Here is a 72,089-nt window from a genome sequence, read left to right on the forward strand (position 1 = left end):
ATGGTAAACCGGCCTTGTACTCTGTGCCGGTTCTAGACAGGCATATATGAGGGGGCAGACAGAAATGTAAAGGGGGCACAAGGTGGCAATGCAGGCGAGAAAGGTGTGGGCTGGGTGGGTGCTCTGGATTCGGGGTGCCACAAACGATTATTTTGATAGTTGGCTAGTCACCGATTATTTTGCGATTATTCGACTAATCAGATCATGCATCCATTGGACATAAAACGAACAGCTTATTGCACCAGCATGCATCTGCTTTTGTATAACTATCCTTAGCTTACAGCTTGAAGTATGTGCTAACTAAAAGAAAGACAAGATGGTAGTTTATTAAACTTTTAATGAAATTTGCAGATTGTCTCGGTGGAGTTTAATAAACTCAGTCGTCTGCTTCCTGCTATCTAAAATATAACAGGACACTGGAGTAAATTCTTTACCATCTCACACTTCTGTTTAATGATTTCTGTTTGACGTTTTTTCAGCTGTGTGAAAACGATAACTCTAATCTCAGTCAACCGATTTACTCGCTTTACTGATTTACTTGCTACTTATTCCTGCGTCTTTCAGGATCTTACAAAGCTTCTAACAACGCGCCAACTATTAAATTAGTCGTTGACGATTTTGACAGTCGACATAATCGTGACTAGTCGACTAATTATGGCAGCCCTACTCTGGATAACTGTTTTTGTCATGTAATTGGTTTGCACTTTGTCAGGCCTCTACCCTAAGACCTGACCAACTTGGGTGTCCCACCTGAAGGCTAAGCTTCTGCTGGTCTAGCTTTTATGATCACTAAGACACGCAAAGACCACGTTAAGGTGAAAAAATAGAGAAGTATAATTTTTTCAGTGACTTTATTATAGTCTCTTTTTACTTTATAATACAGAAATTTTCAAATGTTAAAACTTACAATGCATCAAGAGACTTTTCATATCACAGGTCCTATGCTCTAACCATCTGTTTTTAGGAAAGATCTCAAACTCCAAACTATTTAAAAGAAGTAGTACAAGGTTTGTGTTTGTGTGCATTATATGTATGGACCCAGTCCCTGTCATCTTTATTTCTACTGCAGCACTTGCAAGTGCGTGTCTATTTCAAACTTTACAGTGATATCAGGTTGTGCAACAACTGAACCCAGGCTGGTGCCCTCAGACATCGGTGCGTTGATGGTTCTTGGTGTCTGAGGCTGGGCGCCCATGTATGTACCGGCTCACTCCTGGTGGCCGCTTGGCAGGGCCTGGCGCCTGTGACCCGGTTGGGCCCCTTCCAGAGGGTGGGGGGCCCTCAGGCCTCTGAGCCTGGGGCTCGGTCCTCTCTGGCACAGCTGGCTGCTGGCAGAGCCCACGGGCACGTCACTGCAACCCCCTCTGGCCTCTGCTCTGTGGCTCCTGGGTGACCCCTCATCTGGGGCTCTCCTCAGCTCTCCACAGGAGGGTGGCACGGTTGCCCCTCTGATGGTCCTCCTTGGGTTCTCATACTCTGAGGCCTCTGGATGTCTGGGGCCTGGATCTCCACCATACCTGCTTCATGCCCTGGGGGACGGGGCTATAGCTCCCACACTCCCTAGCAGATCGTTACATGGAGAACCTTTTGAATACAAGTGCGCTGATCCACACAGGTGTGCACACAGGTGTACACATGGGTGTTCACAGACACAAGCTACACCTTTCTTGGCTTCTACCTCAAAGCACATTGTGCGCTGTCGATCTTGCGTGCTGCACAATAACATTTAATATTTAGTATCTACTGTTATTTACTGTTAGCTAGTTTATTGTGATGGTTTTGTGTTTATTATGTTGCTCTTTCTTGTTTGTTTTCTCTTCTGTTTTTTCTTCTCTCAACAGGTGATCCCGGTGGCTACTTGGCGGGGCCTGGTGCCTGTCGCTCGGTCAGGCCTCTTCCGGGGCAAAGGGGGCCCTCGGGCCTCCAGCCTCGGGGCCTGCAACTCGGTTCACTCTGGCACAGCCGGCTACCGGCAGAGCCGGCGGGCACGCCGGTGCAGCCCCCTCTGGCTTCTGCTCCGTGGCTACTGGGTGACCCCTCGTCTGGGGATCTCCTCAGCCCTTCCCAGGAAGGTGGCACGGATGCCCCTCCGGTGGTCCTCCTTGGGCTCTCGCACTCTGGGGCGTCTGGATGTCTGGAGCCTGGATCTCCTCCATGCTGCTTCATGCCCTGGGGGACGGGGCTATGGCCCTCCACACCCTCTAGCAGACCGTTACATGGGGAAACCTTTTGTATACAAGCGCGTTGATCCACACAGGTGTGCACACGGGTGTTCACTGTTCGTAGACATAAACTACACCTTTCTTAGCTGCTACTTCAAAGCACATTGTGCGCTGTCTGTGCTGCGTGCTGCACAACAACTTTCAATATTTAGTATTTACTGCTGTTCACACTCAGCTAGATTAACGTGATGGTGTTGTGTTTAGTATGTTGCTTTGTTTTTGTTTGTTTTTTTTTGCTTGTCTTCTCTTCTTTTTCTCTCAACAGGTGATCCAGGAGATTTTTTTTTCTTTCTCTTTGTCTTTGTAAGTGCCCTTTCTCACTGTCCCTTTTCCCTTCTGTTTTTCTTTTCCTTCCTCTCTTTCTTTCTTCCTTTCCTATCCCCCAGTCATGTCTGTCCAATCTGTAACAACTGAAAATAAAATAAATAATAACAACAAAGTTTGATCAAATGGACCAATACGGCAATGCCATGATGATCCATTTGGCAAAATAAATCCATTTGGTATCCTTGTTGGTCTTCAGACAACAATTCTGACGGCTAAAGAACCAAATGGGACAGACAAAAAAGAAACAAAAAAAAACAAAAAAAAAAAAAACAGGTGATCCAGGTGATTTTTTTTCTTCTCCCCTTTCTCACTATCTCTTCTCCCCTCTTTTTTCTTTCTCTCCCCCTCTTTCTTTCATGGTTTCTTTCTTCCTTTCCTATCCCCCAGTCATATCTGTCCCATCTGTAACAACCGAAAATAAAATAAAATAAATACATAATAATAATAAAGGTCAATCAAATGAATCAATATGGCAAGGCCATGACGATCCACTTGGTAAAGTAAATCCGTTGGCATCTTTCTTGGCCTTCAGACAATAGTTCTGATGGCTAAAGATCCAAATGGGACAGGCAAAAAAAAAAGAAAGAAAGAAAATGAAACAACTGTAGCTTGCTTCCACCATTGTGTGAATGTGAGAGTGAATGAATAGTGGAATTGTAAGCACTTTGAGGGTCTCGGACAAATTAATTAAGACTTAACAAATTCAACTGAGTCCTCTTGAGAACATGTGAGCATACCTCCTATGAGGGGAGTGGAATTAAGGAACAACAATAGCGCCTATCAGTCCAGCAAAGAGTGGAATGGAGCCCTGGTCCACACACACACTGTGCCCCCAAAGTGCTGTAAGGATTTGTGAAAGAAAACCATCAGTTCACACAGTATAAAGCATCATTAAGATTAGCATTCACCCTCCAAAAAGGGTGAAGGGGAAAAAATCATTGGATGTGACCAAATTAAATCCTTTATGTGCAACTCATACTCTATGATTTAGATTTTTTTTTTTCTGTTCATGCACTGAGGGGTTCTTTTTCAACTCTATTGATGTTTCTTTTCTGTGAGTCTCTGGTAAAGTAATGTTGAAAGTTGAAAGCAGTGTTTGACTTTCATGGGTTTTTGTGCAGCGTTTCTTCCTCTTGTGTCACTGTGGCTCTCGCACAATAATAAACAGCAGAATCCTCAGTCGTCAAGCTGCTCATCTGCAGATACACCTGCTTTCTGCTGTTGTCTCTGGAGATGGTGAACCGGCCTCTGACTGACTGAGAGTAGTAGGTGCTGCTACTGTCAGGGTTGATAAGAGCAACCCATTCCAGTCCTTTTCCAGCAGCCTGTCTGATCCAAGCGTTCCAGTAATCGCTACTGAACCCTGAGTATGTACAGGTCAGTCTGTGGGAGTCTCCAGGCCTTTTAACCACTGATTCAGACTCAGTCAGTGTTTGACCCTCAGTACCTACAAACAAACATCTCATTAGATACAATGATGCAGACATTTTATGTGTTTTCATTAGTAAAAGTAAACGTATAATCCTTACCAGCCCAGTTCATTAAAAGAATGAGAAAAGTGAACCAGATATGAAGTCTGAACATGATGAAAGCTATTTCTCTCTGCAGTCTACAGTGGGAACATCGATGATTTACTCTCTGTCTTAAACTCTCTAACATTTATGTAAACATAAACTAGAACAGTTTTGCATCAGCTCCTCCCACACTGTAGCTGGTTGTACTGATCATTTTATTACATTATTATTTGCAATGTATTTGCTTGTTAATCAATTGTGTTCAGGTAAGACAGTCCTATCCTTATAATTCTACATTTCTTTCTTTTCATTTTTCTTTAATCATAAAATCCTTCTTGATACTCATTTAGAAAAGTACATTATGTTGAAGCATTTGTTTAAGCATCAGAGTTTCTGTGTTTATCATTAATGTTCATTTTACTGTAAAGTATGAACGAAGTAAATAAAAATGAATTTTGTTCAGCATACACATAAATCTTTCTATTAGTCTGTCTCCAAAGAGATTGTCAAAGAGATTGAACTGCAGGTGATTTATGCAAATATCATTTTGATCGGCTGAGTTAAATTTCTTGAAGGAGGATTGTTTACTATCATATGTAAATATGATGCCTAAACCAAAAGGATAGTGAGGTTTCTGCTAAATGCCACTTAACACCTGTTTCATTTATCAAGCTTAATATTACAAATAGTAGATTTTGCTCCACCAGACAAACTGTTGGAGTCATCTCTGGAGATGATGGACCTACCCTGGATGAACTGGGACTAACAGATATCAGCACTTCCAGTGTGTATCAGTTCATATTGTAGCTGCTGAATGTGAATCCGGAGCATGTAAAGGTTAATTCTGGATATTTTCCAGGCCTTTTCAACACTGATTCAGATTCTGTCAGAGACCATAAAAACATGTCAAGAGCATCAAATCACACTAAATTAAACTGTAATATCAAGAATTATTAATGCTGTCAACTCCCAAGCAAATGGTTAACAGCAGTTATGATGATATTTCTAATCCACAATCAGGATTATGTGATTAACAAAAAGCACTGGAAAATTAAAAATTAATTAAGGAGCAACTAAAGTTGTCCAGTTTTATTTTCAATATTTGCACTTCTCTCTTTTAAAATAAAATGAAAATAAAATCAAAGACAGAAGATGTCATAGTGAACAATACTCAGAGAATAAGACACCTGACAGGTTACTGTGAGATTGTGATAAACATGAAAAAATGTTGAGTCCAGTTCTAAAGAAATGAACTCTGTCCATGCTTTCAGTGTTTATGTTCAGTGAGAACATGTTGATATTGAAATTCATCAGGTCAAAGCTTCTGTATCTCTTGAAACCAACAGCAGTACATGTCTAGCAAAACTATTCCAGCAGCCTGTCTGATCCAAGCAGCGCTAATATCACCACGAAACCCTGAGTATGTCCAGGTCAGTCTGTGGGAGTCTCCAGACGTTTTAACCACTGATTCAGACTGAGAACCTCAGTACCTAAAACTGAATACCACTCTTTTAAAGTACAAATCAGAAAAAATGGAAAATTATAATTTTTTCAAACAATAAACCTTATAATACAACAAAAGACTTGTTTCATACCTATACTAAATCAATATGCTAAAAGCCATCTTGTCAGCTGAAAGTGGAAGTGAACAGGATAGTGGTCTGAAAGCTCCTGCTTTGGAAGCTTTTTATTAAAACAGACTGTGAGGGGTTTCTGTCCAGGTTCCTTGATGGTTTGTGTTACTGTGGCATCCAGCACAGTAATACACAGCAGTGTCTTCAGGCTGCACACTGTCCAATTAGACTCACTGTTCTGCTGGAAGGGTTTAAGTCAATATGGAACTCATTGAACTCAGTGAATCTTTGTAAGCAGAGTCTCCAGTATAAATGGAACCAATCCATTCCAGTCCTTTCCCTGCACGCTGCCTGATCCAAGCTGTCCAGTAGCTGGTAAGAGAATAAGAGATGTGACAGGTGATGGTCAGACGGTGGCCTGGCTGCACTGTCTCAGAGGCTGGCTGTGTCAACTGTACACATGTTACATCTGTAAAAAGGTGGATATAAAGCAGGACAAATGATTGAATTTTATTTTAAAAGAAAAGCTGCACATTTACAGTTTACAAATTTACAGTGACTTGCGGCATCCAGCTGCCAACAGCAGTAGGAAGGCAGTGGGGAAACATGTTTTTTTGATTGAAGCTGACGGTATGACCTTCTGATCACTGTTTCACTTTAAGTGACTTCTTTATAACTGTGTCACAGGAAGTCACTTGGTTTGCATATTGATTTGACATATTAGGGTGCAAATTTACCTTGGTGTGTGACCAGGTAACCATATGCCTCATGCCGGGGTGCAGCAGACTTCATCACTGCTCCACTACTCAATAAAGTGCCCAAAGAATATCAAAAAGAAAAGAACAAAGAGAAGGAAAAATACTGGAAATTAGGGCTTATGGCAGGATTTCTAACAAATCTGTAGAATAATTTATTCAAATAAATATATCTTTGTATGTTATGTATTATGTAATATTCAGTGTAATATTCAGTTTAGCATTATATGAGATAAACAGCTGCTGACAAGAAATAAGTAGGAGAGACCTCTTTTGTAATTTCTTTGCTGTTGTACATCTTAACTGAAGGGCCATGGATTAAACACAATCAACAGAAAACAGGAACTCAGTAGCTCACACTTAAGTATTTTGTGTAAGCTCAGAGTCAGTAGACAGATTGTCAAAGTCTTATGAACAAAGAAAAAAATGAAAATGGATTTGTAAGTAAAAGAACTATCACATGTATAGATAGATAGATAGATAGATAGATGTTGATGTTTTTGTGTTTTAATTGCTAAATTATAAAACTTACAATGCAATAAGAGACTTTTTATACCTATATGAAAATGAACTTCCATTTGCTAAAAGCCAAATGGACTTCATCTCTAATTACAAATGAACTAAAACAATATATGGTCTGTGGGTTCCTCCTCTGGTGGCTTTGCATTTAGCTGAACTTGCTGAATCTTTGTAGTTTGTGGTTTGTGGAAGATCCAGCTACTCTTCAAATCCAGTCCAGTCCTTTCCCTCCAGGCTGTCTGATCCAATTTGTCCAGTAGCCACTCACAGAATAAGAGAGCTTACAGTTGGTGGTGAAATGTGACCTGGCTGCACAGTCACAGAGGTTGGTTGTGTCAGTTGTTCACACTTTACACCTGTGAAAAAGAAAAATAATAATAATAAAAAAAAAAGAGGCTCTAGAAGCAAGCCTTTCTCTGTATTTATTTATTTATTGATTCCTTTTATTTTGCCAAACTGCTCTCCCCTCTGGTCCTGGCAACAGCCTTTAAAAATAGCAATCTTTAAAATATACAATATGGCTCTAATTGTAGTGGTGTGTGTGGCACCCTGTTCTTAGAAGTTGATAGAAGAGGTCAGCATTTCACTGACTGCAAGGTTGAGCAACCGGCCCAAAGTTTTGTTGTGCTGGCTGCTGAGCTTTATCTGTACCACGACATTTTTGTACCAGGTCATACGCTCAGCACTGCATGTGCTGAGTGCCTATCAATCTTTGTTTCTATTAGTTGTATGAATGTATGTCACAGTGCAGGAGGGCTCCTTTGATAGTGCGCTTTGGTCAAAGTTGCCCTAAAAATGAACAAAACTGTTTTAATTTTGTTTTTTTCAGTTATGTATTTGTGTGATTATAATGAGCTATCTGTTGGTTTAGCTGATAAATGAGCAAAACTTGTATGAAATAACATACAAATAGAATATATGCATGAAACATACATATATTCTTGAAGCTCCACCTGTTTTCAAAATTATTTTTTAATGATAACTGACACTGAAAGTTAAAGTAATTTCTCCAAATCAAAAAAAGATATTTTCAAACAGGACAGCAATCACAATAAAATCTAATGTCTTATAAATCATCAAAGCACTTATGAGTTAAAGATGTCTGAGGATCACTGGAGGTTTTTGTTCAGCTGTTCAACTAGTTCCAGTCACTGTGAGTCTCGAGCACAATAATACACAGCAGAATCTTCAGTCTTCAAGTTGTTTATCTGCAAAAACAGCTGTTCTCTGCTGTTGTCTCTGGAGGCAGTAAACCTGCCTCGTACTGACTGAGAGTAGTAGTTGGTGCCTCGATTAGTATTACTAACAATCCACTCCAGTCCTTTCCCAGGAGCCTGTCTGATCCAGGCCATCCACCAGCTACTAAATGGGAGTCCAGAGGTGGTACAGGTGAGCCTGTGAGACTCTCCAGGTTTTTTAACAACTGGTTCAGACTGTGTCAGAGTCTGACCATCAATACCTGTAAAAACAGAATTGAATAATAATCAGTTCCTTTATGTTTTTCAGAATTTTATTGATGACTAAAGCTTGTAGATCTTCACCTGCCCAGCAGATAGCTAATAGCAGCAGCCCCGTCCTGCAGTGCATCATGTTAAACTTTGTGACTTCTGCTCTCTGCCATGCTCCCTGCAGTCACATAAGTAGAGGTGTAAGGTATGTAAGTTTTGCATTGACTCCTCCTCACATTAACTAGACTCATGTGAACTCACTTTAACTGAGCGTCACATATTAACTGGTGAAATTAGAGTGGATGCTACATGTAAGTAAATGTTTGCATAAACTTTAAATTGAGTGACAGTTTTGGACATCACTTCAATAACAAATAAAGAAATAAATATGTGATCTGTTTGATTAAGTGAACCAATTTTATTTGGCACTTCCTGAGGCGTGAGACCACGTTTCTGTTCAGTAAAAACAAATAATAGAGATAATGTTAATATTTATAAATGTTATCTCTTTTTTACAATTTCTGCTATCAGTGTCTCCAGTATTCAAACTGAGTGCACATTCACTCATCTTGCAAAATTACAACACGCTCTTTGCAAGACTATTAACACGTCTCACTCCTTTACACCTAGCAATAATTTCTGTGCTGAATTTTCTTATAAATACTAAGAAATGACAATGACAGTCTGACAAAATCTTATGTTAGTTTGTAATTTGTGTTTGTGTTTTTATTTAATTGATGGCTTGTGTGTCATGTAAAAAGAAAATTCAACCTTTCAACTGGTTTTCACTTCCAAGACTTGCAATGTTTGCTGGCTTGGTGCAAGGTTTTGTGGTACTTAGAAGTGATTTGAATGAGTAATTGTTTTCAAAGTTAGTGCTTAAGTAATTACACATAAAATGTAATCATGGAAATTTATCCTGTATTGAGAAATCTTATCCAGGAAAACTAAAAGAGTGTATCAGAGCAACTACTATAAGATACTGTATCTTATTAAGTGGTAATGACGAAGGGAAGTAGTTTTTGCATGACTCTCCTATTACTTCTTCTCAGTGTTTCTCGTGGAGCACAGTAATAAACTGCTGTGTCCTCAGTCTTCAAACTTTTCATCTGAAGACAGACTTTAGTGCTGGAGTCATCTCTGGAGATGGTGAATCTGCCCTGAACTGTCTGCGAGTAGGAGATAGGAGAACTAGCTGTGTGTATAAAAGCAATCCACTCCAGCCCTTTTCCAGGAGCCTGTCTGACCCAGGCCATGGCGTAGCTGCTGAATGTGAATCCAGAGGTTGAACGGGTCAGTCTGTGAGACTCTCTGGGCCTTTTCACCATCGGTTCAGATAATGTCAGAGTCTGACCATCCACACCTGTAAAGACAGAAAATAAGAAAAGAAAATTTTTAAAAAAGATATAACATGAATTGTTCTCCAAAGAAAATAAGGGCATGTTAACTAAAGATCAGGGAAAATCATCATCTGCCCAACAAAAGCTACAAGCAGCAATTCTCTCTGCAATCTATGATGCAGCATTCAGGATATGAATAGAATTGTATTTATTTATTTATTGCTTTCTTTATCTTTTATTTACTGCTCTTTCTGCTCCTGACCCCAATGACAGATGCTTATTTTTTTGCTATGATATTGGTTCTGGTTTGTATTATCTCATTATCATCATCCCCTATCATGCACTCTTCATGTTGTTGATAACATATAAAGAACACTATGGAGACTAACTACAAGTAAAACGCACAGTTTAGGCCTCAAGCTTGCCTGAAGGCTTGACAATACTTCTTCAGAAGATGAACAACTACCCCGCTCATTGAGTGAAGAAAACTTCGTGGTTATTTCCAAATATGGAAAAGACAAACAAGAACATGGATCATTAAACTGATTTACTGATAAAAAATTTATTGTAGTCAGTGCATTCACAAAATGGGCCAAACCAAAAGCACATTCACACAGATTGTATTTTTATACAACAATATTATGTTGTTGTTTTTGTGTGTTCAATTGTACTGTGAAAAAATGACATTTATGTATACTAATAATATGTTATGTCGGGAATACACATCAGTTGAGCTTCCATTTGCATCATTTTTTAGTTATGACCCCCCGCCTTCCAAAAAAAATTGTAAAATTGTAATTAATTGTATAATTAGTGGTAGTAGTATTGTTGTTGTTGTTTCTTGTTTTTTCATTAGATGAGGAGAAGATTATGAAGCAATCAATTCATATAAATCTTGTTAGAGTGAGGACGCTCTTTAAAATCATTAGTGGTCTTAGAGCGCCTCCTCTGGTGCTTTTACTGATGTTCAGGCAGAGTGCAGTTTTTGTTCAGCTCTAGTCATGTTTTGTGTTATTGTGGGTCTCTGGCACAGTAATACACTGCAGTGTCTTCAGGCTGCATATTCTGTCCAGTCAGAGTCACTGTGTTGCTGGAAGAGTCTAAGCTGATACTGAACTTGTTTTTTAGTGAATCTTTATAAGCTAAAGTTGCACCAACTCTGCTTCCAATCCACTCCAGGCCTTTCCCTGCAGGCTGTCTGATCCAAGCTGTCCAGCGGCTGGTCACAGAATAGGAAACCTGACAGGTGATGGTCAGACGTTGACCTGGCTGTACAGTCTCAGAGGCTTTCTGTGTCAACTGCTCACACTGTACACATGTGATTAAATTGTGTTGTTACAGATAATCTGATGAATATGACAAATATAGGAGACTCACATGATCCACCTGCCAACAGCAGGAACAGAGCTACAGAAAACATGGTTTAATTGAGACTGATGTTCTGGTATCTCCACCCAAAAATGTGAGCAGTTTTTATGACTGAGTAGCGAGGAAGCTGAGTGATGTTTGCATAGAACAAAGCACGTAGCGCAGTCACTATCTGCCAAACTTGCCATGAGATCACATTTGCCTAAAATTTGTTTAACCGTATTAACTCATGAAATCACATAAAAAATAAAGTCTAATTGCTTTTTTATGGAAAGGATCCCTGTACCACTGATTTTTTGAAATCATGTTTGCTGTTTACTTGACTGAAACATATGCATGAAGAATGTGCTGCAGCATTTAATTATTTATCCTGTAATATCAGGAACAGCTTGTTGCATTATTTAAATTTGCCCTGTAACACAGAATTTGGAATAAAAACTGTAATATTTTAGTAGATTAATTATCATGTCCAAAGGTAAAGCTCAATCAAGGCACTTTATGCCTTGAATACTTATGTTATTTAGTGCACAGACAGCGGTATTGTGCTAATGCACTTCAGTGTCTGTATTCCTAAGGCAGCAAACCTATTGGGAAAACTGATAAACACAGGAACAAAGTTGTTATGAATAAGTCATAACATTCATTTATGTATAAATTATTTTATATATCCTATTTTCAGACTAAATAACAAACATGATTTGGTCAAGCCACAAACAGCTACAGGTAAAGTAACAGTGTGCCAGATCTTATCAATGTGAGTGTATTGTAAGGGACACATAAGTAATCATTTTACATTTCACACAAGCTTGGAGGTGGTTTGAATGTTTATGATGTGTGTGTGTGTGTCATTTATGATTCCATTGTCTTTAATGCTGAGAAACCCAAACATGAAGAATGTATCTTCTTACAAAACAACACAAAATGTACTTAATTTGTTTGTAATTGCTAGGCCTATATATATGTGTGTCTGTGTGTGTGTGTGTGCGTGTGGTTGTATACTACATTATACAACAACACAAGAAATTTATCAATATTACTAAGTAAAAAATAAACTGTATGTAGAAAGCTAGAGGATTTTGTACAGGAGCTAAAACAGCTTTAATCACTGGGGCGCTCGAGCACAATAATAAACAGCAGAATCTTCAGTCTTCAGGTTGTTCATCTGCAGCAACAGCAGCTGTCTGTTGTCGTCTCTGGAGATGGTGAAGCGGCCTTGGACTGACTGGGAGTAGAATCTCCTGCTACCACTGCCGCTATCGTGCCAGGCAATCCACTCCAGTCCTTTTCCAAGAGGCTGTCTGATCCATGCCATAAAGTTGCTGCTCAGTGTTAATCCAGAGGCTGTACAGGTCAATGTGTGTGATTGTCCAGGCCTTTTAACCACTGGTTCAGATTCTGTTAAAGTCTGGGCACAAGCACCTGGTAAAAAACAAGAAAACTGTAATTTTCTACAAGCTGGCAAATTTTAAAAGACACATTAAAATATTTTCTCACCTGTGCACCAGACAGTTAAAAGCAACAGTCTCATGTTACAGCCCATCATGGTGAAGTGTCTGTCGTCTCTTCTCTGTCGTTCTCTCTCCAGTCAGATAAGAAGCACTGGATTATATTTAGGTTTTGCATTGGCTCCTCCTCATAAGAAGGATTCATAAGTATATTCCTCCAGCACTGTTACTGTTTCTTTTAGATCTTCAACTCCTGCCCCATAATGCTCTAATTATGATAGTGAATAAATGCAAATTGAATATTAGCCTATGATTTATGTCTTTGATTCACTACTGTCACAAAGTGCTTCATCACAAGCCAGTGATATGACTTTAAACATGCAACTCTAAAGTGAAGTTTAATTCACTTCAGTTTTGTTAAGTGTGCTGTTTTCCGTTTGTTCATAAAAGGTTATTTAATTTGATTGTTTGCTGAATTTCTTTAATTTATGATCATAATTACAGATATATCATGTATAAGATCAGGAGTGTTCACTTCTGCAAAATGCTGTGTGCCCTTTACAGACAGCAAGTGCTATAGAGGTCCTTCAGGTGTCCAGTGATATTCTGGTAATGTTAATGGTCCTTCTTAGTGGCTTATTGTGTGCCATAGTGGAGCTTGAGAACAACACAGAAATGCAATATGTCAGCACACTCTCAGTGGAGAAGTGGTAGAAGATGGTCAGCAGCTTCAACTTGAGGTTGATCCTCGTGAGGATCCTCAGAAACCAGGAATTTGAAGCTGGTCAGCCTCTCCACACACTTCCCAATGATGAAGATGGGCTGAAGGTCAGACTTCCTCCTGCTGAAATCAGTGATAAGTTTTAGGTCTTTTGTGTTTTTGGTCAACTTAAGGACCGATTTGTTGATTAATCACTGGCCCAGACTGAGTCAATGCTTGACCATCAATACCTAAAGACATGGTAACAGCTCATTAGTGCAATCTGCCTGTAACCAGCAAATAAAGCTGTGTTAGAGTTCAAGTCTGTCTGCTGAGTCCTGATCTGGGTCCACTGTCACCTTGCCACACAACAGACCATGACATTAGAGGTCTGTGCAATCCACCATATATAAATACATCACAGATATCATTTTTTCATCAACTCCTCCTTCAAAAAACACCAAAAAACTGTTAATTCATGGTTATACATAGAAAATCTTTTAGTAGGCAGGTATTTATGCCAATAACACTCTCAAAATCAACAATACACCACAAGCTCAGCAGTCTCTTATCATTTAACTCTAAAGGGACATGTAACCTCTATTCTAAGTAATACAAAAGTTTGAAATTAAATATTTCTCAAAAATGCACCTTCAAAAGTGAAATGTCATTAGAGATAATAACAAAAGAAGTTTTTAAGTTGCTGGTTTCATTTAGAGGAGTTTATCTGTTGTGCAAAGATCTAAAACCTGACTTCATAGTACTTTCAAACATGATATATGAAAGCTAAATCCATCTAGAATAAAAGGATTTGTTTATAAGAAGTTGGACCATAGCATTTTTAGGTTTTCCTTTTTCAATCATGTTGAGCAATCATTTGTGATCCTTGAGCTCCTCCTCTGGCAGCTTCATATACTGTAAGTGATCAGGCTCAGAGGGGTTTTTGTTCAGGTCTGCTGGTGGCTTGTGTTACTGTGGTACGCTAGCACAGTCAGACACAGCAGTCTCTTCAGGCTGCATATTCTGTCCAATTAAACTCACTGTTCTGCTGGAAGGGTTTAAGTTGATACTAAACTTGTTCTTTAGTGAATCTTTGTAATATGAGCTGCTGCATCCATCACATCTCATTCCAATCCACTCCAGTCCTTTCCCTGCAGCCTGCCTGATCCAGCCTGTCCAGTAGCTGCTAAGAGCATAAGAGACCTGACAGGTGATGGTCAGACGGTGGCCTGGCTGCACTGTCGCATAGGCTGGCTGTGTCAACTACTCACACTTTACACCTGTAAATAGAAAATATTATTTTTAACAGATGATTAGGTAAACTAAACTATTGAGTTTGACAAATAAAAAGGGACTCACCAGATCCAGCTGCCAGCAAATCATAATATAATAGTGTGATATAAACTTGACAGGACTCACCTTTACTTAGCATTTGTTGTACCGTATTACTCATTCACATTTTCAAATCCAAAAGAAAGTTTAATTTCTTGTTTTTTTCTTATAACACATCTGTGCACCTGTGATTTTTAAATATGTCTCCTGTTTTCTTGACAAAACTGACTAATTCAGTCATTTGTCAGATTAAGAAATATATTATAAGAGCATCTTAATTACACAATTTAACTAATTATCTATTCTTTCAAAAGGCACTTGATTAATTTCAGGACCCAAAGATTCATAAATATAGGAACAGAAATATAAACAGGTACATCCTGTACTTATTTTTTTTCAGCACATTATTGTTATGATGTCTTCCAGCCTTAAACAAACATGGTGAACGCTTTGCAGAAAGACATTATTTCCTGCATTTTCACAGGAAATATGTTAATTCCTTCAGAGGTTGCAGATCTGGAATGAACAGGGATAATAGGAAATTGCACTTTTTACTGTTTATTTTAGTAGGAAAATAAAGCTCCTACAAGGCACTTGACGCAGCTTAGCGGTATTTTAAACGGGATGCAGGGTGGGATCCATTTCATTCATTGCACAAACAGCTGGAATAGTCCTGAGGAGGAGGCTTCCTTTATACATAAAGGAATATTTTTAAGTTTAAGACATGAATTTTAACTGCACTGCCCCAAGAGAAAGCAGGATTTTATACAGCTCCCAGTGCCGAGAGGGGCATCCCAAAAGGGTCAGTGCCATCTGGTGATACAATTAAAAGCAACAGTATGTTTCCCACCCAGTTATATTAATTTGTCCAATTGCTCTGAAAACGCTAAAGCTAACTATATCAACAACAAAAACACTCAGAGATTGGAAAAAAAAGTAATAACATAATAATAGTATTATTATTATCATGTTCAGGAGACTTTAAGAATCAAGAGCTATGATTCATTTTTATGATTGCTGGGTATTTGTGGATGTTAGTGTGTGGTTTGCATCACTGTGGGTTACCCATCATTCATCTCAATATTTAGCATTTTTTCTGTATTTATTATTCATATGCAGCTCCTCACAGAGTCCAACTGCCAGCAGATGGATCATACAGAGAATATGACTGATGTCAAAGGTGACTTGAAGTAAGGTCCTGCAGAAGGAACCTGACATACCTGGAGGGAACCCACTTGGATACAAAGAGAACGTGCAAGCCAGATGGTGGATTTGAAACTAAGACTTTCTTGCTATGAGGCAACAGAGCTGACCACTACGCCTTCATACAGGAGCACTTTTTCTATTTTTCTATTTAAAATCAATAAGAAGCTTTCTGAAGACTGACATGAAAAGTAACTGCTAAGCTTTTTTAGTTTCTTTTTTATTACCTAATTGTTTTAATACTCAGTGTAGTGTTGGGAGTCAAGAATTATAATAGTACTGGTAAGAAAATTTGCAGTTGAATAAAAAAGTGAACATGTGAAATCACAGAAAAGCTGCAAAAGTACACCTGGCAAGTTATGTTTTTGTACAGCGTTTCTTCCACTGTGGCTATCGAGTAGAGTAATAAGCAGCAGAATCCTCAGTTGTCAAGCTGTTCATCTGCAGATACACCTGCTTTCTGCTGTTGTCTCTGGAGATGGTAAACCGACCTCTGAATGACTGAGAGTAGTAGGTGATACTAAGCAGTTTCACCATCCTCTCCAGTTCTTTGCCAGCAGCCTGTCTGATCCAAGCGGCATGAATATCACTGCTGAACCCATATGTGCAGGTCAGTCTGTGGCAATCTCCAGACAAACAGCAATGATTGCTGTCTTGTAGTTCATACTGCTAAACTGTGTGTCCTTAAGTCCGTCTTCTTCTCTGAAGTCAGATATATAGAGAAGAAAAACATTTCGGTTTTGCATCTACTCCACCCCGCAGAAAATAAAACTAGATTAGTCTAACCTGTTATAAATATTTTGGAGTGACTGTTCATATTCTATATATCATGATATCATGGCTCTGGCTAACTTTGACCAATATTAGGAATTCCCCCATAACTGTGTCTGTTATTATATAAATGCCCTAACATCTGACATCTGACAGTAATAAATTGACAATTAATCATTAATAAATGTTTCAGACACAAAGAAAATGTATTTAGGTTTTACAACACTTGTTTTGGATAAATGTAATATCCAGACTGTGAGTTTGGATGTTATATAACAAATTCACAGGTTTCAGTATTGTATGGCAACAGCAGACCTACAGTCCTTCTCTACTTCTGTTACAATTGAAAGCATCATCATAATTTATAAATCATCGCTCTGCTTTGTTTACAGATTGGCTAAAGTTTGCTTTGCTTGTAGATTAGCAATTATAAATTTTAAAAGTGATGTTAATTATCTTGTCACTAATAGCTACAGATGGCAGTCGTGTTGCAACAATTCACTGGTGCATGCACTTTAATACACAACATAAGCTCAAAGATTATTGTTATGTAACATAAAGAAAAAGCAAATGATAAGATGTATGTTTAACAATTTGTAAATGTGAATTGCAGAATAAAATTTAGCTTTTTTATTTATTCATTTTTGGTTTTCTGAGTTTTTGTACAGAGTTTCTTCCTCTTGTGTCACTGTGAGTATCGAGCACAATAATAAACAGCTGAATCCTCAGTCGTCAGTCTGTTCATCTGCAGATACACCTGCTTTCTGCTGTTGTCTCTGGAGATGGTGAAGCGGCCTCTGAATGACTCAGAGTAGCGGATAGTTCTACTGCCATCACTTATAGTAGCAACCCATTCCAGTCCTTTTCCAGCAGCTTGTCTGATCCAAGCGTTCCAGTAATCGCTACTGAACCCTGAGTATGTACAGGTCAGTCTGTGGGAGTCTCCAGGCCTTTTAACCACTGATTCAGACTCAGTCAGTGTTTGACCCTCAGTACCTACAAACAAACAGCTCTTTATATACAATGATCCAGACATTTTAAGTGTTTCATTAGTAAAATTAAACGTATAATCCTTACCAGCCCAGTTCATTAAAAGAATTAGAAAATTGAACCAAATATGAGGTCTGATCATGATGAAAGCCATTTCTCTCTGCTCAGTCTACAGTGGGTACCTGTGATTTACTCTCTGTTTTAAACTCGCTAACATTTATGTAAAGATAACCTAGAACAGTTTTGCATCAGCTCCTCCCTCAAAAACAGAACCACACTGTAGCTTGTAGTAATGATCATTTCATTACATTATTATTCGATATGTATTTACTTATTAAGCAGATGTTTTCAGGTAAGACTTTCCTTTATAATTCCACAATCTATTTTTTTTTTATTCTTTGATCACAAAATCATACTTGATACTCATTTCAAAAAGTATTTGTTTTTGGAAGCCAGAAAATCAGGACTTCAAAACTGCAACATACATGTGTGTCTGTTTGTTTAATGTTTTCTACATGCTGATCTACTGGCACCTTTAGGTTTTGTCCATTTTTTGTGAAACATCAGAGTTCTGTGTTTAGGATAATGGTTCATTTTACTGTAAAGTATGAACAAAGTAAATCAAAATGAGTTCTGTTTAACAGAAGTATAAATCTTTCTATTAGTCTGTTTCCAAACATCTGTCAAAGACACTGAACTGCAGGACATTTATGCAAATAGCTTTTTTTTCCAAGTTTTTTTTCAAGAGGATCATTTGTGTCATATGTAAACATCTTATATAAGTATTCTGTTACATATCTATAAAAGGATATTTAAGTTTTCACCAGTGCAACTTAACATCTGTTTCATTTTTCAGCTTAATGTAACAAAAAAAATAGATTTTACTCCAGCAGGCAAACTTGTTATTCTTGTTTTCAAACATTGGGCATAATTTAAACATATAATGAGTAATTTCAGTTTTGTTTTGTGACATTTTATTGAGGATCAGCTTTAAGATTCATCTTAGGAAAAAATCTCACAGAATTTCAGAATTCATTTATGGTCTTGGAGCGCCTCCTCTGGTGATCTGAAGAAATAACTGTTCGGCCAATAAAGGGTATTTGTTCAGGTCTCCTAATGGTTCATGATACTGTGACTCTCTGGCACAATAATACAGAGCATGCATATTCTGTCCATGCTTTCAGTGTTTCAGTGAGACTCACAGAACATGTTGATGTTGAAGGCCACTGGGTCAAAGCTTCTCTCTCTTGCAGCCAACAGTACATGTATATAAAGTCTTTTTTTTTTGGCAGGAAGTTAATTTTGCGTGTGGAGAGATGTATAAAAAAAAGAAGAATGTAATATATTCATAATACATTTTTAACACAAATATACAAGGGAAATTTAAAGATTTACATTAAAAATAAGACAACAGAATACTTAATGTTCAAAGTTGTTGATGAAGTTGTTTCATTGTTTCCTTAAATGTGCTGGTGATCCTGTGAATGACAGAAAGAAAATTCTGAATTGGCTCGATGTGAGTTCTTGTACATTGTTTCTTCCTCTTCCCATAGCTATAGCTATGTTTTAACTAACCATTGCTAATCCAAGCAATCCACTTTTCCAGCAGCCTGTCTGATCCAAACAGCATCAATATCATCACTGAACCCTGAGTATGTACAGGACAGTCTGTGGGATTCTTCAGGCCTTTTAACCACAGGTTCAGACTCAGTCAGAGTTTGACCCTCAGAAGGAGTCAGTGTTAATAAGCAAATAATTAGATTCTGTATTTCATATATAATTTGTGGTGAAGACATAATGTTTGTAGATGAAATACTTTGTCCTTACCAACCCAGTAAACTGACAGGATAAGAAAAACAGCCATCAACTCAGGATTGAGCCATTTGTCTCTTTTCTTAAATACACATTTTTATAACTTTTATAACTGTTAGTGGTGTCTTGCACAGTAATACACAGCAGTGTCTTCAGGCTGCATCTTCTGGCTATTTAGAGCAGGGGTCTCCTACTTGCCCATATATTTACGTGAAATAATATAATGCAATTTGTCCCTTGACATTACTTTTTTTGTTAGGGAGGATTCATTTGTTGTTGAGTATAGTGTTAAAATAAGTTCTTTAAAGAGCAAAAAATTATTTCATATGAAGGCAATATGAGCAGAGAGTAAAAACATGTTGAGGGACTGGTTATGTTAGTTCAGTGAGAGAGTTATTTGTAAAGAAAACAACTTTCACTAGCAGTCAACAACTAATGTGTACACTTATGTCTGCATTTTTATTTTGTTGAATGCAAACAAAATTATAGCAGAAGTGCTGCCACGTGTCTTCAGTTAGTTAAGAGTGAGAAAAAAAAAATTCAGTTCACATTTGCAGTTTTGTCTTCTTACACAATATTTAAAATAACATTAAAAAAAACACAACATTGTCAGAAATATTTGAGGGTTTTTTCTTGTTTGATTTTTTTTTTGTTTTTGTATTACTTGAACCTTAAAGCGGCCCTCCAATGAGATGACAGTGCCAGCAGTGGCCCACAGCTCATTTAAGTTTGAGACCCCTGATTTAGAGTAACTAAATAACTAAGAGTGTCTAAGTTAATGGTGAACATGTTCTTTAGGGCAGCGGTCCCCAACCTTTTTTGCCTCACGGACCGGTTTATGCCCGACAATATTTTCATGGACCGGCCTTTAAGGTGTCGCGGATAAATACAACAAAATAAAACTAGTACCGGTACCGGAAAAAAAAGAAGATTTATTCATAACACACGTGAAAAGTCCCAGGAAAACCGAGTTAACGATAAAAAAGATAACAAAATAACGCTGAAAACTGATAAAAACCATGAAAACCATACATTTCACACCTGAACCTCAACTCTCGCGGCCCGGTACCAAAGGACTCACGGACCGGTACCGGTCTGAGGCCCGGGAGTTGGGGACCGCTGCTTTAGGGAATCTTCATAGGATGTGCTGTATCCATAATGTGCACTTCCAGTCCACTCCAGATCTTTACCCACAGGCTTGCTGATCCAATGAATCATCCAGTTGCTCATAAAATAGGAGATCTTATCAGGCGATGGTCAATCAAAACTGCTGATGTTCCACATCTGTGGAAAAAAATGCTAAATACTCAATGACTGTTTTAACCGAGTACTATGATCATACTTTGAGTTACTTTTCACTGATGAATTCAACAGGATCCACAAACTAACAGCAGCAGAAAGTGAACCGATGGGAGCTTCCTCTGTTGAAATGAACAGCACATTCAAGCAGCACTGACATCACTGTGAGTCTGTGAATTTTGCTCCGTAAACAGATTGGCAATGCCAAATTATCAAAGTGATATGAATTCTTGTGTCACTATGAAGTGGACCCCGCAGAGCGGGAAAAACGCTAGGAGGAAGAAGAAGAGTTGTGTACAATACACATAAATATATAATTCACAACACTAGCTCAGAGATTCTTTCACCTTTTTTATTTTATTTATAAAACTTAAAGCAAAGCAAATGAAACCATTTACACTTACACACCAATGAACACAAGATTGCAGGTTATCATCATCATCATCATCATCATCGTTTATTTATATAGCACTTTAAAAACACACAAGGCTGACCAAAGTGCTGAACAATAGAAACATAATAGATTCCATAAGAATAATAAATACGATAAAAATAATAAACATTATAAACATAGCAAAAACAATAAAATATAAGTAAATACAAGTCAGTCAACCACTGAGTCAAAAGCCAGTGAATAAAAATGCGTTTTCAATCTGGATTTAAAAACCAGCACTGATGTCGATCGCCTAATGTGAAGAGGAAGGTTATTCCAAAGCTTAGGAGCCACAATAGAGAACGCTCGGTCGCCTCTCAGTTTCAGCCGTGATTTGGGGACTGAGAGCAACAGCTGCTCAGCTGACCGGAGCGAACGAGTGGGGACATAGGGCTTCAGCAAATCAGACATATATGCAGGTGCCAGACCATTTAAAGATTTAAAAACCAATAAAAGAACTTTAAAATGAATCCTAAATTCAATTGGAAGCCAGTGCAGGGAGGCCAGAACTGGAGTAATGTGCTCAAATTTCCTTTTACCAGATAAAAACCGTGCCGCAGCATTCTGTACTAATTGCAGGCGTGTCAGAGTGCCCAGTCCAACCCCAATTAAAAGGGAGTTACAATGATCCAAGCGTGAGGTTATAAAAGCGTGGATGACAGTCTCCAAGTCACGCCTTGAAAGGAAAGGTTTAACCTTCGACAGACGCCTGAGGTGATAGAATGACGATTTCACCACCCCATTCACGTGGCCATCAAAGGTAAGAGCAGAATCGATTTTTAACCCAAGATTGGTAATCGAGCTCTTCAGGTGAGGGGTCAGAGCAGCAAGGTCAACATCAGGGATATCAGAGGAACGATTCGGGCCAAACACAATTGCTTCCGTTTTACGTTCATTAAAATTTAAAAAGTTTTGAGCCATCCATTAACTTCCTGATGAAACAGTTTAGGAGTTTCATTGTTTCATTCAGTGTGTTGATTTTTAATAATTTGTACAGTTGAACTGCAGAAAAAAAATATCATTTTTTTTTTATGTGCAGAGTTTTTGTACTGCGTTCCTTCTTTTTGTGTCACTGTGGCTCTTGAGCACAATAATAAACAGCTGAATCCTCAGTCATCAAACTGTTCATCTGCAGATACACCTGCTTTCTGCTGTTGTCTCTGGAGATGGTAAACCGGCCTCTGACTGACTGAGAGTAAGAGATCAGGCTACCATCATAGTAGATCCAAGCAACCCACTCCAGTCCTTTTCCAGCAGCCTGTCTGATCCAAGCAGTATCATAATTACTGTTAATCCCTGAGTATGTACAGGTCAGTCTGTGGGATTCTCCAGGCCGTTTAATCACTGGTTCAGACTGCGTCAGAGTTTGACCTTTAGTACCTACAGAAAAACGCATAATTAGCTGTATTTCAAACATATAATTTGTGTTATAATCAGTTTTTGCAATATCAAAGTTCCATTCTTACCAGCCCAGTAAACTGAGAATATAAGAAAAATAAACATAAACCCACGATAGTTCATTGTAAAAGTCATGTCTCTGCCCAGCGGTGGCACAGTGGTATGATTAGTAAACCAATCACGTAGTCCCTGTGTTATATTTAGCAACACATATGTAAATATCAGAATTTGTGTAAACTCCTTCTCAAAGAGGAATACACATCATCTCATACAAATTTCTGCACAACACATATTAAATTATTCAAGTAAATCTTATAAATGCACAACTGTTTCATGATTTATTACTTAATAAATAATATTTTGTTCTCAAAATATAGTCACCAATTCTAAAAATTAAATTAAAACCATATGAAATGGTCATTTTATTTTTTTAAATTTCATTGTTGAATGATGTTGCAGAGAAACAGACAAAAAGCAGTCTCCTTTGAGGGTAAGGAAAAAAATGACATGTTTTGAAAATGCCATGTGACTGCTCTGATCATTTGAATTAATCCTCAGTTGTCATTCAGTTATCTGCAGATACACCTGACTGGACTGACTGAGAGTATTGGATCAATCTGCCATCATAGTCGATCCAAACAATCCTCTCCAGTCCTTTTCCAGCAGCCTTCCAAGCAGCATGAATATCACCACTGATCCCTGAGTATGTACAGGTCAGTCTGTGGGAGTCTCCAGGCCTTTTACTGTGGCTTCCGGCACAGTAATACACAGCAGTGTCTTCAGGCTGCATATTACATCCATTTAGAGTCACTCTGTTGCTGGAAGCATCTAAGTTGATGGTGAACTTGTTCTTTAGTGAGTCTTTGTAGGATGTGCTGTATCCATAATGTGCACTTCCAATTCCCTCCAGTCCTTTACCTACAGGCTCTCTCATCCAACCTGTCCACCAGCTGCTCACAGAATAAGAGACCTGACTGCTGATGGTCAGAGGCTGGTCTGGCTGCATATTAACACAGGCTGGCTGTGTTGGCATCTGAGATTTCACATACAGTATGTGGAGGAAAAAAAAGGATAATGTCAACTCTTATAGGAGACTGCTTTGTATACTGGGATAAAGGAATTACCTGATGAGACTGATGGGCGTTTGCTCTGTTGAAATTAAGAGCAGATTCAAGTCAGCACAGCACTGACATCAAATTATTCAAACAAATATTGTAACTGCACAAATTTTGTTTACGATTTATTAGATAATAAATAATAATTGGTTCTCAAAATGTAGTCACCAATTCATTTCTGATTCATGAGTAAAAATCTCCAAATATATTTATTATTAACCCACAGATGCATGAGTGACTGGACCGTAAACTGGGTGACAAATGGTTAAAAATCAATGTATTTATATGCCACTTTTTTTCATTTTTCATTACATTGTGTACTATGTACTATGTGTCACCTCACTGTATGTAGTAACAGTACCTGTTTCTGGCTGTAATCCCTGCACACAGGTCCATTGCATTTCCTATACCAACTGCTGACTCTAAGATCTTCATCACTTGGATCTGAAATCTTTGTTGTCTTTTGCTGGCCCTGTCTGCTTTTTTCCTTTGCCCAAGTTGTGGCTTTTGACACCCCCACACCTTCCCATTGCTCCACTGGTTGGGGTTTACATTTGGGGACAATCTTCCAGTCGATTCCTCATATGTGTTGTGGCAAGTTCCTTCAAGAGCTCAGTGAGGAAGACCTGTCATGCACTGATGATACCATTTTGAATTCTGGGTGCTGAGCAGTGAAAAAGGTGTAGGGATTCAGAGTGGGAATATCAAAGGCCAATGCCAGATTTGTGTTTTATACTGGCAGGTGTAGGCGCCAGCAGTCCGGTCCATGGTGTCTATACCTCCTTGGTCTGTTGGTTGTACAATGTGATGATTGTTTTTTCCCCTTTCTGGTATTTTCATCCACCATTTTGTTGTGATACATTGTATTCAGGAGTACAACAGCCAGTCCTTTTTTTCTGACATTGCTAACCATGCTAAGACTGCCATTGAATCCACTCCATGCTTTAAACCTCTCAGAACTCAGAAGCCTGCAGCAGGAGAAGGATGTCTGCCTTGTCCTATTGTAGACTCCCAAAAAAATAGTGTCTCCATAGACACTGGGCAAGAGGCACAGTGGCGAAAAAGTTATCTATGGTGATGTTGTGTCTTGTCATTCTGAGTCTACTACACAACTGCTGGACAATGTTTTCCCTCAGATTCTTCTGCACTCCCCCTGTTTATCTCCCTGTGTAAAATATTCCAAAAATTACATAGCGGATGTGGGCATCACAATTACAGAAGATCTTCAGGCCATACGGATGTGCTGTTCTCAACGGGTGATACCCTTTGTGGCCCACAAAATATGTATTCCTGACAGTAACAGTTGCTAAGAATCAAAATATTCCATGAAGTTCCACAGGAAATTAATGCAGGTCATTTTTGACCCACTTATGGAAGTTTGGGGTAGTAATACAAAAATGACAATTTTGTAAAATGTATAAAAGATAAGTTCAAATTTTAAAAGGCATGGTATCAAAAACGTGTTTTTTGAGGAACAGCTGGAACATGAAATAATAACAACTTTTCATTGATTACTTATTGTAAGAAAACAATCTCATCAGGTCATTTTTGACCCACTTACGCATCCAAGGTTTAAACAGCTATTTAAAGTTAATAATTGGAACATTATGAGTCCTTACTGTTAACGCTCATGTTGATTATAATCTCTAACAAACAGGATTCACAAATGACTCTTGGAATGGCTAGGCATGAATCAGGTACATGGAACTAGAAACTAGCAGTGTTGGGACTAACGCGTTATTAAGTAACGCGTTACAGTAACTACGTTATTATTGCGGTAACGAGCACGGTAACTAGTTATTATGCCAAAACCAGGAACGCGTTACTCGTTACTGGGATTTAGATAGGCTCGTTACTCGTTACTTCGTGTGGTGGATATCGCGGAGCTTCCACAGATTCAATAACATTAGCAAGTGGTGGAAGCCAGCAGGTGGATGAAGGAGAAGGGAGGCAAGAGGAGAGACCCGAAGCGGCCACCGGTCCGCGTGTCAGGTGAACTGAACTTCAGGTAAGAAGTTATGACCTGCAGTCTATCTGAGTCAGATATAAACCAAGTTTAAGTATAAACACCCTTTAATTCATCAGTGGTCTTGGAGCGCCTCCTCTGGTGGCTTCATGTTACAACTGTTCAGCCACTGAGAGGTTTTTGTTCAGCTCTGCTGATGTTTTGTGCTACTGTGGCGTCTGGCACAGTAATACACAGCAGTGTCTTCAGGCTGCACATTCTGTCCATTTAACGTTACTGTGTTGCTTGAAGTGTCTAAGTTAATACTGAATTTGTTCTTTAGTGAATCTTTGTAGTATGAAGTTGAAGTATGTTTCATCCCAATCCACTCCAGTCCTTTCCCTGCAGGCTGTCTGATCCAAGCTGTGTACCAGCCAAGAGAATAAGAGACCTGACAGGTGATGGTCAGATGCTGACTTGGCTGCACAATCACAGAGGCTGGCTGTGTCAGCTGTTCACATTTCACACCTGTGGAGAAACCATGTTGAATGTAGTAACAGTAAGAATCAGTCTGCTATGGTCATAGTGTTTCTGTTCAGTGAGACTCACAGGATCCAGCAGCCAGCAGCAGCAGAGCTACAGAGAACATGTTGGTACTAAAGATGATCTGATGGGAGCTTCTCATCTTCTTCTGTGACTGACAGCATGACATCAGACTTTATTTCAGCCTGTAAGGAAGTTTGATTTGCATACAGATGGATGCTGACAGATTAGAAGAGAAAACAGATCACACTGTGGCTGTCAGTATAAGTAGTAAGAACAATTTTAGTACAATTAAAAGGAAATATTATTTAAAAACAAATATAGTCTTGGATTTTTTTTAAACGGAAAATCCTTAAACTCTCAATTCAGACACGGCAGATAACAATATTTACACTTAAACATCCACCAAAAAACTATTTATTGTAAAACTTTATAACACAAATGCTTCACAAAACCAGCAAATATTGTTTTTCTGAGTGTGAGGAATTAGTTAAATGTATTTTCTGTAATTTGAGCAGCAATCAAGCAGTGTTTGCCTTCTTACAAACAAACAGCTCATTAGATACAATGATACAGACATTTTATTTGTCTTTTCATCAGTGAAAGTAAACCTATAATCCTTACCAGCCTAGTTCATTAAAAGAGTGAGATAATTGAACCAAATATGAACTCTGAACATTATGAAAGCCATTTATCTCTGATCAGCCTACAGTGGGTACATCAATGATTTACTCTCCGTCTTCAACTCTCTAACACTTAAGTAAAGGTAAACTAGAACAGTTTTTCATCAGCTCCTCCCTCAAATACAGAACTTGGGTTAGAGTAAGCCACTACAGACATCAGCATCTGATCCTCCGGCATCTCTGCACTGGTCCAGTCAACCCGCCGTCTGCATCGTAAACACCTTCTTTAATCTTCGATAAGCAAGGGCCGGGCTAGCTCAGATAACAGCAAGAACCCTGTTATCATGGTGTCGAATAGGTATAAATCTTCTATGTCCTCAATCGACAGTCCCGCCAGCCACACGACGCATCACTGCTGCATCATGTACCGTCAAGAAACGTCCCTCCAGGACAATCGCGCTCTCCTGAACCCAGACTTCCCAGACTTAATCGTAATCACAGTTTCTGTGTTTATGATTAATATTCATTTAACTATAAAGTATGAACAAAGTAAATAAAAAATGAATTCTGTTTAGCATACACATAAATCTTTCTATTAGTCTGTTTCCAAAGAGATTTATGCAAGTATCATTTTGGCTGAGTTTTTGAAACAAATTTCTTGAAAGAGGATGGTTTTCTACCTTACGTAAATATTCAGTTAAATATTTATAAAAGGATAGTGAGGTTTCTGCTAAATGCCACTTAACATCTGTTTCATTTATCAAGCTTAATATGACCAAAATAGATTTTACTCCAGCAGACAAACTGTTGGAGTCATCTCTGGAGATGATGGACGTACCCTGGAAGAACTGGGACTAACAGATATCAGCAGTGCCAGTGTGTATCCAGTTCATATTGTAGCTGCTGAATCCAGAGCATGTACAGGTTCATTCTGGATGTTCTCCAGGCCATTGCCCCAGGCCAGCAATTGTGTTCAGGTAAAACAGTCTTATCTCCTATAGTTACACAATTTTTTTTGTTATTCTGTTATGTTTTTCTTTTATGATAAAACCCTATACTTATTTAGAAAAGTACATTATGTTAAATAATTTGTTTTTGGAAACCAGAAAGTCAAAAACCGAAAACTCTGACATACTTTCTTTCATGTGTTTCTGTTTGTTTAATGTTTTCTAAATGCTGATCTATTCGTCCTTTAGGGTTTTGTCAAGTTTTTGTAAAGCATCAGAGTTTCTGTGTTTATGATTATGGTTCATTTTAGTGGTGGGCGGATCGATCCAAATATCGATAGTATCGATCCCAAGTCGGGATCGGTATCGGATCGATACTAGCCTGGTTAGATCGATTCTTTACTTTGAGTTCTGCTTGTTTGCTATGCTGTGCTTTCGGCAAAAACGAAACAGCCAGGTCACTGGACTAGCCGCTCCTGTGTCAGCGGAGAGCAGGCACACTTTGCTCCCCCGCCCCCCTCTCTTATGTTTCGGTGTTGCGCTGACACGTCACGTGACTTAGACACTTTGGGGGTTATTAAGTTGTTTACATATTAATTATATTTTTACCAATTGTTTTTGTTGTTGAGAATTTTAATTGTAATTTTCGTATTATAGTTTATCAACACTATTTGTTTTAATTTGTTTACTGGTTTGCGTGCACTTAAGATTAAAAAAAACGAAAGAAAAAAAAAAGATCGCCACCACGGCAGACCCGATGGCATTTTCATGCTTCGCCGCATCATTTATTCTTACAATAATCACACGGTTGCTGTAACAGTACATTCAACGGCTGCAGCGGGAGAGCTGCAGCCGTACACATCACCACTACCAAACCTGCAGCGGCATCGCAGAACACACCCTGCCACATACCCCCATCGCCCACTTCACCCCACCCCGCGAGCAGGCGAGGGAATCGGCCCGGACCATCGGCGCCCCATGCACCGATGGGGAAGTGTCCACTCTGGCGGTCGCCCGTGCCTCCAGCGGAGGCCTGATGGCCACCCATATGGCAAGCAGAGGCAGTGGAGCAGGAGTGGAAGTGAGCCGGGGCTCAGAGGCAGCTGGGCAGACGGCCGGCACGCAGGACCATGCAGCCTGCGTGCTGAAGCGGACAGCATGCCGCCCTCAGGCAGGACCCCCGCGCACCTCGACCTCCATCTCCAGCTTGGCAGGTCCCGCTGGCGCGCCAGCCTCCGGCTCACCCCGAGCTGCGCGCTGTCCACCCTTACAGTGATCACCCGGTTGCTGTAACAGTAGCCTACATTCAATGGCTGCAGCCCTCCTGCTGCCAGCTGTACACATCAACACCAAAAACAACAACAGCACAAGCAGGGCACAGGTTTTAAGCCAGTGAGGCATGATTGTAGATGCAGTGAAGGTGAGTCCACCTCATCTGCAGCAGCATCGCAGACCACGGCCCGCCACAATAATAAAGCATTTTTTATTTAATTATAAATAAATTATTTCTCCTAATTATGTCCTGGGTTTTAAGTAATTAATAATACAAAAGGAAAAATCACAAAAAACACTTAAGGTCATGAAAATTAATTGTGATTTAGCAATTCAATGAGGCATCCACCTGATTTATTGAAAAGTATCGGTATCGGTATTGGTATCGGCGATACTGGCCCGTATTTACTTGGTATCGGATCGATACCAAAATATGCAGTATCGCACACCACTAGTTCATTTGACTCTGAGGATGAACAAAGTACATCAAAATAAAATCTGCTTAGCATGCAAGTATAAATTAAACTTTCCATTTTTTGTTCTTCATATCAGTCGGTCAATTACTTTTAACTGCCAGTAATTTTTGTAAATATCATTTTAATGTGGTGAGTTTTTGTACAGAGCTTCTTCCTCTTGTATCACTGTGACTCTCGAGTACAATAATAAACAGCAGAATCCTCAGTCGTCAGGCTGTTCATCTGCAGATACACCTGCTTTCTGCTGTTGTCTCTGGAGATGGTGAACCGGCCTCTGACTGACTGAGAGTAGTAGATGTAGGCACTGCTATCACTGATGTAAGCAATCCACTCCAGTCCTTTTCCAGCAGCCTGCCTGACCCAAACTGCATGAATATCACTGCTGAACCCTGAGTATGTACAGGTCAGTCTGTGGGAGTCTCCTGGCCTTTTAATCACTGATTCAGACTCAGTAAGTGTTTGACTCTCTGTACCTAAAGCCAAACAAGAATAATTATTGACTGTTTTATATAGTATATCATTTTACTTTCACAACAATGTAGTAAAATGGCTGCACTTTCCTTACCAGCCCAGTAAATCGAAAGGATAACAAAAACAACCACGAATTCAGGATGATTCATTGTCGAGATGATTTGTCTCTGCTCCGTGTACAGTGGTGGTTAATCATGTATTCCCTGTCTTATATTCTGCATCATGTCTTCAAACATGGTAGAGATCATAGTTTGCATCAGCTCCTCCTCCTCAAAGGCAAACACACATCCTCTCCTTCAAGTTAACACTCCACATTTTGAAATATTCAGGCCAACCTTCTAAATGCAGAAACAATGTGTATTGACTGTTTTTTCCTCAGGTCACCTATTCATACAATTTTGAATACGTTGAGTTAAAGAGGAAATGAAAACCTTAAGATCAAGATCTCTTATCTGAGAGAGTGTATGCATAGTCACAATGAAGTGTTTTTATAGTGGAGTCATTGTGTTAACCATTTAACGTGCATGTTCCAATCACATACCCCATATATTTAGGTTAAATATATCCACCATTGTACTAATGAAAAAAGATCTGTGCCACTTGTTGTATGAACAAATGTTGACGAATAGTTATTAAAAAATAACAATGAGGATCAGTAAGAAACTTTTGATAGCTTTATGCCCTACTGTGAGTAGTCCAACAAAGGGTTAATTCAACTTGGCACTGCTAAGGTATGTGCATTGGACCTTTCTTGGCATGCAGCTGCATTTAACTGTACAGCAGAAGCACGCAGTGGTTTGAGACGGCTGTGTAGCAGGAGCATGCAGCTGTGTTTAAGTGGACTGCTTCATGGCGTGTGCCGCCCTTCAACTGGCTGTACAACAGAGGCATGCAGTTGTTTGGATGGCTGCAAAGCAAGTTCCTGTGGCCTTTTCTGGAGTTATAAGCTAAAAAACCATGACCCCCCGCAACTAGCTATAAGATAAATGCATAAGCCCCTCAAATGGCTATAAGGAAAAACATAGGGCTCCTTATGCTAAGATAAAAACATCCAGTTATGTGAACACCTGTAAGGTAAAAGCAGATCACTCTGTGAGTGACTAAAGCCAGAAGCGTACAGCCTTTCAATATTTCTATAAGCAAAACAAACCTGGCCTCTGCAGGGCAGGCACCTGAAGTTCTGGCCCTCGCCTCAAACACCAGAAGGCGCTGAAATAACCCTTACTCAGCATGGATAGCAGCTTATGTCTAGCATGCGCGCCCAACAAAAGTGTTAGCTGGATTAACTGATTAACTGTCTTTCTGTAGACTTTCAGACTCACTTTGGCCAAAAATCTGACAAAGGGACCGTATGCAGTAATGGATGAGAGATATTGTTATGGTGTAGGGTCGTGTATATCATAAGTGGAAGATGAAAAGGGAAAAACAGAGGATCAAAGGATACCTAAAAATGGGAGGGGGGATCATTGTCCCTATATAAGATGACTCCGATATGCATTGGGAAGCTTTTTTGTCCGCTGTTGTCAGTTTTGTGTGATTTCTGATCTGCATGCGCTTACGGCGAACACCCCGGGGGAGCTTTTTGCTATTTTTCCTATGTTTTGTTGAACTTGATTGTTCAATGAAACAACTGGCATAGAACTCTGCTCTTCTTCTGTGACTTTTGTGTTTTGGACTTTTAATTGGCATCTGAACGCAGGAGCCTACTCTCTTTTAACCAGAGTGGCGGCTGAGCCATCTCTTCAATTTGCAACTCAACAACTTTAGACAATTCTCGTAACAGTGTCAAAATCCCCCAGAACTCTTTCACTGCTTCCCCATAAAAAGTACACTCAGACATGACACACCCTGTCACTGTTCAAGGTTCTTTAAAAATACACGTTGTTTGACCCAAACTCGTTGATGTAAAACCCATTTAAACAGGTAACAGTCAAATATGACCCAGAAAGGAATACAAAATTTGTAACACCTCTGGAAAAGTATAACATTTTAAAATATTTTCATTTTTTGTGTGCTTTGTGTATTTTCAGGACCTGCCCAGCCCAGCAAACCTCTGTGGGGGAAGAGTGAGACACCTGCCTGTCCCCTGTGCTCTGGAAGAGGGACCCTTGAACACCTCCTCAGCAGCTGCCCAAAGGCCCTGGCCGATGGTTGGTATCGTTGATGACACGACCAGGTACTCAGAGTAGTTGCTGAAAAGATTGCCTCAGCAATCAGCACCAGCAAGCATGTGTACGTGTACGCGTATTAAACGAAAATAACATTATATTGACAATAAGGAACAGAAGACCACAAACCACAACAGCAGCTGCTCCCTCTTAGTCTCCATTTGTACATTCATATTTAGAGCCATACTACCACTTGGTGGTATTTACACAACAAAGGAAATGATTGAGTTTTTGTATAGCTTCAACATTTCCTCGTACCAATGCGTGTATCAGACACAGTAATACTGTACACAGAAGAGTCCTCTGGTTTAAAGTTGGACAGTTTGATAAACAACATATTGTTTTCTCTGTTTTATTTTGCCTTAATTCAGAAACAGATTAATAATCAGCGATGATGAAATGTACTTAATTTCTGAAAACTGAAATGCAGAAAGCAGATATTGACGTAGTTTCATGCACTGGGTTTCTGTACAACATTTGTCCTTTATGTGTCACTGGAAGTCTTGAGCGTTGAACCAAACGGCAGAATCCTCAGTCGTCAAGCTACATATACACCAGTGATGTTAAATCAGTCAAGCAAGATGTGATTGGCATGCAGACTTTCAGCTTTAATTCAAGGTGTTTAATAAACATTGTGCCTAAATTGTTTAGGAATTAGAGACAGGTGGTAGAAGAAGACAGAAGAAGACACACTTCAGGTGTCTGACACTGCAGGTGATGGACAGAAGACCTGGCTGCACGTCATAGAGGCTGGCTGTGGTCGTTGTTTACACCCTTTGAGGAAAAGATGTCCTGGTCAAATAAATTACAGTAGCAGTTAATGTGTAGTGGCAATATTGTGAGTGTGTCTGCCTCAGTGAGACTCACAGAGAACACACACTGAGGCTGATAAACACTAACCCTAACATATCGCTTTCTTCTGCTGATGATTGAAATTTAGATTTAGTTTGATGCATTAACTTTTTGTACAGAGTTTCTTCCTCTTGTGTCACTGTGACTCTCGAGCACAATAATAAACAGCAGAATCCTCCGTCGTCAAGCTGTTCATCTGCAGATACACCTGCTTTCTGCTGTTGTCTCTGGAGATGGTAAACCGGCCTCTGAATGACTGAGAGTAGCGGGTGCTACTTCCAGTATCGTAGATCCGAGCAATCCACTCCAGTCCTTTTCCAGCAGCCTGTCTGATCCAAGCTGCAGCAATATCATAACTGAACCCTGAGTATGTACAGGTCAGTCTGTGGGAGTCTCCAGGCCTTTTAACCACTGGTTCAGACTGAGTCAGTGTTTGACCCTCAGTACCTACACAAATGTCAACAACTCATTAGTTATCACATTTCTTCATATCTTTTAATTTTTAAAGCAAAATGTATGCTTACCAGCAAAGAAACAAAACAGAATCAGGAAAATAACTAAATAAACAGGTTTGATCATTGTTAAAATCATTTATCTTTGTCCAGTCTGTGTATATGAGGTTTGGTCCCTGCCTCTTACTTTTGAACACATATAGAGTGACTAAATATATCAGTTTTGTGTCGACTCCTCCTACCTGGCAAAAAAAAATTCTTTCATGCTTCATTTCTATTGAACACACAGAAGCCATTGGACATAAAATATAATGAAAATATAATTCTTCCAGGTTTGATCCCCAGGTAATACTGATATTTGTTCTGCTTTGTAATCACATTTCCTCATATGTTTATTTGTGCAACAAAATGTATCATTACTAGCAAAGACATAAAACAGAATCAGGAAAATAACTAAATGAACAGGTCTGATCATTTTTAAATTCAGTTTTCTTTGTCCAGTTTGCAGTGTGTATATTAGAATACATATGAGCTTTGCACTAACTCCTTTACTGCAAAAAATACTACTGTTGTACAAAGTAAAAAAAAAACAACCTAGAAAATGTGCATGCACATTGTTTGTGTGGCCCAAATTCTCATTGGAAATAATGGGTTTCTGGGCACAATGGTATGGTAGTGTAGATTTTATTGTGAATTATAATTGCTCCAATTGATCGAGTTACTACTAATATTTGTTGTGCTTTGTTGAAGGGAATTCTTGGTGGACAACAGTAAACTCCTGACTAGTGCTTGAGAAGTAGACTGTCAGGACGATATGAATAGTTGAAATGAGAGGGGAAGATTAAAAAAAACACTTGGCAGGAGATATGATTTAAAAAAAAAGAAAAAAGTTTTTGACTGAACAATTGCGCATGAGAAGATAATGCATACATACTATGTAAACCTCAGTAGCTCCTCTAAGGTCAGTCGGAGTAAGGAACAGCAAAAGGGCTGACCGCTGCAGCACGGACCAACGATGAGTGGTCTGTACGCTCTTAAAGTAAGAGTGTGTAATGTCTGGTGTTTGTGTGACTTTGTGTAACAACAGACTTGGTTTTATGTTCTGAGTTTTGGTACAACATTTCTTGCTCTTGTGGCACTGTGGCACTGGAGCACAGTAATAAACAGCAGAATCCTCAACTGTCAAGCTGTTCATCTGCAGATACACCTGCTTTCTGCTGTTGTCTCTGGAAATGGTAAACCGGCCTTGGACTGACTGTGAGTAGTAGGATATAGTTATACTGCCACTGCTGATATAAGCGATCCACTCCAGTCCTTTTCCAGCAGCTTGTCTGATCCAAACAGTAGCAGAATGACCACTGAACCCTGAGTATGTACAGGTCAGTCTGTGGGATTCTCCAGGATTTTTTACCACTGGTTCAGACTGAGTCAGTGTTTGACACTTGATACCTACAGACAAACAGAAACAATTAACCTCTGTACTGTTTTATAACAATAATGTAAATGAACTGTGCTGTCCTTACCAGCCCAGCAAATTGAAAGAAAAACAACCATAAAATTAGGACGATTCATTGTTAAAGCCATTTGTCTCTGCTCTGTGTATATGGGTGGCTAATCATGTAGTCACGGGCTTATATTCTACATCACATACTTAAACATGTTAGAGAACATAGTTTGCATCGGCTCCTCCTCAGACAGAACACAATTTGAATTATCCAGGCTAACATTAAAAATGCACAAAAATTATGTATTATCGTTTTCTCCTCGATTCACTAGCTTACCACCTTGCATAGATCTATATTTATACATCTTTTGATGAAGGATCTGTTCTGAGACAGTGCCTTAGACACCGTTAACTCAGTGTCTTTTCTGAAGGCAGATAAAAACCCAGAAAACAGACAGGGAACAGACAAACTGCAGAGCCTGAAGGTTTGTATCAGAATATCATTGGGAGAGAGTAAGAATGTGACAAAGTATCCTTAACTGTGAAATCTAATAATAAATCAAAATGAATTATCTTTTACTAAACAGTAAACTATGGAGATAATGGAGATAAAACATTTATTCCATGAATACTGCATTGATTTCTTTCCAAAAATAGAAATAAAACCAATTCAAAACTCAGTTACAGGATGATTTTTAAGTAGAAGCTTAGTTCAAATGCTTCAAATATACATGTCATATGTTACTAGGACTTAATTACAGATAAAAGTACTGTTTTTCTTTTGTCAACAATTGAGCTTTGAGCTATTAAAGTGGAATTGTATACTGTATCTTAAATTATAATTCAGTTAGTACTATTTTATTACCACTGAAATTAAAACTAGTGCTACAGAGTGGCATAGAACAGAGACTGTTTGTGTTAGTGGCCTGGTACTGTAATCATCTGTGGTCTGAGGGCTCCTCCTCTGGTGACTTCCTGTAATTTTTCAGGCACTGAGGAGCAGGGGTGCTGCCAGGCAAAGATACATATGTGTGTGTGTGTGTGTGTGTGTGTGTGTGTGTGTGTGTGTGTGTGTGTGTGTGTGTTTAAACATTGATTTTCACATTCTGTATATAAAATCAGGTAAAGGATTTTTTTTTTTTTTTACATCTCTAAAAGGGCTCTATTTATGTGGGATATAATGATTTATGTAATTTATTATTACAAAATAAAAATACCTTTCCCAAGCGCAATTAGCCTGCAATTAGACACTTTTAGACAAAATGTATTTGACTAACCTCCTTCTTCAAATATCAGTGGAGCTGCTTCAGTGTCAGGACTGTGCGTACAGGCAGATGGGACAGAGATAACTAAGACTGAGTCAGAGGTCTGATCTGTTTGCCCTGGCACCAGATCAGCATGTGCAGAAAAAAAGTCATCTAGCATACATATTGACAAAGGGTCCACAAAAATCAATGCTGGTTCCCCTTTGGGGAAGAAAACCTGAATGTAAATTTAGATTCAGTTTAATGTGCTGACTTTTTGTACAGAGTTTCTTCCTCTTGTGTCACTGTCACTCTTGAGCACAGTAATAAACAGCAGAATCCTCGGTTGTCAAGCTGTTCATCTGCAGATACACCTGCTTTCTGCTGTTGTCTCTGGAGATGGTAAACTGGCCTCTGACTGACTGAGAGTAGTAGATGCTACTCTCACTGCCACTATCGATCCAAGCAATCAACTCCAGTCTAACTCCTGAAATTTAAATAAATACAAAAATAGCACGTTTCCTAACAAATTAGTGGATCATAAGTTGGCACTGTTTTTTTATTTTTATTTTTACAGCTTTTTTTTAAATAACAAAATATAATTGCTGCAGCTTTGATTGAGTTCATACCCATTTTTATTCTGCAAAGCAACTATTAAAGTTCAGTTATTAATAATGATTGTTACAGTTATGTATGTCCATGTACAGTTTTTTTAATCATTTTATATCCCCTGTGAATAAACAAATAAAAATGTGATATTTAAAATGTTTGTGTGTATTTGTAGATTCCAGTTACAAAAGTCTCCAAAAACCACATCCTTCAAACAAATATGAAGTGAAAGCAGTGCCTTGTATTAGATGCTTTCACTTCAAACAAATCCCACTCAAGTGGGATTTGTTTGAAGTTTTTCTGTTGCCCCCTTAGTCTTTTTGAACAAAAGTTAAACCTGAAAACAGCAGGTAGTGAAACAGTGAAGGAAAGGCTTGTTGTCCATAATAACTTGCAATAACTTGCAAATATGGCACCTGAGCAGTGAGTAAACTACAGGTTTGATGACTGTAACAGTGAGAGACTTCACAGGATTAAGAGAAAAGGGAACAAATGAAAAATAAATTAAAATAAAACAATTTAATTCAAATTTGAACAAAACTAATTCAGTGGCTGCTGTATTACAGAAATACCACTTAACATCTCCTCTGAAGTGTGTGGGAGGGGCTTAGCAAGGGAAGGCACCAGATCACACTGCTGTTTAGCGCCAACCAGTCCTATCCGATTTTTATATGTGTGTAAAATGAATTAATAAATAATAAAAAAAACATGAACCCAAATTATTTATGGCATTTTTAAAATGGCAGAAAGCAAATTATGACTGTGCTGAGTTTTTGTACAACATTTCTTGCTGTTGTGTCACTGTGGGTTTCTGGCACAATAATAAACAGCTGAATCCTCAGTCGTCAAGCTGTTCATCTGCAGATACACCTGCTTTCTGCTGTTGTCTCTGGAGATGGTAAACCGACCTTGGACTGACTGAGAGTAGTACTTGCTACTGCCACTGCCACTCTCGATCCAAGCAATCCATTCCAGTCCTTTCCCAGCAGCCTGTCTGACCCAAGCTACAGCAATATCATAACTGAACCCTGAGTATGTACAGGTCAGTCTGTGGGAGTCTCCGGGCCTTTTAATCACTGATTCAGACTCAGTCAGTGTTTGACCCCCAGTACCTACAGACATGTTAATAGCTCATTAGTTACCACATTTCTTCGTATTATTTAATTTGTTAACAAAAATGTATGTCCTTACCAGCCAAGAAACAAAACAGAATCTGTAAAATAACTGATCTGATCATTTTTAAAGTCAGTTGTCGTTGCCAGTTTGCAGTGTCTATATGAGGTTGGGTCCCTGATTCTTACTCTTGAACACTTATAAAGTTACAGAATAAATGGTGTTTGCATTGACTCCTCCTCCCTAGCAAAAAATACTGCTGTTTAACAAAGTGATAAACTAGAAAATGAACATGTACAGTTTGACAATTTTCTATGATTTTATTATACTTTGTAATTTTAAAGCAAATTAGAATTTTCAAATATTAAAACGGACACACTCTATTTTCATACCATTATCTTTATATTGAATTAGTGCTGGCCACTTCTTTCTGTACTTTTTTTGTATATATTTTGCACCTGCTCAATGCCATTTAGTATATAATGGCAGTAAGCAGATGTATATACCTGTATACACCTGCTTACTGCCATTGATCATTACAGGACACACAGAAGCAATTGGAAGTAATAGGTTTGCAGGCACAGCAGTGCGGTTTGTTGTTTACATGCTGGTAAAGCCAGAGGGGCATAACCTATTTTCAGGGAGCCAAATGCGTAACTTTAAATGCTAAATGTTAAATATGTTAATGCTGGACATTTAAGTAATGAATTAAATATGATTCTTTCTGATATGTTAATCCTTTTCAATGTTTTTATTGCAAAAATATAATTGTTGCAAGTTTATTTTCCAGTGATGCTGACATTTGCTGTAAAAACTAATATAAATAAAAAATAAATAAATAAATAAAAAGCATGATATATTATTTCATATGTAATATTTATGCCTTCAACTAAACAGTAGGCTGCTTACACATATAGTGTTTTGCTGATAGTGTGCTCATTTCAGGAACATTGCATTGATTCTTTGAAAGTAAGAAAACAAAACCATTTCTAAAGTTCATTACATGATTTTTAAGTTGAAATTTAATAATATTTGAAAGTGTATTACTGAGATTTCATGTGTTGTAAATAAAAAAAATGACATGTTTCATAACAAATTAGTAGATCATAAGTTGGCACTGTTTTTATGTATTTTTATTTTTTTTACAGCTTTTTTTTAAATAAAAAAATATAACTGTTGCAGGTTTGATTGAGTTAATACCCATTTTTATTCAGCAAAGTAACTATTAAAGTTCATTTATTAATCATGATTTTTATAGTTATGTATGTCCATGTACAGTTTTTTTTTTTATCATTTTATATCCCCTGTGAATAAACAAATAAAAATGTGATATTTAAAATGTTTGTGTGTATTTGTTTATTTACTAAACACCTGTCTGTTTTCCTTTCATTCCGTTCTGGACCCATTTGTTACCAGTCCCCACACACACCCCTAGATCTTCATCATGGTGACGTAACGCTCCCTTAGTGTTTTTGAACAAAAGTTAAACCTGAAAGCAGCAGGTGGTGAAACAGTGAAGGAAAGGCTTGTTTTCCATAATAACTTGCATTAAGTTGCAAATATGGCACCTGAGCAGTGAGTAAACTACAGGTTTGATGACTGTAACAGTGAGAGACTTCACAGGATTAAGAGAAAAGGGAACAAACGAAAAAAAATTAAAATAAAACAATTTAATCCAAATTCGAACAAAACTAATTCAGTGGCTGCTGTATTACAGAAATACCACCTAACATCTCCTCTGAAGTGTGTGGGAGGGGCTTAGCAAGGGAAGGCACCAGATCACACTGCTGTTTAGCGCCAACCAGTCCTATCCGATTTTTATATGAGTGTGTAAAATGAATAAATAAAAAATAAAAAACATGAACCCAAAATATTTATGGCATTTTTAAAATGTTTGATTAAAGAAGCTTTTTTATTGTTCCATGATGAAATTGTTAATGGCAGAAAGCAAATTATGACTTGGCTTAATGTGCTGTGTTTTTGTACAGAGTTTCTTCCTCTTGTGTCACTGTGGCTCTTTGGCACAATAATAAACAGCAGAATCCTCAGACGTCAAGCTGTTCATCTGCAGATACACCTGCTTTCTGCTGTTGTCTCTGGAGATGGTAAACCGGCCCTGGACTGACTGAGAGTAGTAGATGCTGCTACTGCCAGGGTTGATATAAGCAATCCACTCCAGTCCTTTCCCAGCAGCCTGCCTGATCCAATTAGCATAAATATCACTGCTGAACCCTGAGTATGTACAGGTCAGTCTGTGGGAGTCTCCAGGCCTTTTCACCACGGATTCAGACTCAGTCAGTGTTTGACCATCAGTACCTACAGAAATATTAACCATTCATTGGTTTAATCAGTTTTTTTTTATATCAGTTATATCAGTTGTTTAAAAAAAGTCCTTACCAGCCAAGAAAAAAAACTGAATCAGGAAAACAACTAAATGAACAGGTCCGGTCATTGTAAGAGTCAGTTGTTTTTGTCCAATCTACAGTGTGTATATGAGGTTGGGTCCCTAACTCGTAATGTTGAACACTTATAAAGTTATTGAATTGGGAGTTTTGCATTGACTCCTCCTCCTCAGTAAAAAATACTGCTGTTTAACAAAGAAAAAAACGAATAAAATAGAAAATTAATATGTAAAATTTGCCAGTTTTCTATGATTTTATTATATTCTGTTTGTAATTAATTTTTTTTTAATATTTACATATTAAAATTTACTTTCATAACATTTTATCGTATACTGCTACTAGTGCTGGCCACTGTGCTCTACCTGTACTTCATCATTTTATTTTTTTCTGCTCACTGTTATTCTTTATTTCTACTGAACACACACATGTACAGTATTTGACAGCACACCACAGACATAAGTGTGTCTCAGATGGCATAGCTGTGACTTTGCTTGACTCAGCATCAAACTGTTGTCGTTGCCTTGGTGGTATTGTTCTTGCCCTGTGGATTAACTTTTCTTTTTGTTGCCACTCAGGTCTTATTTTTGATCTCATTTGTTAAATAAATTATTTAGATTAATTTGCCATGACTCTGCCTTGTCAACACTGAGGCTTTTCTGATCGATAATATAATTAGTTTTACTGGGAATACAATTCCTCAGGTGGCTTTGAATTCTCATGTGTGCTCTTATCTACAGTGGAGGTTAATCATTATTTTCTGCCTTCTATTCTTTATCACATATTCAGCCATCATAGTTTCATATAGGTCGTTGTTTGCATCAGCTCCTCCCCCTCACAGACAAACACAAACTCTGTCATTGCAATTTCTACATAACACATTGTATGTTAAATAATTCAGACTGACCTTAAAAATGCACAAACAATGTGAGATATTTTTCCCGTCCCTTCATGAGATGACAAACTTTCATACATTTATTTAAACAGGAACCAAAAATCTTTACAAAAAGGAGAGGGAGAAGATACAAACTGCATAGCCTGAAGATTTGCATAACCATACCACTAGGTGGAAGTTACAACTATTCAGGCAGTTGAGAGGTTTTTGCTCAGGTCTAATGATAGTTGTTACACAGCAGTGTCTTCAGGCTCCATATTCTGTCACTTCTGTGTCACTCTGTTGATTAAAGTTTCTCATTTAATACCGAATGTGTTCAACAGTTAATGTTTAAATTGAGTGCCCCAGTGTATCAAGCACAATCCACTTCGGTCCTTTCCCTGCAGACTGCCCAAGCTGTCCAATAGGTGGTCACAGAATAAGAGATCTGACAGGTGATGGTCTGAAGCTTTATTGGCTGCACCATCACAGAGACTCACGAAATCCAGCAGCAGCAGCAACAGAGCTACAAAGAACATGTTGCCACTGAAATTCATCTACTGGAAGTTTCTCTTCTCCTGTTAGAACCAGCTGCAGTATATCAGTCTGTGAGGAAGTTTACTTTGCATTCAGATGGACACTGACCCCAAAATATAAACCGAATATTTTTTAGGGCATTTTTTTTTAAAAGAAGAAAAAAAATCTTTTAACGTAATTGTACAGCGGAAGTCAATATTAGCACATAGAAGTATGCTGAAAGAATACTTATTGTTGACAGCTCTTGATAAATCTTTTTCATTGTTTTTAAATGTGATGATGTATGATTATGGATGATAGAAAAAAATAGGTCTTGGTTTGATGTGCTGAGTTTTTTTACAGAGTTTCTTGCTCTTGTGTCACTGTGGGTCTCTGGCACAGTAATAAACAGCAGAATCCTCAGACGTCAAGCTGCTCATCTGCAGATACACCTGCTTTCTGCTGTTGTCTCTGGAGATGGTGAACCGGCCTCTGACTGACTGAGAGTAGTAGGTGCCACTGCTAGGGTTGATATAAGCAATCCATTCCGGTCTTTTTCCTGCAGCCTGTCTGATCCAATTAGCATGAATATCACTGCTGAACCCTGAGTATGTACAGGTCAGTCTGTGGGAGTCTCCAGGCCTTTTAACCACTGGTTCAGACTCAGTCACTGTTTGACCCTCAGTACCTACAGAAATGTTAACCACTCATCAGTTATCACATTTCTTCATATCATTTAATTTGCTCAGCAAAATGCATGTCCTTACCAGCCAAGAAACAAAACAGAATCAGGAAAATAACTAAATGAACAGGTTTGGTCATTGTTAAAGTCAGTTGTCTTTGCCCAGTCTGCTGTGTCTATAAGAGGTTGCATCCCTGACTTAGGCTTGAACACTTATAAAGTTAGTTAATATAGGAGTTTTGCATTGACTCCTACTCCTCAGCAAAAAATATTGCTCTTTGATAAAGTAAAAAACTAAAAAATGATAATAAACATTTTGCCAATTGTTGTTTTTTTTTTATATATATATATATATATATATATATATATTGTTCGCAATTTTAAAGCAAATTAGAATTTTCAAATATTAAAACTGACCATTTTTTCAAGACAATCATTCGCACACTATTTTCAGAACATTATATCTCATACTGCTAGTAGTGCTGGCCGCTGGGCTCTTTATGTACTCTTTCTGGCACAGATTTCCTTTATTAGTCTTTATTTCTATTGAACACACAAATGCACAGTATTTGACAGCACACCACAGACGTAAGTGCGCCCCAGATGGCTTGGCTACAACTTTGCTTTTCTCAGCAACAAACTGTGTCACATTGTCAGGAAGAGACCTTAATTTCCCATTTGCTAGGAAAGCCAGAGGGACCTATTTATCACAAAGCCACATGCACAACCTCCAATGAATCACTGCTAAATATTATTGTAGTGTTTAATAAATCAAATGAGATGTTTTCTAATAAATGACTCTATTTTAATAGCTTGTTTTGTATAAAATTATTTAAAAAATGTAAATAAAATAGTCAACTTCTTAGTGCCTGTGATCTCAGCGCAGTGACACAAAGCAACTGTAGAAAATGTTTTATATTTCAAGTATGTTTCATTGTCTCAGTGTATTAATTACTTAAAACAGCACAGGTTTCTATAAACTTGCAATATATTAGAATATATTATATACTAGAAGAAAAAAACCCACTTCCCATTAAACATTTTGCACATTAATCTTAAAAAAACAATGAAAAGCAAAAACCAGATTGACTTTTGGTAGGTTATAACACTTTTTTCCACTGTACAAAAACACTATCACAAAAAAAGCTTTAGTCACTTATTTAATGAATCTTCCAGAGTCTTTTTCTTTACATTTTTTGTTTACACACAGAACAATTTGAGAAAAAGAACAGAAATTCACTTATTTGTGCTTAAATTTGATATCACTTTAATACAGAATAGCATTGTATGTGACATGTGTATTACCACTTAGCATTAGAGTACATTGAGGAAAATTTCGTCTTGCATTTCTAAAGAAAATTCCACCTTTTTTGATATAATTCAGTATTCCTTGTGTTGTTGGCAAATAGAGGAAGTAGTTTTTGTATGACTCTCCTGTTGCGGTGTCTCACTGTGTCTGTCGGGCACAGTAATAAACTGCTGTGTCCTCAGTCTTCAGATTGTTCATCTGTAGATAGACTTTACTGCTGGAGTCATCTCTGGAAATAGTAAATCGACCCTGGACTGACTGGGAGTAAAAGAAATGAGAACTGCCTGTGTGTACAAATGCGATCCACTCCAGTCCTTTTCCAGCAGCCTGTCTGACCCAGTTCATATGGTAGCTGCTGAATGTGAATCCAGAGCCTGTACAGGTCAGTCTGTGAGATTCTCCAGGCCTTTTAACTGCTGGTTCAGACTCAGTCAGAGTCTGACCATCAACACCTGTCAAGTGCATCAAATCACACTAAGTTAAATAGTTTGCTGAGAGAAATAAATGTTGTGTAATATCAGGGTCTATGAGTATTTTCACCTGCCCAGCAGATAGTTAACAGCAGCAGTCCTGTCCTGTAGTCCATACTGTCAAACTGTGTGTCCGTAGCTACCTGTCATCTGAAGTCAGATTTATAGAGGAGGAGCAACATGCAAAAATATTGTGGTTTTGCATTCACTCCACAATTTTTAAGACCAGTCACAATTAGCCATATAGTTAGCATATGTAATATTTATAAATCTGTTTTAAAGTCAGCCACTGATTATATCAATAGAACAGGTGAAGGTGAAGATACTATTATCAATTTTCTTAATGACGTTTATTGATAATAAAACACAAACATGATCATATCAGTAATAAAAATATTGGAGAAAACATAAATGAAGAGTCATGGGAACATTAACTGCAGTGCTACAGTTTTATAATTAATACTATAGATATAATGATTTTTGTGGAAGCAAAAAAAGGATGATTATGTATTTCATGAGAAACTGTGGTCTGCAATTTGAGTATCTGCACAGGTTTTTGGAGGTCTGTGGATGATGATGTCTCTTTACAGATATATTATATTAATTCATTAAATAATTTCTATCTCAACCTAAAAACAAGTTATCTGTCTTTCAAAAGGGACAAATTACTTGAAAAAGTAAATATGGTGAGATTTCAAACAAAACCCCAAATCAACAAGCATAATTTCATCTCACTATATTTAAATTTCTCATTGAAATTATTTTAATTCTGTGACATTTTATCATCATTATTATTATTATTATAAGATGTGCTTACAGACTCTCCTTGGAGAATTTATCAACAAACTGACTTCCAGAGAAAAATAATCTTGAATTCATTCATGTTCTGAGGGCTCCTCCTCTGGTAGTTTGATGCTACAACTGAGGGGGTTTGTTAAGCTATGCTGATGGGCTGTGTTTTTCCTCTGACTCTATGGTAATACACACCAGTGACTTCAGTCTGCAAATCTGGTCAATTTTAAAGTCACTTTCTTGTTTGAAGTTTCTAATGCAATGCTGAAATTATTTTTCAGTGGATCTTTGTAGTATGAATCTGCAGTCTGCAGAATATCCTGTCCTTTCCCTGCAGAGATCTGACAGGTGATGGTCAGATGCTGACCTGGCTGCAGAGTCACAGAGGCTGGCTGTGTCAGCTGTTCACACTGCATTTAATTGTACATAAAGTAACAGTGCTTAACATCCATGATGTCAGTGGTTCTTTTCAGTGAGACTCACAGGATCCAGCAGCAGAGCTACAGAGAACATGTTGGTGCTGAAAGTGATCTTCTGGAATCTTCTCTTGTTCTGGTTCAACAAAATGCACCATGTCAAGTTATTATATGTGTCTGTGAGGAAGTTGAGTTTTAATACAGATTACAACTGACAGAATAAAATAGAAATATGGATTAACCTGCAAGCAACAAGTGGAGTTTGGATGTTTTGTGCTGTTATGAACTGCATGAAGATTTGTATCAGGATATCACAGTGAGGGAGTGGGAATTTGATTAGGGATGTGACATTGAATGTTGTTGTCATTGTCATACATTATTGTGATTTAATTATGGACATTTTCTTGTTTTCTCATGACCTACCTATTGAGTTATTAACACTTACCAGTGTTGAGGCTCTGAGGGATTTTTTTATTCAGCTATACTGATGGTTTGTATTACTGTGACTCTCTGGCACAGTAAAACACGTCTTGCTTGAAGTGTCTAAGATGATCGTCAACTTGTCCTTGTGCAGCATAATTTGTATTTTCAATCCACTCCAGTTCTGTCCCTGCAGGGTCTCTAATATGATAAAACAATTCAATAAAATCATGTATTTTTATCATACTGTCATTGCCTCAGTGAGACTCTTTGGATCCAATAGCGGCATCAGAGCTACAGAGAACTTGTACTGAGGGTGATAACCTGAAACTTCTCATTTTCTCCTGCACCAGGCTGATATTAATCTTTATATCTGTGTGTGAGGAGCTTTGCTTTCTGTACAGAAGGACAATGACCAATTATAAGAGAGAATAAATGGCCTTGTGGTTGTACTGTAGTACTGGTTTGGGCATAATTAAAAGAAAAGTATTTAAAACAGAAATTTAGATTTTAATGTGTCTTTGTTTTGTTTTTTTTTAACTGATGGAAAATTAAATTCAGACAAGACATCACAAAAGCATTTCCCATTGAGGCAGTGTTTTTAAATTTTTGAGCGTTTCGATAACTTAACTATAATTTCTGTAACTTTAAGGGGAAAAAATAGCTGGCAGCAAATTGTTCCTGTTTTTGATGGGCTGACTTTTTGTAGAGAGTTTCTTCCTCTTGTGTCACTGTGACTCTCGAGCACAATAATAAACAGCTGAATCCTCAGTCATCAAGCTGTTCATCTGCAGATACACCTGCTTTCTGCTGTTGTCTCTGGAGATGGTAAAGCGACCTCTGAATGACTGAGAGTAGTAGGTGCTACTGCCACTGCTGATCCAAGCAATCCATTCCAGACCTTTTCCAGCAGCCTGTCTGATCCAGGCATTACTATAATCACCACCAAACCCTGAGTATGTACAGGTCAGTCTGTGGGAGTCTCCAGGCCTTTTAACCACTGATTCAGACTCAGTCAGTGTTTGACCTTCAATACCTACAGAAATGTTTATGGCTTATTATTCCAAAGACTTTACTTCATAACATTTAATTTGTACAAAAAATGTAAAAACGTCCTTACCAGTCAAGAAAAAAAACAAAATCAGCAAAATAGCAAAATAAACTTTCCTGATCATTGTTAAGGTCAGATGTCTTTGTCCAGTCTGCAGTGCTACTGGTGGATTGGGTGCCAAGATATATAAATCTGCTGAAGGTATCGGTTTTACATAGACTCCTCCTACAAAGCAAACTCAGCAGTATATCAAGAACTTAGGAAATATTTTTAGCAACTAACAGATGAATAGAATGATATATTATAATAGCTTTACATAGGAAGCAGAGCATGCTGCCCAGACTGCTAGTTTGAGAACTGTTTGTCGCACTGGCTGCCCTGCTCTGCATGTAGTACATAATTTTTGTTTTGTTTTGTTTTGTTTTGTTTTGTTTTGTTTTGTTTTGTTTTGTTTTGTTTTGTTTTGTTTTGTTTTGTTTTGCTATGATCTTCATATGCACTGTATGTACCCGATCCTTGTCATTCCTTTCTTCTACTAGGAGAAGTAGAATGGTACAGAGCAAGCTTTCGACATAGTGGGTTTCTGGGCACAGCAGTGCTGTCGTCACATTGTATGTGAAGTGTCCTTAAGATTTCTTTTAAGAAGCCAGAGGGCACAGCCTGATATCCAGGCAGACAGACACAAAGGTCATTGACTTTTCCATCTTTTCTGATGATTGAAACAGAGAAAACATGCAAGTTGCAAAGCCTGAAGATTAATATCAGGATATCATTGGGAGGAAGTGACAAATATAAGTTTACTGTTGATTTTATTGATTTTTTAAAATTAAATCTAAAACATGTTTTTATTTGTAAAACTTTGACTAAACAATAAACATCACATCTACCCCTGTGATGACTTAGATAATGTGCATATTTCAGGAATATTGCTTTGTCCTCAGTTCTCTCTATTTTCTCTCTTTCTATCCGTTGTGCTATTTTTGTGTAGAGGTGGGAGCCATCTCAGGTTATTCATGCACACACCTGTTCCTTATGTACTGTTTGCAGCCACTACTTCATGTAACGTCAGACCGTCAATCTTTGCTGGATCATTGCATTGCATCAGTTAGCAAAAGTTGGCTCCTAGACCTTTGTCCTTTCATAATTTCTGCTGAAGAGAGGTGAGCTATTTGGTATTTTTATGAGAGAATCTGTGTATCACTGTGGATTTGTGGAAAAGTCAGCCGTGTCCTACTGGGACCTTCATTAGTGCCAAGCTTTTTGTATGTATTTGAATTCACTTTAAATAAATTCACTGAACTTTAGCATGAGTCCTGCCTTTTTTTTTTTTTTCAAATAATGAAACAAAACCAATTCTAACCTTTATTACAGGTGGTTTTACACAAAGGTTTAGATGGAAGAACTTTTAATGAACTTTTAAGAACTTTTTAAAACTAATTAATTACTTAATTACAGATAAAAAATGTCAAAAATTTAGCAGGTTATTAAGGTTGAATTGGAAATACAAAATATAAAACTTTATCTATAACTATAACTTTAAAAGAATATATATTATCATGGCATTTTCCAGCGCTAAACAGCGACATGCAGCAGATAACAGTGTTCTGTAGTCTGGGGGCTCCTCTTCTGGTGGAGGATGTTACACATGTTGAAGCTGTGAGAGGTTTTTGTTCAGCTCTACTGATGTTTTGTGTTACTGTGGGTCTCTGGCACAGTAATACACAGCAGTGTCTTCAGGCCTCATGTTCTGTCCATTTAGAGTCACTGTCTTGCTTGAAGTGTCTAAGTTGATGGTGAACTTGTTCTTTAGTGAATCTTTGTAAAATGTGGGGTATCCATAATGTGCATCTCCAATCCACTCCAGTCCTTTCCCTGCAGGCTGTCTGATCCAAGCTGTCCGATAGCTGCTTAGAGAATAAGCCACCTGACAGGTGATGGTCAGACGATGACCTGGCTGTACATTCACAGATGCTGTCTGTGTCAACTGCTCACATTTTACACCTGTGGAGAAAACATGTTGAATACTGAATCTGTGTTTCAGCAGAATCTTGTAATCATATTCTGTCTTTTCTTTATTGAGACTCACAGGATCCAGAAACCAGCAGCAGCAGGAGCACAGCTACAGAGAACATGTTGCACTCAATGATTTCCCTCCTTTGTGTCACTGATGGCATGATCTCAACTCTTATAGGAGACTGAGTAAGTGCAATTTACATACATGGATACAAAAATGTTATAACAGAACGATTACTGAAGTTTCCACCTGTAAAAATAACTCTCAAATATTATGCAACCCTTAAGTTAAATATATGTTTCTGACTGCAGAAACATTTGGATTATAGCTAGGTATTTTCCTATAAAATGGAACTATAGAAAATGGGTTGTGCAAAAAAGGTGTTAAATTATTGTGCTTAAACTATTTAAAACAGTGGAGGTTTATATGAACTAAACAGGAAAAAAAAACAGTTTCTTGTTTAAAAAAATTCAGCTTATGTCTCTTGTTTAATTAAGTGTTGAATTTGCAGATTTTGTTTTCTAAACACTTTTGATACACACTGAAAGTTAAAAAAAAAGATGAATCCATCTGTCTAAGCTTTCATTTTATATCATATACATAAAATAATTTAATAAAGAATTGTAAAAAAAAAATGGGTTTGTCATATCAGTTCAGACCTTCTTTAATTGATTTCTTTTATTCAAATATATGTTTTACAACCCAAGTTTATGTGGGCGTTCATAAACAGAAAATAAAAGATAAAACTGATATTTCAAATCTTATTCTACGTTCACAGAGATATACAGTTAGACCTGCGCATCAAAAGTTCAGATTTTTTTTCTGTAAATGTTGTTTTCAGTATTCAGTAAGTGCACATTTCAAGAGGAAAGCTGTGCCAACTGTTCATGTTTAAATGTTTTTGAAAAAACATTGAATATCACTGTAATAACAGTAACACTTAATGTGCTGTGATCCTGCTGTCAGTGTCTCGACTTCAGTGAGAGTCACAGGATCCAGCAGCAGCAGAGCTACAGACAACAGGTTGGTACTCAAGGTGATAGCATGGGAGCTTCTGGTCTTATTAAAAATATTTTTATTTAAAAGTTTTAATAAACGTCTGATAGGTGGCAATCTTTTTTTTATCCATGTCCATTATTTTCATTATTTGCTTTTTTTCTAAATAATGTTTCTTATTATCATTATCATCTCTTATATTAAAGAAATTTCTTACAACTGTCTCATCAGCCGGTGTCCCTGTTTTTGATGAACAACTGCTTCCTTTGGGTTCTTCTAAAAATAGATGGCAGGATGTTTTTGTAAAGCCTCTTCAGCTGCTTTAACCACTGTGTTTCTCTTTGGCACAGTAATAAATAGCAGAGTCCTCTGGCCTCAAATTGGACAACCTCAAATACACCATGCTGTTGCTATCATCTCTGCTGATTTCTACACGTCCTCTCAAACTGCTTGCATAACTGTTTCTGCTGGAAGTTGAGAAGCCGCTCCCGATCAGCTCCAGTGGTTTTCCTGCAGGTTCTCTGACCCAGATCATAACACAGCAATCAAAACTGAAGCCTGATCCTCTACAGGAGAGACTAAGAGTTTCCCCAGGCTTTTTCACTACTGGACTGGAAGGAATGGACTCCATGCTCTGACCTGTAACACCTGATGAGATGAAAGAAGAGAGGAACAAGTGAGACACCTGGAAAGTTGTAATGGAGCCACAAATGAGTATCACTTGATGTTTTTTGATATAAGAAAAATAAGAAGCAAGAAAACTTACAGGGCAGAGAGAGAACAATGAGCAGAGGAGTGAGTGTATTCATCATCCTGGTGGAGATGTGATTTCTGGTCCTCTATGCAATATAAAAGACCAGCACAGGATGAAGATTTGCATCATGATATCAAAAAAGGGAGGGGCTCAAAAAGATAGTTATTCTTTAGTTTAATTGTAGCTTTTAGTACTTAATGATGTTTAATATAGCTGGTTTATCATATGTGCAGTGTAATGACAAAATGTGTTTTTTATTAGGGTTCATTAAAATTAAAACAACAAGAGTACTAATGAAAGAGAAAGTAGTCAATTTACATTTTTTATTTGGCTTTGTTGTGAATAATAAACATGTTTAATGGTTAGCATACAGATTGTTAAAATTAGTTGTGAAGTCTTAATGATAAATACGCTGCATATCCATTACATACTTAAGATTTAAAGATTTAAAAAAATACATCTGAATCTACATTAAAATTTAAATTTTGGGGAAAAAAACAACTAAAAGTTCATTTCATTTGTTTCACATGGCAAAATTAACCTGTACATTTATTTAATTGGTTGAGGTGTTTTATTTTCTGCAGTGTCGTTTAGTCTTTAGGGTTTGAATGAATACAGAGTATACATAATTTTTTGCACACTTCAATTGTGTTACAAAAACCAAGACCAACAGAATGGTAGTTTAGACTTATATGGTTATTATATCCAACTTATTATGACTCATTTAATTACATGATGTTGATTTTTAAGTGACATCTTATTTCTTCTTATTGTGCTGATCTGAAATCATTGGTGGTCTGAGGACTCATCCTCTTGTGGCTTCATGTGTTCAGTCACTGAGGGGTTTTTGTTCAGGTCTCATGATGCTTTGTGTTACTGTGGGTGGTTCTCTGGCACAGTAATACACAGCAGAGTCTTCAGGCTGCACATTCTGTCCAATCAGAGTCGAGGTCCTGTTGGAACAGTCTATGTCGATACTAAACTTATTCTGTAGTGAATCTTTGTACCGTGTGCTGTGTCCAATATGTACACTACCAATGCACTCCAGTTCTTTTCCTGCAGGTTGTCTGATCCAAAATGTTCGAGCGCTGCTAAGAGAATAAGAGGCCTGACAGGTGATGGTCAGACGATGGACGATCACCTGGACGCACAGTCAAAGAGCCTGGCTGTGTCAGCTGTTCACACTTCACACCTGAGGAGGAAAACATGTGGAATATTGAAACAGTGCAACTGTCATTGTGTTTTTATCATAGTGTGAGTTCCTCAGTGAGACTCACAGGATCCAGCAGCCAGCAGCAGCAGAGCTAATGAGAACATGTTGGTACTGAAGTTGATCTGATGATAACGTCTCATCTTCTTCTGTAACCGGTGCCATGATTTCAAGTCTTAATAGCAGACTATCAGGAAGTTCACTTTGCATATTGAGAAGGACTCTGAGAGCCCTCTCACAAGAGGACTCTCACTTAAAATTGTGTTAATCTAATATGTATCTATTATTTAACTCAGGAAGAAGCTCTGATTCACAGAGGATGCTCCTACAAACATATTGTGTGAATGCATAATTTGAAAAATTACCCCAGGATTCTTGAATGTGCCATTGTGTCTATCTATTTTTGTATCCCTCTTAAAAATTGTGTTTCAGTGTTTTTGAATGATATTTTTCCATATTATTTTTCACTATAATCAAAAGTCTTTTTTATATTTTAAAAGCATTCATAGAGGATAACCGCAGGTGTTATTGTGTCAGTGAGTTGAACATCGTATTTTGATCATCTGTTGCCCCCTGTAGGTTCTTGTGAAGCTGTATGGCTGAAGGTTTTTGTAAAGCTTATGTCATTACTTAAACCATGGTTTGTCTTTCACACAGTAATACACAGCAGAGTTTTCTGGTTTTAGGATGGAAGTCTCAGATATGTCATATTGTTGCTGTTGTCTTTGGTAATTCTATATGTCCTCTCAAACAGCTCATGTATGTGTTTCTGCTGGAAGATAAAAAGCCTTCTCCTATCCATTCCGGTTTTTTTCCTGGTTGTTGTTTTATACCATCCATAGAACAGCAGCTACATGTGAAACAAGATCCTCTAAAGGAGAAACTGAGAGTCTCCCCAGGCCTTTTCACTACAGGACTGGAAGGAATGGACTCCATACTCTGACCTGTAACAGCTGATGAGATGATAACAGAGAGAAACGAGTGAGACAGATAAAATGTTAAGTATCGTCAACTGACCATCAGTCAGTGTGTCCTGGTACATGGTGAAATAGTGAGCAGCACAGGAACTCAGGGGGAAGCAAAAAAGCAATCGATGAAGTTCAACACAAATGCTATGGAAAGGACGAGCCAGGATGTCAGGTCATTCATATGTGTTCATTCATAGTTCTGATGCCTTCAGTGAGAATCTACAATGTGAATAGTCATGAAAATAAAGAAAAAACATTAAATGAGAAGGTGTGTCCTAGTAGTGTATTAAATACTGGTATTCCAATGTTAATAAATGTGTTTTTGTTAACGTGAAAATATGGGATAGTCTGAATGTGCAACAGATCACTTCAGAGGTTGCCAATAGTAAGCTTTAGTGTGTTTAGTGCTCTCCCTGCCAGTTGTGAATTCCTCTAAACCACAAAGTACACAAATGCAATTTATATAAAGACAGGGAGTTTACAGATTTACACAAATCAGATTTACACAAATTTATAAAACCATAAAAACAGTACTTGGTTGAGACATAACATTTTAACAACAAAAGTATAGATAACCCCCCCTCCCAAAATGGTTTGTTCCAGCTCGGCTCTCCCCTACTATGGCTCTAGCTCCGTTGCTGCCAGAGCAATGGTGGCTGAGACGCAGCGGAGCGGAGGTTTAAGTACCTGGCTTAAAACAGGACATATTAGCTGCATTTAACCTTCAGTTACTCTTTATATCGTTATGTAGGAGTCAGACCATGTTTCTGTTTAGCTGAAAAACATTACACCCAGGTAACCTGCTGTGTTGAAAACGTGTTTCCCGACGATGTTTGCTACCCTACAATCCGTCCTGCTCTGTAGTAAAATCAGCCACATTTGACCGTCCTGTTGCTCCCATTGAAATGTATACAGCCTGTTTAAAATCTAAAACTTAAAATTGTCCGTAGCCTGCTGTTGTTACCACTGTCCTGTTTGAAATGGATACTAACTAGCTAACTGACTGGATGCCCATTAACCTTATAACTCATGTTATGTGTGTGTGTGTGTGTGTGTGTGTTTGTGTACAGAGCCAGGTTCATAAGGGATATAAGGAAGTTTTTTCAAAAACAGGAGCCACATTCAGGTAAAAGTGTAAAATCAAATGATCCGTCAATCAAGAATAATGTTGGATCAGTGTTTCAATATTTACATCTTTTATTAGATGTTCATGTGGTTTGGTTATTTGCCTTTTGGTTGAAAGTACACTGAGAGAGGACTTTTTGTTAGTGATCTTAATAGTATTTTTTCATATTAATGTAATTTTTCATCTAACTGAATACAATCTATTTGTGTATGATTGTCAGTCCAAAGAGGGGAACGTGAGGAGAAAGTACAAGGTCAGGAAGAACCAGGTAAGAAAACAGACAGGGAACAGTGACAGGCAAAACAGAAACTGTTAAACTGACGAAGAGAAAAAACCTGATTTTACTCATACAATTTGGAAGTTGTGTTCTCCCTATATTAAAGCTGCTATACAGAATCTGCAAAACAAACTGGGTTGAAACATTTTTGACCCTCTTTAACAGCATTCCAACATAACATTATAATTGATTGGGGAGATTAAAATTAATGATATATTTTTATGTGGTTCAGCCACAACTCTACTAAAACCTCAGCCAGTAATAGGTAGGCCAACTTTTCGACCGTCCAGTTGTCTGTATGACTGCCGCAGTACGTGCATCACATTTGCGCACTATCAGAAAGTGCCAAACAGCCCTGGTGGAGTGAGGAGCTGTAAAGAGAAGCAGAGTGCTCTGTTTATATTCTAAAAATGTTTTAAGCTAGCTTGTTTCAAAGATTCTGTACAGCAGTAAATGTTTTCCAAAAGCACACATACACTTATCAGTGTTTCTCAAACTTTTTACAGTGTGTACCACCTGATAAAAATGTCAAGCTCTCCCAAGTACCACTATGAAAGCATGAAACTCATAAATCTTACAACACAAAATTAGTATTATTAAAATAGTAAAATTAGTATCTGCAGTAAAGATTTTTTCATGCATGGTATACATTCTACCACGGGCAAAGTTGCCTCCATTTTTATATATATTTTTAAAATATTTTGTAATAATTTATTTGTAATAATTTAGTTTTTTTTAATGTATCTGTATTATATTATACATACACATTAAAAGTGAATCTCTGTCCAAAAAATGCACTCAGTTTACTTCTTACTCACTACGAGCATCATTCATTATTCTCCCCCAGTAATTCCGGTTAGGATATGTATTTTTTTTATTCCAATCCATTCTTCTTTTGCAGCATTTAAATAACCTTTATCAGATTTAATGGTTTTGTTACATACTTTAAAAAAGTGTTTTGCCTTTCTTTCTCAAATGTGGGGATTAAATTGTGTTAAAATGCACAAAACAGTGATGTCATGTTTTGAGACGAGGACCCAGGCACAGAGAGACTTGTTGAATTTAAGAATCATATGATTTAAGATAGAAATTTGCAGACTTGCACAGAGATGGTAAAATTATGATGACTGATAACGGAGATGAAGACAACAGACGATGAGGACAGGGAGGAACAGGGGTTTAAATGCACCAAGGAGACAGTCAGAGAGAACTTGGGACAACTGGAGACATTTAAGGATGCAGGGACTGACAGAGACAGGGAAGAAGTCTCATTGTGACGTGTAAAGTTTATCTTGCCTGGATGGGCAGCTCTCTGGGTGCTCAGCACCCCCAAAGCTCTGATCCTAGAATCGCCCCTGCCCTAACGTATCACTTTCTTCTGCTGATGATTGAAATTTAGATTTAGTTTGACGTGCTGAGTTTTTGTACAGCGTTTCTTCCTCTTGTGCCACTGTGGCTATCGAGCACAGTAATAAACAGCTGAATCCTGAGTCGTCAAGCTGTTCATCTGCAGATACACCTGCTTTCTGCTGTTGTCTCTGGAGATGGTAAACCGGCCTCTGACTGACTGAGAGTAGAACTTGCTGCTACCATCATCGTAGATCCACGCTATCATCTCTAGTCGTTTTCCAGCAGCCTGTCTGATCCAAGCTGCAGCAATATCATAACTGAACCCTGAGTATGTACAGGTCAGTCTGTGGGAGTCTCCAGGCCTTTTAACCACTGGTTCAGACTCAGTCAGTGTTTGACCCCCAGTACCTACACAAATGTCATCATTAGTTATCACATTTCTTGATATCATTTAAATTTTAAAGCAAAATGTATGCTTACCAGCAAAGAAACAAAAGAGAATCAGGAAAATAACTAAATGAACAGGTTTGATCATTGTTAAAATCATCTATCTTTCTCCAGTCTGTGTAAATGAGGTTTGGTCCCTGCCTCTTACTTTTGAACACATATAGAGTGACTAAATATATCAGTTTTGTGTCGACTCCTCCTACCTGGGAAAAAAAAAATGTTTCATGCTTCATTTCTACTGAACACACAGAAGACATTGGACATAAACTATAATGAAAATATAATTCCTCCAGGTTTAATCCCCAGGTAAATTTTGTTCTGCTTTGTAGTCACATGTATCATTACTAGCAAAGCCATAAAACAGAATCAGGAAAATAATTAAATGAACAGGTCTGATCATTTTTAAATTCAGGTTTCTTTGTCCAGTTTGGTGTGTATTAGAATACATATGAGCTTTGCACTAACTCCTTTACTGCAAACAATACTACTGTTGTACAAAGTAAAAAAAACAACAACTAGAAAATGTGCATGCACATTGTTTGTGTGGCCCTAATTCTCATTGGAAATAATGGGTTTCTGGGCACAACGGTATGGTAGTGTAGTTTTTATTGTGAACTATAATTGCTCCAATTGATCGATTTACTACTAATATTTGTTGTGCTTTGTTGAAGGAAATTCTTAGTGGACAACAGTAAACTCCTGACTAGTGCTTGAGAAGTAGACTGTAAGGACAATATGAATAGTTGAAATTAGAGGGGAAGATAAAAAAAAAAAAAAAAAAAAAAACTTGTCAGGAGATATGATTTTTAAAAAAAGAAAAAAGTTTTTGACTGAACAATTGCTCATGAGAAGATAATGCATAGATACTATGTAAACCTCAGTAGCTCCTCTAAGGTCAGTGGGAGTAAGTTTCAGCAAAAGGGCTGACCGTTGCAGCATGGACCACAGAGGGGGAACAGTTTAACTTGAGTATCTTAAAACGATGAGGGGTCTGTACGCTCTTAAAGTAACTGTGTGTAATGTCTGGTGTTTGTGTGACTTTGTGTAACAAAAGACTTGGTTTGATGTTCTGAGTTTTGGTACAGCATTTCTTGCTCTTGTGTCACTGTGGCACTCGAGCACAGTAATAAACAGCAGAATGCTCAACTGTCAAGCTGTTCATCTGTAGATACACCTGCTTTCTGCTGTTGTCTCTGGAGATGGTAAACCGGCCTCTGACTGACTGAAAGTAGAAGCTGCCACTACTGTCACTCCAGATGAAGGCAATCCATTCCAGTCCTTTTCCAGCAGCTTGTCTGATTCAAACAGTAGCAGAATGACCACTGAACCCTGAGTATGTACAGGTCAGTCTGTGGGATTCTCCAGGATTTTAACCACTGGTTCAGATTCAGACAGTGTTTCACCCCCAGTACCTACAGAAATGTTAATAGCTCATTAGTTATCACATTCCTTCATATCAGTTGATTTGTTAACAAAAATGTATGTCCTTACCAGCCAAGAAACAAAATAGAATCCGTAAAATAACTGATCTGATCATTGTTAAAGTCAGTTGTCTTTGCCAGTTTGCAGTGTCTTTATGAGGTTGGGTCCCTGATTCTTACTCTTCAACACTTTAAGTTACAGAATAAATGACTCCTCCTCCCTTGCAAAAAATACTGCTGTTTAATAAAATCATAGAAAACTAGAAAATGGACATGTATAGTTTGGCAGTTTTCTATGATTTTATTATATTTTGTCTGTAATTTTAAAGCAATTTAGAATTTTCAAATATTAAAACTGACATACACTATTTTCGTACCATTATGTCTTATACTGAAGTAGTGCTGGCCACTTCTTTCTGTACTTTTTTTGTACATTTTTTGCACCTGCTCAATTTCATTTAGTATATACACCTGCTTACTGCCATTGATTATTTCTACAGGACACACAGAAGCAATTGGAAGTAATAGGTTTGCAGGCACAGCAGTGCGGTTTGTTGTTTACAAGCTGGTAAAGCCAGAGGGGCATAACCTATTATCAGAAAGCCAAATACGCAACTTTAAATGCTAAATGTTAAATATGTTAATGCTGGACATTTAAGTAATGAATTAAATATGATTCTTTCTGATATGTTAATCCTTTTCAATGTTTTTATTGCAAAAATATAATTGCTGCAAGTTTATTTTTCAGTGATGCTGACATTTGCTGTAAAAACTAATATAAATCGAATATAAATCAATCAAAAGCAAGATATATTATTTCATATGTAATATTTATGCCTTTGACTAAACAGTACACTGCTGACACATCTGGTGTTGTGGTGATAGTGTCTTCATTTCAGGAACATTGCATTGATTCTTTTAAAGTAAGAAAACAAAACCATTTCTAAAGTTCATTCCATGACTTTTAAGTAGAAGTTTAATAATATTTGAAAGTATATTAATGAGATTTCATATGTTAATTACACTTAATTACAGATCAAATTAATTATTGTTGTGTCAGAAATTGAGTTAGAAGTTATTCAGGTGCAATTGTGGAGGTATGTAATAACGACAGGAGAGGTCTCAGTGTCTCACTCCAACTTTATTAACTGAGTCTGTAGAACTTCACATACAGTAAGCGCCAAAATCTCCACCCCAGCACTTCCCTTCAACTTGGGTGTGAGTGGAGCCACCTGGTGGTCCGCCACACATACCCCCCCCAAACACACAGTTAGGTCTCTATTCAGTTCAGGACCCTGGGCCAAAATCTCCACCCCAGCACTTCCCTTCAACTTGGGTGTGAGTGGAGCCACCTGGTGGGAGGGTTCTCGGGCAAGAATTCTCCAGGCACGCGGAGGGGCTGACCAAACACTAGCTCAGCTGGGGAAGCGCCGAGATCCTCCTTAACCGCAGAGCGCAGCCCAAGCAAAATCCACGGGAGGCGGTCAACCCAATTGCCATCCTTTAAGGAGGCGCGAAAAGCAGCCTTAAGCGACCGGTGGAACCGTTCACACACGCGGTGGACCTTGGCCCACAGTCCATCAGCCATGGCCGACCAAAGCTCGGAAATGAACTGGGGGCCTCTGTCTGAGGTAATGTCCGCCGGGGGCCGAAACGCGAGACCCAGGTTGACAAAAACGCCTTGGCTACCACTGCTGCGGTAGTGGACGCAGGGGGAACCGCCTCCGGCCAGCGGGTGGTGCGGTCAACAATACTCAAAAGGTGCGTAAAACCTTGTGACTGCGGCAGAGGACCCACCAGATCGACATGCACATGATCGAAACGTCTACCGAGTATGAAGAATTGCTCCAGGGGCGCCTTGGTGTGTTTATGAACCTTCGCACGCTGGCAAGGAATGCACGCCGCCGCCCATTCCTTAACCGATTTGCCAAGGCCCGGCCAAACAAATTTAGAGCTGACCAGTTTAACACAGGCCCGGACCCCCGGATGAGAGAGAGCATGTACCGAGTCAAGAACTTGACGACGCCAGGAAACGGGGACCGCCATCCTGCACGGGTCTGTCTTCCAGTATGAGGCCCGTCTGTGTGGATTTAAGCGCGAGGATGCCTGGGTCACCGCTCTGATCGGCAGCCATGGCGGAGTAGTCTATGCCGAGAAAGACGGGAGAAACCAGCGCACAGGACAAACAGTCAGCCACACAATAATCAATCTGAAATTATACTGTGTCATGCATTTTTGCTTTGGAGTCTCCTTTATGAGCTGGTAAAGGAAGAGTTGCCCAGCATATTTTCAGAAAGCCAAAAAAACAAATCTAGATTAATCATGTGCAACTTTATACCACAAAGTGGTAGTGAGAAACAAGTAAATGAAAAGATGACAAAGCAAAAAACAAACAAACAAACAAACAAACAGAAAAAGTATCATTATTCTATGACTTGATTAGATTTTATTTATAATTCTAACTCAGATGAGAATTTCAAACAAATAAAACTAAAAATGTTCAGCACACACTATTTTTGTACTATATGCCATGAAGTCAGTTATTTTCCTGCTCTACAACCCAGCAGTATATGAAGAGCCTAGCACAAGATTTTTAGTAAGTAGCTGATCATTGGACTGATGTATTTAGCAGCATCCCCTTTAAATAGAAAGCGGCTTGTGATGCGCTGACTGGTAGGTTCAGGGAACGACCCAAAATGTGTGTTGCACACACATCTCTGCTCTGCCTGTTGTACATAATTTTTTGTGTCAGCTTAAAATCTTTACATGCAGGCTGTCATTCATTCCTCACTGTCATTATTTATTTCTACTGCAGCACTCACAAGTGCAGCAGTTGGAAATCACAGGTTTCTGTGTTGTATATGAATAGTCCTTAATTTCCTTTTAAAAATCTGGTAAAGCCAATGGAACAGGGAGCCAGAAACAAAGCTTCAAATCAGTCGCTGTACTAACTCGTGAAAATTTAAATAAATAAAAAAATAACATGTTTCCTAACAAAGTAGTAGATCATAAGTTGGTACTGTTTTTTGTTTTTTTACAGCTGTTTTTTAATAACAAAATATAACTGTTGCAGGTTTGATTTATTCTGCAAAGCAACTATTAAAGTTCAGTTATTAATCATGATTGTTATAGTTACGTATGTCCATGTACAGTGTTTTATTATTTTATATCCCCTGTGAATAAACAAACACAAATGTGATATTCAAAATGTTTGTGTGTATTTGAAGATTCCAGTTACAAAAGTCTCTAAAAACCACATCCTTCAAAGAAATATGAAGAGAAAGCAGTGCCTTGTATTAGATGCTTTCACTTCTAACAAATCCCACTCAGATGGTGTTTGTTTGAAGTGAGATTTTCTGTTGCCCCCTTAGTGTTTTTTAACAAAAGTTAAACCTGAAAGCAGCAGGTGGTGAAACAGTGAAGGAAAGGCTTGTTGTCCATAATAACTTGCAATAAGTTGCAAATATAGCACCTGAGCACTGGGTAAACTACAGGTCTGATGACTGTAACAGTGAGAGACTTCACAGGATTAAGAGAAAAGGGAACAAATGAAAAATAAATTAAAATAAAACAATTTAATTCAAATTTGAACAAAACTAATTCAGTGGCTGCTGTATTACAGAAATACCACCTAACATCTCTGAAGTATGTGGGAGGGGCTTAGCAAAGGAAGGCACCAGATCACACTGCTGTTTAGCGCCAACCGGTCCTATCCAATTTTTATATGAGTGTGTAAAATGAATAAAAAAATAATAAAAAAAACATGAACCCAAAGTATTTATGGACCCAAAGTATAAAATGTTTGATTAAAGAAGCTGTTTAATTGTTTCATCATGAAATTGTTAATGGCAGAAAGCAAATTATGACTTTGCTTAATGTGCTGAGTTTTTGTACAGAGTTTCTTCCTCTTGTGTCACTGTGGCTCTTTGGCACAATAATAAACAGCAGAGTCCTCAGTTGTCAAGCTGTTCATCTGCAGATACACCTGCTTTCTGCTGTTGTCTCTGGAGATGGTAAACCGGCCTCTGACTGACTGAGAGTAGATGCTGCCACTGCTAGGGTTGATATAAGCAATCCATTCCGGTCTTTTTCCAGCAGCCTGTCTGATCCAATTAGCATAAATGTCACTGCTGAACCCTGAGTATGTGCAGGTCAGTCTGTGTGTAGAAAACAGGAAATTGCTTTACTGCTACAATATATTAGATAGCATATTAATCAGCATTAATATTATCTCGTATAGCTTTAAGCTGGTCAGGTGACAGTTAATACACGAACACCAGAGTAATCATTTAACACGCTGACACCATATTAATCCTTATTACAGGTGCAGCATAACCACTTTCATCATTATTATGTCTTTATACACACATCAGCATTATTAGGTCTTTATACACACATTGCAGTCCTGTGCTCATAAGGAGTTGAAGCTTTCCCAGGTAATTAAAGGTCTCAAGCTTCATTCAGCGTGACTGTCTGGGTGACACATTGGTTAAAAGCCTGGAGCTTAAGAAAGATCGCACACATGCTTACAAAACACACATATATCACATATAACCTAGAACTAGATTTAAGCATAGGCCTGAATGTACTGAGCAAACATGTTGCACTGGAGCTTTCTTGACAACAGATGACGCGTGGAGAGGACCAGCCCCTGGAGACTGCAGAGGCCAGGGTCCATTGCCTTTTTTGGAAGAAGATGCCAAAAAGAGGAACCTCTGTGTTGCACTTTATGCTTAAAATACATGAATGTTCTGTACATGCAAATTATGTGCTTGTAAACGCAAGAGGGGGCGTTATAATACCCTGATGCTATAAAAGCAGTCTGAAGTATAATTTTGGTGAAGACCCTTGCTGACCTGTGCAGTGACTGTCTTCCCGCGCGAATACTTCAATAAAGATCGCTTTAACCCAAATCTTCTGGACTGTCTTGCCTTTGTACTCTCCACCAATTCTGAACCCGTAACAGGGAGTCTCCAGGCCTTTTAACCACTGATTCAGACTCTGTCAGTGTTTGACCCTCAGTACCTACAGAAATGTTAATCACTCATTAGTTATCACATTTCTTAATATCATTTAATTTGTTCAGCAAAATGTATGTCCTTACCAGCCAAGAAACAAAACAGAATCAGGAAAATAACTAAATGAACAGGTTTGGTCATTGTTAAAGTCAGTTGTCTTTGCCCAGTCTGCTGTGTCTATATGAGGTTGGATCCCTGACTTAGGCTTGAACACTTATAAAGTTAGTTAATATAGGAGTTTTGCATTGACTCCTCCTCCTCAGCAAAAAATATTGCTCTTTGACAAAGTAAAAAACTAAAAAATGATAATAAACATTTTGCCAATTGTTGTTTTTTTAATATATTGTTCGCAATTTTAAAGCAAATTAGATTTTTCAAATATTAAAACTGACCATTTTTTCAAGACAATCATTCTCACACAATTTCAGAACATTATGTCTCATACTGCTAGTAGTGCTGGCCACTGGGGTCTTTATGTACTCTTTTTGGCATAGATTTCCTTTCTTATTCTTTATTTCTATTGAACACACAAATGCGCAGTATTTGACAGCACACCACAGGTGTAAGTGCGCCCCAGATGGCTTGGCTATAACTTTGCTTTTCTCAGCAACAAACTGTGTCACATTGTCAGGAAGGGACCTTAATTTCCCATTTGCTAGGAAAGCCAGAGGGACCTATTTATCACAAAGCCACATGCACAGCCTCCAATGAATCACTGTTAAAAATTGTTGTAGTGTTTAATAAATCAAATGAGATGTTTTCTGATAAATGACTCTATTTTAATAGCTTGTTTTGTATAAAATTATTTAAAAAATGTAAATAAAATAGTCAAAGGAGTTTGCAAAGAAAAGCGTCTGGACTTCTTTAAGTTGCTTGAAGACGTTTCACCTCTCATCCGAGAAGCTTCTTCAGTTCTAAGGTCAAATGGCGGCGAGTCCCAGATTTAAACCCAGTGGGAGTATCCCCCCAAAGAGGGACAAAAGGACCCCCTGATGATCCTCTAATCACCTGAGCCAAGGTGTGAAAGCGGGTGTGGGTCCCAATCAGCCAGGGTTTCGGGTGAGCTCATTGTGAAACCTGGCCCCACCTTATCATGCGATTTCCTGAGGTCAGATGGCCCAGGATGTGAGTGGGCGTTAAGGCGTCTGGGGAGGGAACTCAAAACTGGATTATAGATGGCAGACAGTTGGTGTCGTAAACCACCGCCTCTGTTCAAAGATGGTCGCTCACAGTGGACATAGATGTCTTCTTTCACTCCTCTTTCAAACCATCTGTCCTCTCTGTCCAATATGTGAACATTGGCATCCTCGAAAGAGTGACCTTTGTCCTTTAGATGCAGATGAACTGCTGAGTCTTGTCCTGTGGAGGTGGCTCTTCTATGTTGTGCCATGCGCTTGTGAAGTGGCTGTTTGGTCTCTCCAATGTAGAGGTCTGGGCATTCCTCGCTGCACTGTACAGCATACACCACATTGTTAAGTCTGTGTTTTGGAGTTTTGTCTTTCGGGTGAACCAGTTTTTGTCTGAGTGTGTTGCTGGGTCTGAAGTACACTGGGATGTCGTGCTTGGAGAAAACTCTCCTGAGTTTTTCTGATACACCGGCTACATAGGGGATGACAATGTTGTTGCGTCTGTCTATCTTTTCCTCCCTCGCTGGTGTCTGATCTTCTTTTCTGTGCCTCTTTGCTGACTTTATGAACGCCCAATTAGGATAACCGCATGTTTTGAGTGCTTCCTTTACATGTGTGTGTTCCTTCTTTTTTCCTTCAGGCTTAGAGGGAACATGTTCTGCCCGGTGGTGTAGGGTCCTGATTACTCCAAGTTTGTGTTCCAGAGGGTGATGGGAGTCAAAGAGGAGGTACTGGTTCGTGTGCGTGGGCTTCCGGTAAACTTGATGTTGCCATTCTCTTCAATGTGCAGGAAAGGCAAACAGTTATCCTTTGTGTCTTCCCTGGTGAACTTGATGTTTTTATCCACCTTAGAACTGAAGAAGCTTCTCGGATGAGAGGTGAAATATCTTCAATCAACTTAAAGAAGTCCAGACGCTTTTCTTTGCAAGCTCCTTTGACTACGATGACCTGGATGACTGAGGTATTTTCCTATCAAATGGAACTATGGAAAATGGGTTGTGCAAAAAAGGTGTTAAATTATTGTGCTTAAATTATTTAAAACAGTGGAGGTTTATATGAACTAAAAAGGAAAAAAAAAATATTTTTTTCTTTAAAAATTTTCAGCTTATGCCTCTTGTTTAAGTGTTGAATTTGCAGATTTTGTTTTCTAAACACTTTTGATACACACTGAAAGCTAAAAAAAAAAAGATGAATCCATCTGTCTAAGCTTTCATTTTATATCATATACATAAAATAATTCAATCATAGTATAAAGAATTGTAAAAAAAATCGTTTTGTCAAAGCAGTTCAGAACTTATTTAACTGATTTCTTTTAATCAAATATATGTTTTACAACCCAAGTTTATGTGGGCGTTCATAAACAGAAAATAAAAGATAAAACTGACATTTCAAGTCTTATTCTACATTCACAGAGATATACAGTTAGACCTGTGCCACAAAAGTTCAGATTTTTTTTTTCTGTAACTGTTGTTTTCAGTATTCAGTAAGGGGCACATTTCAAGAGGCAAGTTGTGCCAACTGTTCATGTTTAAATGTTTTTGAAAAAACATTGAATATCACTGTAATAACAGTAATACTTAATGTGCTGTGATCCTGCTGTCAGTGTCTCGACTTCAGTGAGAGTCACAGGATCCAGCAGCCGCAGAGCTACAGACAACAGGTTGGTACTCAAGGTGATAGCATGGGAGCTTCTGGTCTTATTAAAAATATTTTTATTTAAAAGTTTTAATAAACGTCTGATAGGTGGCAATCTTTTTTTATCCATGTCCATTATTTTCATTATTTGCTTTTTTCTAAATAATGTTTTGTTATTATCATTATCATCTTTTTTTTAAAAGAAATTTCTTACAACTGTCTCATCAGCGGTTGTCCTCGTTTTTGATGAACAACTGCTTCCTTTGGGTTCTTCTAAAAATAGATGGCAGGATGTTTTTGTAAAGCCTCTTCAGCTGCTTTAACCACTGTGTTTCTCTTTGGCACAGTAATAAATAGCAGAGTCCTCTGGCCTCAAATTGGAATCAAACCAAATCAAATACACCATGCTGTTGCTATCATCTCTGCTGATTTCTACACGTCCTCTCAAACTGCTTGCATAACTGTTTCTGCTGGAAGTTGAGAAGCCACTCCCGATCAGCTCCAGTGGTTTTCCTGCAGGTTCTCTGACCCAGTTCATCACACAGCAATCAAAACTGAAGCCTGATCCTCTACAGGAGAGACTAAGAGTTTCCCCAGGCTTTTTCACTACTGGACTGGCTCTGACCTGTAACATATGATGAGATGAAAGAAGAGAGGAACAAGTGAGACACCTGGAAAGTTGTAATGGGGTCTCTACTGTTTGAATGTATATAGAGTATGAGTAATTTTTTTGCACATTTCAATGTGTTTTAGATTTAAAACTCTAGGTTTTATCCCTTAGAAGAATAATCCATAATGACAACTTGCAAAAAAGGGAAAATTATATCTTTATCCATAACTCATGAGGGATGTACAGTTGTACTGTAAAGCAATAAATTAAATTGGATAAAAAGCACAAACAAATTAAAGCCTGAAATAGAGGCTGGGTGTCAAATGCTGAATATCAAATCAGTATAAAACGAAGAGCTACAGAAAAGAATAGAACAGTCCTTTATTGTCATTGTACATGTACAACAAAATTGTGCTCCACACCAACTGTGCAGGTATAAAATATAAATAATAAGATAGCAGGAATAAATAACAAACATGAGAGATATATACAAACAGCAGGAATATAGACAGAACAAGCGAAAGGCACACAATAGGTTGCAAAGTCCTTGGGCCTCTAAAATATCTGAGTGAAATATTTTTTATTTCCTTTTTTTTTTTTTATCAAAAAAAGCATTAAATTGCATTCTTTTGTTCAACATTATTTTTGTTTGTAAACATGGACTCACCTGCTGAACCAAGTCTGAACTTGTAACTACTAAACTATGCAGCGCTTTCACATTTTTTATGCTTTCGAAGAAGCATACAGCAATGTGGTTTACTTTGAGGGTTATGTATAGCAGAATACATATATAGCATTATGTTTTTGGTTGTTGAAGAAAAGAAGAGTGATTAAGAAAAGTAACCTTCCTCTGTGAGAAATAACGTTTATTAGAACTGGAATTAATAATCACCTTTGTTTCCAGATTATGTTTCAATGTTATGTATTGACTTATTATGCTGATCTGAAATCATCAGTGGTCTGAGGGCTCCTCCTCTGGTGGTTTCATGTTAGAACTGTTCAGTGAGGGGTTTTCTTTCAGCTCTAGTGAAGGGTTGTGTTACTGTGGCTTTCTAGCACAGTAATACACAGCAGAGTCCTCTGGCTTTAGGTTGGAAAGGCTCAGATGCATCATGCTGTTGCTGTTGTCTCTGGTGATTTCGCTACGTCCTTGCACACTGCTGGCATAAATGGTTTTACTTGTGTAACCCAACCAGTGCAGGGGCCTCCCTACACCCCGGACTCTGCGTTGTGTAATTTTGTGTTGGATTGGGGTGCACCGTAGAGAGACCAGTCGGACACAGGCGTTCAATTTGTGGCTCGGACCGCGCCGTTTATTCAAATGCTGGGGCAAACACCACTCCAACTCTGCTGCTGGCCCTTTGCAAATCACAGTAAACACTGCGCGTGATTATCAACACATAGTGAAAGCCAACAATAAATATGTAAAGAAAACACACTGCCTTACATCCGCCCCTCCTTTACGTGATGGCGTCCCAGTCATCAAACAAAATAAAACAGAACAGTCTCACTATGTATAACAGAATAACGGTGGGAGAAGATGTGCAGTGTAATGCGAAAATGTCTATGTGTGTCCTATTAGTATGGGTACACTGGCTGTGTCATCCTACGTGTTTCCTGCAGCCCTCCTTGCTTTTGCCCTCTGCCACAGCTTCCATCCCCTTTCTATCTTCTTCTGATCCTCCCCTGGTTCGTTAACTCTCGACCCATAAGTCAGTCTCTTTGGGGGATGCCGACTCCTCGGCAAGTTCCTCCTTGGTTCACTTGGTCTGGGAGGTGAGTGGGTGACCCTGGCAGTTTCATTCCCCCTCCATTCTTCACTCTCTTGTCCTGCCCCTGTGTCCCTTTCCTCTGGTCCTGTGAGGGCAAGTGATCCATTTGCTGTTTCATGTGAAACTCCCTCCACACCTCCTTCCAGGCTATCAGCCCCCCAGTACTCGATTGTGTCCGACTCTTCCTCCTGTCTGATTACTTCACCAGCATGCTCTCCACTGTCCTCCATGTCCTCAATCTCTCTGCTCTCCTCCATGTCAAGCTCCATTTCCTCCCTTGTCTCCTCTCCCACCTGCTCCACGGGAAGAAACATACACTGTGTGAGTAGGTTGCGGTGGACGACTCTCTCTGTATCACCATTTTCCGATCGCACCACATACACCGGCATGTCTGGCTGTTTCTTCACCACAATGTATGGACGTGACTCCCACTTGTCTCCAAGTTTGCTTCACCCCTCCACATGACACACTTTAACAAGGACTCTGTCACCCGGGCTGAAGCTTTGACTCTTTGCTTGTCGGTCATAGTATCTTTTCTGGTGACCCTTAGCCTGGCGAGAGGCCTGATTAGCCTGTGCATAAGCCTGTGACAAGCAGTCATGCAGGGTCTGGACATACTCGCTATATCCACCCGACCCATTAGTGGTTGACAGCCCAAAAACCAAGTCGACAGGGAGCCGGGGATGCCTGCCAAACATCAAGTAGTATGGTGTGTACCCTGTCGAATCATGGCGGGTGCAGTTGTAGGCGTGTGTCATTGCATCCACATATTCGTGCCACCGGGGCTTCTGGTGAGGTTCTAGCGTCCCCAGCATGTTCATGAGGGTGCGGTTAAACCGTTCAGTTGTCCCGTTGCCCTGTGGGTGGTAGGGCGTGGTGTGGGTCTTAGTGATGCCGGTGCATTTACAAAGCTCCTTCACCACAGCACTTTCAAAATTGCGCCCTTGGTCTGCATGCAATTTTGCTGGGAAGCCAAACCGACAGAAAAAGTTTCTATACAGCACCTTAGCCACTATGCTGGCTCTTTGGTCTTTAGTGGGGTATGCTTGCGCATAGCGTGAGAAATGGTCAGTGACAACGAGGACATTTTCGATACCACCTTTTGATTTCTCAAGAGTCAAAAAATCCACACAAACTAGCTCCAAGGGGGCACTGCTGTGGATACCGACCAGGGGGGCCCTGACCCCTGCGGTTGGAGTTTTTCTAAGGCAGCACCTCTCACATTGCTCACACCAAGCCTTGATTTCCTGAAACATCCGCGGCCAATAAAATCTCTCCCTTATCATGTGCAATGTCCTCTCAAAACCAAGGTGGCCTGAGTCATCGTGGAGAGCAGTCTTGACTGATATATGCAAATCCTCTGGTAGCACCAATTGCTCAACTACTCCCCTTTGGCTGTCTTGGATGCTGCGGTACAGGATGCCATCCCTTACCACTAACCTTCTCCACTCCTTTAAGAGAAGGCGCACGTGCCCTTCACCACTCATCCGCTCACTGCGGCTTGGTTTCTGGTTCATACTCTTATAGTGCAAGACAGGGCCAATAACAAGGTCTTTTTTCTGCCCTGCACGGATCTCCTGTTTGGTCATGGTGGGCAGAGATTCCATCCCCACATCCCTGTAAGGCTCAGTGGATGTAGGGGGCCCGAGTTCCAGTTCCTCCCCTGCAGGCGTGCCATGGCCAGTGAGGCTTTGAGCATCCTGGGTAGCCTGTCTCACACCGTGCCCCTGTTCGTCGACACCCACCCACTGAGGGCATGTCTGTAGGATGTGCATGACCTCCTGGTTAGACATGCGAGAGAGGGCGTCAGCGTTTGTGTTGCTCTGTCCCCTCCATCGACATCGACATCGAAATCGAAAGCAGCCAGCCTAGACACCCACCGCTGGCCTGTGGCATCCAGCTTTGCTGAGGACATAACATACTTGAGAGGGTTATTGTCTGTCTGGACAGAGAATCTACGCCCATAGAGGTGGTCGTAGAATTTGCCTGTGACCGCCCATTTGAGAGCAAGGAACTCGAGTTTGTGTGCAGGATACCTTGTCTCTGCTGGGCTCAACCCTCTGCTGGCGAAGGCTATGACCCTCTCAGCTCCCCCTTGGACCTGAGCTAGAACGGCGCCCAGACCTTCCCCTGAGGCGTCCGTCTGCAGAACAAAAGGCAAGCTATAGTCAGGATATCCCAGCACTGGAGCGCTTGTCAGCCTTTCTTTTAGGGTCTGAAATGCCTTCTCGCATTCATCTGTCCACAAAAAGGGTGGATCGGTGGCCAGACTTTTCTTTCCCCCTCTCTTTTTCTTTCTGGGGTTACCAGCAGTTAGGCGGTACAGGGGAGCAGCTAGGGTAGAGTACCCACTTACATACCGCCTATAGTATCCAGCAAACCCCAGGAATTGCAACACTTCTTTGCGATTTGTGGGCCTCACCCAGTTTTTCACCTTGCTGATCTTCTCTGGGTCTGTCCGGATCCCCTCAGCAGACACCAAGTGACTCAAATACTGAACCTCCTTTCTCACTAGCTGGCATTTAGAAGGCTTTAACTTCAAGCCATGCTCCCGAAGTCGATCGAACACCAGCTGCAGTCTTTCCAGATGCTCATCAAAGGTTTTGGAGAATATGATGAGGTCATCAAGATAGATTAGGAGGTGGGTGAAGTTCAGATCGCCAAAGCAGCAGGTCATGAGTCTCTGAAAGGTGGAGGGAGCATTCTGCAGTCCAAAGGGCATACGATTTGCTTCAAACAGCCCCATAGGGGTGCTGAATGCCGTCTTGTGTTTGTCATGCTCCGCCACCTCCACCTGCCAATAACCAGAAGTGAGGTCAAGGGTGGAGAAGTATCTTGCCTGCCCTAGAGCCTCTAGGGCTTCCTCTATTCTGGGGAGAGGAAAAGCATTTCTCGTGCTACAGGAGTTCAGTTTCCTGTAGTCAATACACAGCCTTAGTGATCCATCTTTCTTGGTTACGATCACGACAGGTGAAGCATATGGACTTTTGCTGGGCCTGATAACTCCTGCTGCCTCCATTTCTGTCAGCAACCTTCTCACATCCTGCCACTGTGATGGGGGGATCTTACGGTAAGGCAGTCGAAATGGCTTAGAGTCGACCAGAGGGATTTCATGTTGCACAGTCTTTGTATGGCCATAATCCATGGGGTGCTGTGAGAACACACCTACGTTCCTTTCCACAAGCTCTTTAAGAAGGGAACGCTGGTGCTCGTTTTCGACATCTGCTACACTTAAATCCACTTCCTGGCTTGCCACAACGTGGTCCATACCCAGGCATGCTTCTCTGCCTCCACTAATGTGATGACTGCCCTGCATCCTGTCTGAAAAGTCCACAATACTTTCCACCAGAGACGCCTTGGCCAGATGCGTGTGAGGCTTGATAGTGATAGCATGCTGGGAGAGGTTCATCACTCTTACCGGGGCACATCCTTTCTTTACATCAGCAAGAACTCTGGCGACCAGGATGTCTTGGCTGAGCCGCAGGGAGGGGTGGCCTTCAATTAGGGCTGTATAAGTCTTTCTTTGTGGTCCAGCTTTTATTTTGCACATTAAATCCATCTCTTTCCCTGCTTGAATGTGTACCTTACGGCCAGTGTAAACAACGGGGCCCACTGTGTCATCCATATCACACTGTTCAGTGCTCCCTATCTCTAGCAGGGAGGTGTACCACTCCGGATGAGTCTCCTTGACCTGAAGAAGGAACTGCTGGCCGTAGGTTGCCTGGAGGTGGCTTCTGGAGGCACGGAGGACATTAGTTCCCACAAGCAGAGGAACAGAAGAGCGGTACTCTGTGTTAGTGACAACAAAAGCAGGCACACCCTTAAACTCTCTCCCCAACAATTTTAGGTTGATGCGTAGCACACCATGGTAAGTGACACTCTGGCCCCCTGCACCTTCTATGGGTATCTTAGAGGGCTGTAGCTTTTGTTTATGGAGGGTGGGGTGGCTGCGCCAGTACTTGATGTGTAATACTGGTTATCTGGGAGCCAGAGTCAATGAGTGCCCTGCACTTCATTCCGTTGACTTCCACCTCCCCCTCATTCCTGGGACCAACTAGGGGAGTGCTCTCTCCTCCGTCACCTTTGTTCACCTGCAGTGTGGGGACTTGCTGCTCGCCCATGGTTGCCCCGGCGACCATGGGCTTTATCTGTTTAAAGGCTGAGCTGAGTAAGTGTTTCCCTCCATGGGGGTCACAGGCTGAGGATCATGTGCCCATGTCTGATCAGGCCCTGGGAGCACTGCTCTGCAAACCCGGGCTATATGTCCTTGCTTCCCACACCGGTAGCATGTGACCACTGACATTGGGGTTGTAGCCCCAGGAGGTGGTCGGACTCTCAGTGGAGTGCCAGAGGATGGAGTGTCAATTCTCGATTCAAGGTGGGTCAACTTGGCCATCTGCTCCTCCTGGCTCAATGCTAATTTCTTGACCATCTCTGCTAGCTCTGACCACTCTGAGGAATGTTTAGCCTTTTCTGCCTTCACATTCACACTACACTCTGATGCCACTTGTACCTGGGCATAAGCTTTCTTTGACTTGTTTTGAGGCTGGAATCTCTTTGTTTCTTTTGCTAAATTTCGAAGCTCAGCCTGCAGCTCACGGAAACTCAAAAGCCGGGGCTTCATTGGCGAGATCCTCGCATACACATCCTCATCATTAATCCCCCGTATGAACTGCCGGGTGAGTTTACTGTCACGGTCAGGGAAAGGCTT

The 72,089-nt window shown here is 39.1% G+C and overlaps 1 long non-coding RNA gene and 5 gene segments (V, D, J or C); all 6 read right to left on the reverse strand.

Annotated features, from left to right (window-relative positions):
- Positions 1-3,906: 3,906 nt before the first annotated feature.
- LOC112845283 (uncharacterized) lies at positions 3,907-4,184 on the reverse strand. The gene is made up of 2 exons (XR_003218087.1): positions 4,079-4,184; positions 3,907-3,996 (listed from the first exon to the last, which is right to left on the reverse strand). It is a non-coding gene; the product is annotated as an uncharacterized LOC112845283 (long non-coding RNA).
- Positions 4,185-8,019: 3,835 nt separating this feature from the next.
- On the reverse strand, positions 8,020-9,707 carry LOC112845284 (Ig heavy chain V region 914-like). The segment is given in 3 exon segments: positions 8,020-8,370; positions 8,453-8,537; positions 9,607-9,707. Coding segments are annotated over 3 exon segments (477 nt in total).
- A 2,462-nt stretch (positions 9,708-12,169) lies between these two features.
- Positions 12,170-12,695, reverse strand: LOC112845282 (Ig heavy chain V region 5A-like). The segment is given in 2 exon segments: positions 12,170-12,486; positions 12,562-12,695. Coding segments are annotated over 2 exon segments (366 nt in total).
- Positions 12,696-43,573: 30,878 nt separating this feature from the next.
- Positions 43,574-44,104, reverse strand: LOC112845276 (immunoglobulin heavy variable 3-21-like). The segment is given in 2 exon segments: positions 43,574-43,956; positions 44,045-44,104. Coding segments are annotated over 2 exon segments (360 nt in total).
- A 3,905-nt stretch (positions 44,105-48,009) lies between these two features.
- On the reverse strand, positions 48,010-49,981 carry LOC106096728 (Ig heavy chain V region 5A-like). The segment is given in 2 exon segments: positions 48,010-48,654; positions 48,740-49,981. Coding segments are annotated over 2 exon segments (396 nt in total).
- An 11,148-nt stretch (positions 49,982-61,129) lies between these two features.
- On the reverse strand, positions 61,130-62,443 carry LOC112845279 (Ig heavy chain V region 914-like). The segment is given in 3 exon segments: positions 61,130-61,378; positions 62,183-62,241; positions 62,321-62,443. Coding segments are annotated over 3 exon segments (363 nt in total).
- Positions 62,444-72,089: the final 9,646 nt, after the last annotated feature.

Source organism: Oreochromis niloticus, unplaced genomic scaffold (assembly GCF_001858045.2).
Source record: "Oreochromis niloticus isolate F11D_XX unplaced genomic scaffold, O_niloticus_UMD_NMBU tig00006539_pilon, whole genome shotgun sequence".
In the NCBI taxonomy this organism is placed as follows: domain Eukaryota; kingdom Metazoa; phylum Chordata; class Actinopteri; order Cichliformes; family Cichlidae; genus Oreochromis; species Oreochromis niloticus.